This window comes from Cotesia glomerata, unplaced genomic scaffold (assembly GCF_020080835.1).
Source record: "Cotesia glomerata isolate CgM1 unplaced genomic scaffold, MPM_Cglom_v2.3 scaffold_17, whole genome shotgun sequence".
In the NCBI taxonomy this organism is placed as follows: Eukaryota; Metazoa; Arthropoda; class Insecta; order Hymenoptera; family Braconidae; genus Cotesia; species Cotesia glomerata.
The window spans coordinates 94,728-166,816 of record NW_025402108.1 but is presented as its reverse complement, the minus strand read 5'-3'; the positions used below and the strand labels follow the sequence as shown (position 1 = coordinate 166,816).

Genomic DNA, 72,089 nt, shown 5'->3' with positions numbered 1-72,089 from the left:
AAAATTTTCAAAAATCGGGAAGTTTATGGATTCACCCCGTTTTTCGAAAATCGAGTTTTCAACGGATGTTGACGTTTTGAGGTCCTAGGAAGCCTCTCCGAATGTTTCCGCGGTGATGTCCGTATGTTGTATGTATGTATGTATGTATGTATGTGTGTGTGTGTGTGTGTGTGTGTGTGTGTGTGTGTGTGTGTGTGTGTGTGTGTGTGTGTGTGTGTGTGTGTGTGTGGCCGTATGTAAACCTCTCATAACTTTTGAACGGCTCGACCGATTTCATCGCGGTTGGTGCTATTCGAAAGGGTTTGAGCAAACTTAGATTTTGAATACAATTTGGACCGATTCGAACCGGTAGATTTTGAGAAATTTCACAAAAACTACAAAAAAAAATTAGGAAAACGGTTGACCCTAAAGGCCATCCCTGCAACTTCCCGCTACCTCCATACCTAAGTGCTCAACAATTAACTTATTTTTTAAGCTCTTTGAGCTCAAAAATATTTGTGTAATTTTGAGCTCTCCGAGCTCAAATAAATCGCTGTTCTGTGCTTTTGAGCTCTTCGAGCTCAAAAGGCTAATGGCAGTTTTATAGAACACTATTTTTTGAATTTTCAAACCGCAATAACTTTTGAATAAATTAACCGATTTTCCGCGGTTTACGGCATTCAACGTTTTTTTACTTCTTTGGAAAAATTTTAAGCGTAAACTGGTCAGACTAAAAATTTTATAGAAATTCTGAAAAAAACATTTTTTTCAATTCTTTTCGACAACGATATCTCACGAACAAATTAACCGATTTTGACCGGGCTGGTGGCAATCGACGTGGTTTTTTGAAGTTAAGAGCACACACACACACACACACACACACACACACACACACACACACACACACGCGGTGACATCTCCACGGAAATAGTCAGGAAAGCTTCCTAGGACCTCAAAACGTCGAGATCTGATGAAAACTCGATTTTCGAAAAACGGGGTGAAAACAATAACTTCCCGATTTTTGAAAATTTTCAATTATCTTAGCGGGAAGTTAAAAATTTTTTGAAATGTGGTTTTTTTGGAATTACTTTTAAATGGCTTTACTGATCAATTCCAAAAACTAATCAGCTCTTAACATAAAAAAACCACGTCGATTGTTACTAGCCCGGTCAAAATCGGTTGATTCGTTCATGAGTTATCGTTGTCGAAAAAAAACCGAAAAAAATATTTTTTAGGAATTACATCGAATTTCCTACTTCGATCGATTAAAACTTAAAGATTCTTTATGAAACCTAAAAAACTGCGTCGAATGCTGCCAACCGCGTGAAAATCAGTTCATTCATTCAAAAGTTATTGCGGTTTGCAAATTCAAAAAATTGTGTTTTATTAAGGGGTTAGGGGTAGTCAGAGGCACGAAAAAATGAGAATTTTCAGTATTTTTTTTTGCTATTAAATCATGTTATTTTACAAAAGTAGTAATATGGCATTATTATACAATGTTTTGACTTGAAGTCACAAAAATTTCAAAAAAAAAAAATTTAATTTCCAAAGTTATAGCTGTCTGTGTTGACCCAGTTCCAAAAAAAGGTCCTTGCGGTGATAATCATAAGTCCTTGGAGATTCATCTAAAATCAATCGGATGAAAAAAATTAGTTTTATAAATAGATAATCCTGGGCCTGATCGAAGGATTTTTTTTTTTCAAAAATTAACAAAATGGCGGCCTCAGGAAATTTTTGGGAAAAAATCAACAGTTAACTGGTCTTAAAAAATCGAAATTTTTGAAAAAAAAAAAAATCCTTCGATCAGGCCCGAGTTTATTATGTATTCTAAAAGCTGTATAAATTTTATTAAAATCTACTGAGCGGTTTTCGAGTTACAGTTGTCACCAGTTCAAAAAACATAGTTTTGAGAAAAACGCGTTTAAAATTTCACACTAGATTCACGTACAGAAATACGAATTATTAAATTACTTACATCGAGTCATCTATTCCTGGGCCATATAATAGTTCTTCAGCCATTGGGGAAGTTTCCAAAACATCAATTTGCTGTTGCCTACGAAGCATTCTGCCTTCCCGAGTGTTGTTGTTGGCGCGCTGATCTGCCACTTTCACACGTGCAGCATCCAATTTTTCAGCATACCGATGGGAATTAGACCCACAATTAAGTCCTAGGGTATCCATAATCATTAATAATGAATTTGTACCTTCATTAAATATACAAGTAGCTATGTATGCAGCAATTTGTATGATAGTAAAACTAGTATTCACGGTTTTTGGGCATATTTTTCACACTAGTTGGTTGAAGCTCTCATTATTATTCTGATTGAATCCACCTACACATCTTGAAAGTAAATTATCATTACTGATATCGTCGTAAATCGGTTTAATAGCTTTTAAAACATCAGGAGGTAAGGGAGAATAATCTTGAGTATAAGTATCAAGCTCTCCACTTGCTTCAGCGCGCTGGTAAGAGCACCAAGAATCTTGGCCTTTGGGACACATATCATGATTCGGATTTTCATCAGTCGAACCGTAGTGGTAACAAGTTGCCATAATAGCAGATTTCATATCTTCAATAGAATCGCAATGACGACGTATTGATAAACCATAGTACACAGTTAATTTGTCTATTACTTTTCCTGTAAGCCTACCTCTACCACCAAGACCTTTTTGTTTAGTTTTCAGAGTACGCAGTCGAGTCCCCATCCACTTCTGAACATGGCCTATACATTCCTTTTTATTTATGGTTGTATTTTTGTAAGGACCTGCTTTTATAATTCCAGAAATGGATGACAATAGAACCCTAAAAGGGGGTTTCTTGAAGCTGCCGCTAGCTATCTGCTCCCGAGCGCTTTGAAGTACCCGAGCTCTCTTTGTTATTTGTCGAATAACTCAAAAACTAATTATCAGTTCGACTTGAAATTTTCAGAGAATATTTTTAAGATATTACACATAACGAAAATGCAAAAAAAAAAATAATTGATTTTTTGAAAATTCTGACTACCCCTAACCCCTTAAACTGCTATTAGAGTTTTGAGCTCAGAGAGCTCAAAATGACACAAAAATCATATTTTTGAGCGCTTAAATATGAAATTAGCGGGAAGTTGCAGGGATGGCCTTTAGGGTCAACTGTTTTTCTAATTTTTTTGAATTATTTTAGCTAAAATTGGATTTTTTTGCCTATACTTGGCCGATGTTCGGCCAACGCTTAGTCGCCTATATCGGCTTGGTGTTACCATCCGATGCTCGCCCAGTCTTGGCTCAACGTTATTTCACGATACTCGGCCGATGCTTGAAGATAGGTTGCCAGTCTTGGCCCAGTATCGGGCCGATCTTCATTTCTTGTATGGGGAAGCAAGCTTGAAATTCTGCAACGGGAAAAAGATATGATGTCTAAATATAGTATTCACAAGATTGAGCTTTGTTAGATCTCTAGTTTTTACCATGCTATATAATTTTTTTAATATATTTGAAATCATCTTTATATTGTTTAAGCAGCAAACGATTAGCTGCAATTACAGTCATTAGTGGCTGCGATAGTTAAAAAAAAATTTCTATTAATATTTGATAAAATAATAAATTCGAATAATAGTTCCTAATAGGTGATATGAAAGATGCATCCAGAATAATAATTTTTTTGTTAGTTTTCGTCTTTATTCATATTAATCTCATAAAATGGTTGAATTATATATCATATATCCAAAATAATCTAATTTCAAGTTATGAATTATCGATAGTATTTTAAATGCGTTTGTATGTATAAGTTTCATTATGTAATAACTCAAAATTCAAATAAATATACTCTGACTTTCAATCAATATTGTGATTGCTTTAGATGAAATAATGATTATTCTTGGCCAAAATTGTTATAATTACGATTAAGATTTTTGTTCCAGTAAAATAAAACTAAAAATTATCTTTTTTGATTACATGACATTCGTTTATATATGTTATGAGTGATCATATAATTAAGTAATGAAGAGAAGAAGAAAATACTATTTAAATGAGTCACTAAATAACTACTCAATATGACGATCGACCTACTGCAACGCAACAACTTACTAATATGAATAAACTTTCTATAAGGTGGACTCAGCGACATAAAATCAACATCTTATTTTCTCTTCTATAAAGAATAAATACATGTAAATGTATAATGTATAATGAAATTTTATCGGTCCAGTTGCGTACTCTTAGTAAATTTTTCTATTCATCATTTAAAACAAAGTAAAATTTAACAAAAAAAATTAGCCTCACAAGGAAGGATCATTATGTGTCAACATAAATGCACGCGAAATCATGCATACCAGCAAAACGTGCTCATGGCCGTTAAGACATTTGACTATAATATCTTGAAACGTCGACAGAAATATCTAAAGTGTCAACAACCCCGAGGCCTCCTCTTACTCTTCCTCTCTCTTATCATAAGTTATAGCCATTGCATTCATCACTTCAAGCATTATTATCATTAATGCTATTCGCCTTCACCGACGAAAAAGGTCTGGAAAGCCGGTATTTATTCTCCTGTAACTTTCACTTGTGATCCACGGGTAAATAAATTATGTACCTCGCCCAACAAACCAGTAGTATATTCTTGTGAGGACCCTGTAGATGCGCTAAGACATTTGATTCTTTACGTCATCTACAAGACTTATAATATTGTTTTACCGTTTAATGCAATCACAGTTATTTTTATTGTGATAATTATAGAATATAGCAGCCAATCAACAAATATATAGATGAATTTTTATACTTCTACGACATATTTTTGATTGCTTTTTCCAATTGCTTTTTTTTTTATTTTATTTACATACTATAAAAAATACTGATGAATCATTAATAAATCACCAAAATAATAAATTTTTTTATTTTTCATAAACTTGAATAATTTGTATTGTTGACCTTTACATTTCCAAATGTAAAATCTTATTCAAGTTTGAGTCAGAGTGTCCGTTATCCGGAAGGCAATAATTGTTTGATCATCCCATTTCCATTTAAGGAGCACTTATGTCCACGCCTTTATTCCATTCACAAAAAAGTTCTAATGAAAAAATTTTTGTAGTTTGCATGTTGTTATTTACTCAATTACAAAATAAAATAAACAAAGTTAAACGAATTTAAAAAATTTTAAATTCTTATAAGTCAATTCCAACATTTTTATTTCGATATTCACGGTTAAAAAATATGTAAAAATCAATAAATAAATTTAAATCCATGTACGTGTAAATCTAACTGTGTTTAAACTAAAAGGTTAATAAATGCAAAGTAAAAGTTACACGTAAGCATTTTACATAAAAAATTGACATTGAAGTGTTAAATTGTATTTTTATTTTCATAATTTCATCTTTTACTCTTCCTTTCTTTATTTCACTCGAGGTAGACAAGTTATACTCAGCGTATATTACTTTTTCAAGGCTTACCTTGTCGTCTACCACACGAGTAAATAAAGACGCAATCAAACCGAGACTGTAGTTTCAAATGTTTCTTTCTCTTTTGTTATTTCTCTTTCCAACTTATTTAAAATGACTTAAGAAACTGGATCGACACTAAACGAGAAAGTTCTGTTGCGGTTGAAAGCCTTGCTCTAAGCTTCATACAGATATACGATACATTAAGCCTCTTCCGCGGCCTTGATTTTTCACATCAAAAATGAATTGTATCAAATATATCTCACAGTTCTAATAATGGATATAATCATTGTATCATATTATTTGCATACAATAAAGTTATCACACTCTAATGATGTTAATCTTGAAAATTTTCAAATATATTATTAATGTATAATTAAATTATTTATTGAATATCGTAATAAATATTTACAGTACAGAATTAAGAATTCATCAAATATTATTTTCTTTTGTTCTCCTATATATTGAAAATACATTTCTTGTCATGATTTGTTTTTTAAATTCCAGGTTACGATATCAAGCACCAACATGGAAACTTGTTTTTAAAACCGGCCCACGTAGTGAAAACAGAAGTAGAACAATGATCTTTATCATATGATTAGCCTATTGAAAGAATTTAAAGTAAAAGAAGATATAAATTATACATTTTTTGATAGAGAAAAATAATGTGAAGCTTATAAAATTTTCGAAAAATATCTCTCCTGTTCAAGCCGGATATCAAAGTAAAACAGAGGGGGTCTTGTGATACCTTCTTTGACGCTCTCGTCAATATTCTTTTGGTAGGGGAGTGACACGTGACCAATGACATATATAAAGCAAAGAACTGGCAGGGCGCTAACAGAATTATCCATACCATATAGAAGATTTTCTATACCATTTAGTTATATCACTTGGTTCAATTTCTGAACTTTTTCATATATATATATATATATATATATATATATATATATATATAATAATTATATATATATATATAATAACTATTCAGAAAGAAAATTAGTATTAAATTTAAAAATGAAATTCTACTTAATCACGGCGCTTCTTATTATTGGTAGGTAAACAAGAAAATTAAAAGTGTAACGGAAAAAGTGTTATACAGTGCGGATTTTTACTTTTCACTTAAATCTTAACTCGAATACTGTAGAAAAAGTGTTTTTCTCACTTTCGATTGACTTAAGTTTATAAAGATGCATTTGATATTTTATTCTATCGTGCCTAAATTTTGTGCTAATTTAAAAAAAAAATTGTAAAATTATTAAAATTAAGAAGATTGACTCTACTTTCTTCCTGCTATTATAATTTTGGTATAGTTTATTTCTTAAAGTTTTTTTTTTAAATTATGCTTGTCAAACAAAGCGTTCGAAGCAAATAAAGTAAATACTGAAAGTTCAAGTAATATGTGTATACGCATTGGTTTTACTCACAGAGTGAAAGTAATACGAGAAAGTCTGTACATTTTGCTTATATAAGATCATCAATTTAGTAAAAATCTGGTTTGAATATCGGATTATCTGCCATAAAAATAATATTCTAACATTTTGATGTAAGAAAATAAATAGAATGAATATTAACTATTAAATATGTGTTTTATACAGCATCCGAAGCACAAGATACTTTCAAATGTCCTGATGACTTTGGCTTCTATCCTCATCATTTATCATGTGACAAATATTGGAAATGTGATAACAATGTCGCAGAATTAAAAACTTGTGGCAATGGCCTTGCTTTTGACGCTTCAGACGCGAAATTTCTTACAGAAAATTGCGATTATTTACACAACGTCGAATGTGGCGAAAGAACTCAGCTTGAACCACCAATAAGCACACCTCACTGTGCTCGACTTTATGGTATTTTCCCGGACGAAAAAAAATGTGATGTATTCTGGAATTGTTGGAATGGTGAAGCATCTCGATACCAATGCAGTCCTGGACTTGCCTACGATCGTGAAGCTCGTGTTTGCATGTGGGCTGATCAAGTACCTGAATGCCGTAACGATGGTATAAAATTACAAAACACTCAATACAAGATTGATGATTCATATTGTCATTATTATTATTATTTATTAAAGAGAATTTTATTATTTTTAAGCCAATTTTCTCGATTCAATTTGATGATCTAAAAAAATAATAAAATTCTCTTTAATAAGTCAAATCACCGATCTTCGAAATATATTTTAAACATTATTATTATTATTATTATTATTATTATTATTATTATTATTATTATTATTATTATCATTATCATTATTATTTATTAGCGTACTGTTATGAGATGCCAAATTTTATCAACAATTTATATTTTCTATAGCATTAAACAATTTTTGTTAATCATTTTTGTCTCTCTGTAGAAGTAGCTGGCGGTTTTTCATGTCCCGCTGCTGGTGAAGTCGCTGGAGCATCCGGAAGTTTTTCCAGACATGCTCACCCTGAGGACTGCAGAAAATATTATATTTGTTTAGAAGGAATTGCTAGAGAATACGGATGTCCTGTTGGTACTGTTTTCAAAATTGGTGATACAGATGGAAGCGGTAACTGTGAGGATCCCGAAGACGTTCCTGGTTGGTAAGTTGAACTCGCACAGGACTTTTCATATTAATTTTTAAAATTTTAGTACATAACACTATGAACACATTATCGTAAATTTTCCCAAATCAAAAAAATGAACTTAGATGAGCTTAAATCAATTGTTTTAGTATAGTAGTTAAGTTCATTTAAGTAAATTTTTTCAACTCGGGTTAAGTTAATATCTTTAGATTCGAATAATTTATTTATAAGAAAAGTATAATGAGAACAAAATGATTGAAGCAAAAATGAAAGCGTTAAAACTGCTGACTATTTATTTTGTACATAAAAAGAAAAAATTTTTTTCGGAAAAATTACAATTGTCACATCGTAATTCAGGACCAGACTTTCAATAGGTCACTTTGATTATTTTACATTGTAAAATTAACGATGTTGCATCGTAAAAATGCCTTTAAACGAAGTAAATATTATTTTCTTCAGAGTTATTTTTTCTTTGACCGATTGTATATTAATGATTAAAGTTTTTCTTGCCTATGGTCACATTACTACATTACCATCGTAGTACATAGTTTGGGTAGAAAAGAGGGGGAAAAAGTAAGGATCGAGAGTATAAGAATAGACTGAGAAAGATGATGGTGGAAAGGGCTCGGTAGCTTAACTGGTAGAGCTCTTGACATGTTATCAGGGAGATCCAGGTTCGATTCCTGGCTTGGCAACCAGCCCCATTTATTTTTCAAAGTTTGTTTTTACTCTCATTCAAATTTCTTTCACTATCTTTCACATAATTAACATCTTTATAACTCGAACAGATACTACAAGCTTTACTTCCAGCTTTACTAGTATTCAAGTTCGATGGATTTCCATCGAACTTAGGCAAAGACAGGAAACTCTCGACCATGAGGGAAGATGGTATGTCCATCTGTTGGCTTGAATTAGATTCACTAGTCACTTGACCATAGGCAAGAAAAACTTTAATCATTATTATTTTCTTCAATAAATGTAAAATTTATAAAACATTTGACTAACTTTTGACTCTTTTTGGCTTAGTTAGGATCGATTCAAGACAAAAAAAGTCAGAATTAAGTCAACGCTTGGATTTCTTTCATAGTTAGCATTTTTTAAGATAAAAAAAGTCAATATAAAATTAATTATAACATAATTTTGTGAATTATAAGTAAAAGTAAAAAAATTCTAAGCCAAACAAGGAATATTGCATAGAATCATTTCTGATATGACCATGAATGTTAAGTTAAAAAAATAATAAGTAAATAATCAAGTAATCAGCGATTTCTTTACATGGGTATATTAGTGGTCATCTATTTCATCATAGTCAGGTATCATTATTTGAATTATAGTTGTAATTGATCATGTTACATGTTGAGATAAAGAGACGAGACACACGATCTTTAGATAGCTGAATCACTGTAAATCCAAGTGTTTTAAGAGTGACTACAAATGGGCATTTAACATAGGAAATTAAAACACGTGGAAGTGTTTTAAAAGTAACTACAATGCTTCAAGATAGGAACAAAACACTTTATGTGTGTTTTGTTAAAACACTTGGATTTACAGTAAAAGAATCACAAATTATTAGTATAAAATTCCTGGTTTTCATGGGACTCGAAGTTTTGTTTCCAACAAAATTCCGGAAAATTACTAAAATGGTCTATAATATAAATTTTAAAAAATATGGATAGAATTACTATAATCGATAAACAAAATGATTAAGTCTGTATTAAAAAATTATGAACTTAATAAAAAGATACCTAAATATAATAGGTACTACAATATTTATATTTTAGTTCAAATATTTTAATTCATGAAATTACTATTATTTTTGAAAAAATATTAATAAAAAAAAAATTTTTATCAAGTTAAATAAAAACTAAAATATTTAATTGATCATTTTTATACTTGATTATTAATATAAACCATATATTTCATATTAAATGGTAATTCTATCGAATTTGAAAATAACAACGTTTCGTTGGATACTTTGCAACTAGCCTGTATATGAGTTAACTTAATCATTTAAAAAATATATACTTTTAATTCTATACTGTGGCCAACTTCAACATGTAGCTTTTGTGTCACAGTGATGCCCGCGCATCTTAAAATTTCATTCTCATCATTTTTTCATAACGCGTCTAAAGAAGTATAACTTCAAAAAGTCAAGATTAAGTCAATATTAAGACAAAAAAATTGAATAAGAATCAAGATCTCAGATAAAATCGTCGGCAAATAGACAACGTCAAGGGAAAATAAATCAAACCAAGTCAAAATTAAGATTTTTTTTTCGGCCAGGGGGATTAAGATGTTATAATTGTGATTTTTCCTACAATTTTTTTTTCATGTACACGGAAAAAAAATCCTATGAAAAATTACAATAGTAACATCGTAATCCAGGACTAGACTTTCAGTAACTTTATTTTTACGATGCTGCCGTATACAGAATACAATTTGAATTATTGAAAATTACGATGTTATTTAGTAAATTTTTTTTCCGCAAGAGCAAGTGAATAAGGACGCATACTAGGAATATGTTTTAATAAAAGAGAGACAGAGTCCAGTAGTTTGCGACGCCACCACCGAAAGATGACCAACTACTGTATGGAGGGTCTTATTATGTGACTGAACAGATATTAACATATTCCTTCCGATAGTGTAAGGGGATAAACCTTGGACTTGTGGCGGAGAGGACACCGGGTTCGATTCCTCGGTGATACAGAATTATTTTTTCGGTGACCTAAACTTTTTTTTAATTTGAATGATAGAAATTTACGATGTTGCATCGTATAAATTACGATGTTTGAGTTCTGGTCCGGCACTACAATATCCTATACTAAGAATTACGATGTTTTCATTGTAATTTTTCGTACAATTTTCTTTCCGTGTAATCTATGGAATTATAGACAAAATCAAATTTGGTGATGAAACAGAATTAAGCTGAAAATGTTAAAATATTTAATAATTTAGGGCTGTCCAACCGAGCTTCTGTTCATTTTAATAAAAGAAAATATTTTAATGTGTCTGTAACAGGAGAGGGGGGGATGATGAGATTTTGTGAACAGTCTTAACAATTAGATATTTCTTTCGAGTAAATTCCAAATGTTGAACCGATCAATTTCAATATCAGCTTATTTCAATAGCTTCAGAATTATATAATATATTTATAATAGTTACATGCTTAAATAAAAGAGCTCTAAAAATTTCGAAGATCTATTTTCTTTAACTCGGAAGGCTCAAGGGATTACATGGGTTTCCTCCGGGAAAAATGGCCTATTTCCAACAATTTTTTTTTAATATAAAAAATGAAATATTTTATTCGAACTTTTTACTGTCTTAAAGATAGTTGTTTAATAAGAGATTACTGAAATTAAAAAAAAAATTATTAAAAACTCTGCCATTGTGGCGTTATTTCTGGCGAGCCCTCGGAAAAAAGATGCGTCCGCGTTGACAGCAGAACTCCTAGCAGGATCATTTAAAGTGAAAAAAAAATATGTGCTCCAGATAAGACTTCAAACTAGGATGAAGGATAAAAATAATGAAAATTGGATTTTTGGTAGAGGTTTTTACAAAAAAAAATGAAAAATTTGGCTAAAATTTCGCGGCATTTTTTTTTTAAACAGTTGAAATTGAAAAAAAAAATCCCTCCGTCCCAGACCTTGTAAATTATATCTTAAAAATCTGTCTAAAATTTCTTCAAGATCGGTTGAGTAGTTCTCGAGAAATCTTGACAACCGTCTTTGAAAACATAGTTTTGAGAAAAACGCGTTTAAAGTTTTGAGTGACAATACAACAGCGCCTTGAGTGCGCAACTTTTTAAATCTGTATCTCCGAAACTATTATTCGGATCGATTTGAAACTTTAGGACAATATTCTAAAGATATTGTAGAATTTAATAAGACAATAAAAAATCGATTTTTTGAAACCGTGAAACCCATCTAATTCCTTAATGATTTATTAATTAGGACATTTTTGAGTGTTTTACCCTAAAAAATAGTGGATAATTTCAGGGATAGCTAGTAGAGGTAACTACTTTTGAGATTTTTTTTCTTAGTAAACAATGAAATATGTTCACATGAGTCTAATTGTTTAGTAATCACAATTTCATTGCTTAACGAATAATTTAATCATCAATAATTTAACTGAATTAAAATTATTTTTAAATAGTTCAATATCGCTTCATATTAGCAGAAATTTTAACCGGAATTTCCAACCTATTCAAATTTGAAACTTATTAACCTTACTGTATGATGTTTACAATCATAATATAACTATTTTGTGTAAAGTATTTTAAACATTTTTTTTCTCTTGGTGGGATCTACTTGTTTTAGATTTGTTTACATATAAATTAAGTGACCGGAGTTAGCAATCAAAATTCGTTCTTTCAGAAGTTAGCAAAAATCTGACTAGATTTTAACTAAACATTCTTAAGTTTTTTTATTCGAAGGGGGTTATTCAAGCAATGGGAAAAATCAGAGAAAATGATAGAGGGCAAGGGAACGAGAGGGAAAGCGCCCAAAAAGGAACTTTGTACTCGTTTAGGCGTATTTTACTTCAGTACCAATTTGTATATTTTTTCTTTGGTTGTATTTTGCATGCTTTAAGAACAAAATCTCGAGATATATTGTACGATTTCTTAAAAATAAAAACTTATTGAATTCAACACTTAATTCTTTTGTAAAAATGAAATGTATAAATTTTCATGAAAAATTATTTTACAAATCTTCGATATGATGTTTAAAACTACAAAAAATACCATTCACAATTGTATTTATTTAAAAACGAAGGAAATATACTTTTCTTAGCTTTGCGTTTGCAATATTTTATAAAATAAAAGTTTATTAATTTATAGAATAAACATTTTCAGATGCTCTCTATTGTGGACCTCAAAATTACTTTGAAAAATAACAATATCTAAATTTTTTATCGAGTATAGATTAAAGTTTTTATACAATTAAATATTTGTAATTTATTGATTAATCGCTGAAACCTTAATACTCAAATGTAAAGAATTTCGAAGTCTACAATTTGTTTTTTCTAATCCAGAACTTAAATACATGAAAGATACAACAAGCTTAAGAAGTTTACATAGAATACATTTAAAAATCGAATTATTATTAATTAATCTATATAAATAAAAATCAGTTGCTGAATTTATAACGCATCATGATGCATCACTTAGAAACGGCTTAACCAATTTAGTGAATATCTTATCCATTGTGTTCGTAATTATCAGGACAAAATTTGTATGGAAAAAAATTAGAAAAACGGTGTACCCTAAAAGCCATCCCTGCAACTTCCCGCTAATTCCATATCTAAGCACTTAAAATTGCACCTATGACGTTTTTGAGCACACACACACACACACACTCACACACACACACACGCGCGCGCGCACACATATACGGACGTACCGACGGAATAGTTAGGGAAGCTTCCTAGGATCTGAAAGCGTCGATATCTGATGAAAACTCGATCCGAACAAAAACAGTTTCACTGTAAAAAAATTGCGCCAAGTCCACGTTCATAAGACTATTAAGAAAAAAAATTTTTTGCTCAACGGGCAGAAAGCGTCAACTTTCGGCCCTCTGCGCTAAACGAAAGTGCCGCTTTCTGCCTTCGTTGAGCAAAAAAATAGTATACACTCCACGGGAAGTAAATAAGAAAGCCTCAGATCACATGTTTGTCAACCTCGGCTTCACCTCGGCCGACAATTACATGTGATCTGAGACATTTCTTACTTTACTTCCCTAGGTGTATAATATACTATTTTTTTTTTCATACAAAAAGATATAAAATAAAAAAATTAAAAAATCCAAGTAACCGATATAATATATAATTTTCGGAAATTAAAAAACATTTTGTTGTAAATTTAAAAATTAAAGAAATAATTTTGGAACGTATTTAGTGTGCGTGGTTGCAAAATATTTTACTTTTTATGAAATTCATAAAATCTATCTACGAGGACTTAAAAAAATTTGACATAAACAATGACGCAATTTTTTACAGTCAAACTGTTTTTGTTCGGATTTTAGTATTTTCTGTAATTATAATAAAAGTTGGTAATTGGTACCAACTTAAATCTCGCCTTGACTGCATTTTTCATAGCAAACTATCCCCTTGAAGCTACAGTTTATGTAGAAATAATCCCAGCGCACCCTGGTGGGTATAGATGGAAGCTGTGAAATATCTTTTTTTAACTGTAGTTTCCCATCTATAGAAGGATAACCATGCATTCTCGAATTATTTAGTCTGTGGCATGTCACTTTCTCTATAAGAAAAAAGTCAGGATCTAAAAATCTGGGTCGCTATAGTTTGTGCTAGTGAATTTAATTAATTTTAAATAGAATTCATTATTTTCAATGACCATCATTAATTAATATTGATAATGTAACATATAACATATTATTATAGAGTATTATTGAAGAAAAAAATTAGGAAAACGGTTGACCCTAAAGGCCATCCCTGCAACTTCCCGCTACCTCCATACCTAAGTGCTCAACAATTCACTTATTTTTTAAGCTCTTCGAGCTCAAAAATATAATTTTTTTGTATTTTTGAGCTCTCCGAGCTCAAATAAATCGCCTTTCTGTGCTTTTGAGCTCTTCGAGCTCAAAAGACTAATGGCAGTTTTATAGAACACTATTTTTTGAATTTTCAAATCACAATAACTTATGAATGATTTAACCGATTTTCTCGCGATTGACGGCATTCAACGCAGTTTTTTGAGTTCTTTGAAAAATCTTTAAGTGTAATTTGGTCAGACTAAAAATTTCATAGAAATTCTGAAAAAAACATTTTTTCAAATTTTTTTCGACAACGATATCTCACGAACAAATCAACTGATTTTGACCGGGCTGGTGGCAATCGACGTGGTTTTTTGAGATTAAGAGCTGATTAGTTTTTGGAATCTATCAGTTAAGCCGTTTAAAAGATATTAAAAAAAACGAATTTTTGAAAATTTTATTTTTGAGATTTCTCAAAATTGATCGACTCAAATTCTGTAAATTAGTATCAGGATTCTAGGGGCAAAGGAACTCTTCAGAACGCCGCTTATTTCGATCGAATCGGATGATCCGTTCAAAAGTTATGAGAGATTTATATACATACATACACACACACACACACACACACACACACACACACACACACACACACACACACACACACACACACACACACACACATACACACACACACACTCATACAGACACGATGACATCATCGCGAAAATAGTCCGGAAAGCTTCCTAGGACCTCAAAACGTCGAGATCTGATGAAAACTAGATTTTCGAAAAACGGGGTGAAAACAATAACTTCCCGATTTTTGAAAATTTTCAATTTTCTTATCGGGAAGTTAAAAGAGGTCTGTAGAATTAATACAATTTAACAACCTGAAAATATCGTTCTGCTTACGGTAAACACACTCGGTAGTCTGGCGCTCCATTTACAACGGATTCGAACTGAACTTGGCGCCAGATTCTACCGAATTTGTGGATTTTCAAAAAACGGGGAAAAACAATAACTTCCCGATTTTCGATATATTCGTATGAAAACTTCGGTATATTGGATATTTTGGTATATTGGTATGAAAATTTCAATAGTAAAAATCTAAAAAATAGTTGATTCTGCTGAACATCACTGGAGCATCTTGCTATATTCGATCTCAAAACGTTCAAAAAATTTTTCATAGTAAAACTTTGAACTCTTTAAGCTCAAAATTATAAGTTGTATAATAAAACATCAATTCAGTAGATCAGTACAGTAGCTTTTCTAAAAAAAATCTGGAAAATGGTTGACCCTAAAGGCCATCCCTGCAACTTCCCGCTAATTCCATAAATAAGCTCTCAAAATTGCACTTATGACGTTTTTAAGCTCTTCGAGCTCAAATTCTGATAGAAGTTTAATAAAACAGTATTCTTTTAATTTTAGAACTGCAATAATTTCTAAATGAATGAATCGATTTTCACGCGGTTGGCAGTATTCCACGTAGTTTTTTAGAATCTATGATATACTTTTGGACACAAACTGATCGAACTGAAAATCTTAAAAAAATTTGAAAAATTCACTTTTTCCGAATTTTTTCGACAACGATAACTCACGAACCAATCAACCGATTTCGACGTTCTTGGTAACGATCGACGTGATTTTTTGGGCTCTAACAATTATTTTATTTCGTCAAAAACGATCTAAAAAGAAATGTCAAAGTTATGTGAAAAAAAACACTTCTTTCGAAATTTTTCGTTTTCGATAACTCTCGAACGAATCAACTGATTTTGACGGGACTGGTGGCAATCGACATGGTTTTCTAAACTTAAGAGCTGACTATTTTTTGGAATTGATCGGTAAAGCCATTTAGAAGTTATTCCAAAAAAACAATTTTTTGAAAATTTTATTTTTGAGATTTCTCAAAATCTAGCGAACCGAATCGATTCAAATTTTCACAAAATTTAATGGCAATGATGTTCTTTAGATCACACACAGCCGCACGGACACAATCGCGGGATTAGTCAGGGAAGCTCCCTTTAACCTTAAAACATCGAAATCTGATGAAAACTCAATTTTCGCAAAACGGGGTAAAACCAATTTCTTTTCGATTTTTGAAAATTTTCAATTTTTTTAGCAGGAAGTTAAAAAACAGCAGTTATTTGGATGGAAGGTATTCTTAAAAATTTATTTTTGCGATTTCTCAACATCTATCAGCCATCAATTCAAGTTTTTAGGAAATATAAGTTTGGTATGACCCGTTGGAAAGCCGGAAACTGTTTCGATTGGTCAAGCAGTTAAAATTTTCTGAGAGCTTCAAATACATCCATACAAGAACTCACACAACCATGCGCGTGGGTGCGCGCGAAAATATGATAATCACTTTTTTAAATCTCAAAACGTGGAAATCTGATGAAAACGTAATTTTTAAAAATTAGATTGGAAACAGTGAATATTCTACTTTTGAAACTGGTCGATTTTCTTAGCGGAAAGTGAGTGAGTGATACACTTAATTGAGTTTTAAAAATCAAATAGATTCTTAATGTTGGAAAGATAAAAATGGACCAAAAATAATTTAAAAGAATTAACTATGCTACGTAATATTATTCGAAATTTCACAATAAAATTTTGGATCTGTGGCTTATATTTACTCCATAATGTAGAAATATAATATGATTCATTATTAACTGATTGAATTGAATACCAATGTCATTAATAAATCTATTACTTTATCCTAAAATCAAATATTTATCCTAAGTACATTAAGTTCTCCAAAATCTTACTGACGTAAATTTACGCTCAGTGATGTGGGCGAGTTAAGTAGTGGCTAGTAATGAATGTTATTGTTATGTTTTATTTTAGCTTGATAACAATCATTTATGGTTTGAATTTCGATTTACAGTGAAGATTATTACGGTGATTTGGACTTGAAAAGCATCAGGAAAAGTGAACTTCTAGCTGGAATTTCAGGCAACGGGCAATCAAATGCACCTAAATCACAAGGAAAGCCTAGACCAACTCCTTCAAGACCTCAACCTATTCAAGAATGATTTCATTAATGATATTTACATTTTATATTACATTTCTACTGTTTTTAAACATCCTCAATACCTTTGAGATGATCAAGAGTTTATCGTGATGTTGGTTGGAGTGCCAAAGCTATGACAAAATTACTGAAAAAAAAAAAAAAAATTATCCAATAAGAGAAACAACTCTTGACATCTCGATTATTTAATTATAAGAAAGTTGCCTCATGATTCATACTTCTTCATAATGTTTTCGTTTATTTTCAAATAAAAATAAGAAAAACAAAGTTTTTTTCTAATCAATTCTAGAATTAATAGGACCGGCTAGTTTAACTGTTTAAAAACTATTAGTGTAAAATAAACTAACTTAAATTACAAAATTATTTTGATTTCCCAGGATAGGCTGATAAAGAACTAAAAACACCAATTAAGGAATATTGTCATTTAATAAAACAATTATCACAGTACAGAGTTCGAACACGTGATTTCCTGAACTTATTTGAACATTTGAATATTTTAGATCACATTGACTATTTGATTGTATTTTATTTAATTATTTAATAGCATCATTAGTATAAACTGTTAATTATTTGAGCGTAGACAATATTACTGAAATGTAGTTATTTTAAACAATTGCGTTACAATAAAATTGACATGAACACGACAATTGGTTGAGCGCGAGATGAACATGACGAATGCGTTTTTGAGACTAACTATTTTCCAAGTGAAAATATAAAATATAATTTTGAATTAATATAAGCCGCCTTGAAATGTCGGTTTTTGGTGACTCATCACCTAAGCCGAGTCCAAGTTTATTTTGAAATAATTAGAAATAGTTAAATGATTATAAGTAATAGTTAATGATTAATTAAGAATTACTCTATTATTATTAGCTGAATGCGATTGATAAATAATAATAAACACAGTGAGTTTAATTGAAAGATAAAGATAAGCTTGATCATTATAGAATGTAAAATTGAACACAGAATAATAATAATAATACTGAATGCATGAATGTGTTGAATGTATGTGATTACAAATGTATTTGTATATATATATATATGTCGGAGAAATACTGGTTTGGGCATTATTGGAGTCCTTTGGATCATTTTCAGCCATCTTTATTTATTTCACAATAATCAAATATAACAAAGACTTTGATTTGGAATATAACGTACACTAACTCGTACAAATAATAAATTTAATTACAAATATTCTACTACGATTGATATAACAGTTAAAGACGTTGGGGAAATAAGACCGAGAACGAATCCGGGGTCAGCAGGATGTATGCGATCTTTACTTGATCAATGCTCAACGAGAACTACTGTTCCAAGTACCCTAAGTACTTATTCACTCAAAAATATTTCGACAGCCCTCATTGTCTGTCGATATTTCTAACTATATACTTTTTACTTCTATCCTGTGACCTCGGCTACGTTTGGTGACCATTGTCACTCCGGACTCAAGCCCATCGCCATAACCATAAAAATTATAATCGGCTTAAGTTATAAATAATTATTAAATATTCTATGCTTTACAATTTTGCTTGAAACTAACAGACAAACTAAAATATTGGGAATTTCCCTATCTCTAGGAAAACCCAGCTCGATATTATCTCCGACACGGCCAACCTGACGATCACACGTCCTCGGGTGCATCTGTAAACATGTCATTACAAGCCGTGTCATTTCATTTTTTTTTTTTTTTTCATTAACATTTCTTTATTCAGAGGTTCATTCGAGCTACGAAAACTCTCGATTATCAAATCTAACAAACTTAGTTTCTTAAGGATGCCTTTTCAAAATTTCTACGATTTGTCTATCCCAGCGATCATGCAGGCTATATTCATCACCACCCCAGGTATAGACCCTTAGCACACAATGGTCTGCAACTGTATATCGCATACAGCAAAACTGTGTACTACCATAGTTACTCAACTATGTACACCAGTCTTCAAAACCTTTCCTACATTGTCAACCAATGACACATGTAGTACAACTTATAATTTTCTCCTCAGGCCCCCGCTACTTCACCAACTGCCCATCGCGCCCTGACAATCTTGGCAACCAAGATTGATTCAAATCACTCTGGATTCGCAGTTACGACTACAGCTTGGCGCAAGTAGTTTGACCCCCAGAAGCAAAATTTTTCTCATCGCCACCACATCATCTACTGCCCATCACACTCTGGCCAAACCACCATTGATTTGCCATTATGACCTACAGCCTGATGCACGTGGTGCGACTTTAAACAACTACCATTAGTGCTCAGTCTTCCCCCCCGGTGGTTTCTGACTCTGTCTCAGAGTCATTCTGAGAAACTTCCTGTTCATCACCTTCATGATCATCTGGTATATCCAACTCAATAGGAATATGACTTTCCGGCATTTTCCTCAAATTCTCGTGACTATATTTATAAGTCCTATTATTGTCTAATGACTTCAAAGTATACCGATCACCATCGAGAATTTCCGCCACTACAAATGGACCTCTAAACTTAGGATCAAGCTTCGTTTGATTTCTTTCTTCGTTCTTAATTAACACAAAATCTCCTACTTTAAATGGTTCAATTCTAGCTTTATTTTTATCAAATCTATACTTATCGTATTTAGCATTTATTTCTATATTCTCAATAGCTTTTTGCCTTACGTCAGAGATATCTATTTCTTTATCTACCTGGCCAACTACCATTCCAAAAGGTCTGGCTACTTTACCAATTAACAATTCTAAGGGACTCGCATTAGTGACTCGATTGGTAGTGCAATTCATTGCCAGTTGAATTTCATTGACAACTGCCTGCCACGAGTTTCCATTCGTTTCGGCTGCAGTAAACATACTTTTAAGAGTACCCATTACTCTTTCTACCTGACCATTCGCTCGACTAGAACCCGTAGCAATTAAATGTAATTTTGAATTTTGAGATGCACAATACGCCTGAAATTCTTTGCTTGTAAAACATCTGCCTTGATCTGCTATTATGCGAGTCGGAGGACCAAAGAGGGATATAGCATATTTCAAGGCTTTGATGCTATTAACAGTATCTATTTTACGAGTATGGTACAACAAAACGAACTTAGTAAATGCGTCTACTAGAACAATAACATACTCTTTAGAATTGTTTTTCCCACTCAGCTTACCCGTAATGTCCATGTGTACTGTATGCCAAGGAATACTAGTTTTAGGGATAGGATGAAGCTCTGCTTGTACTTTACCCGAACTGGACTTGGAAACCTTACAGGTATAACAATTATCAACAAATTTACGGACATATTTCGCCATTCCTTCAAACCAATAATAATCACAAACTTTATCAAGTGTTTTGTCTGAACCCAAGTGCATAATGGATTCATGCACGTGGTTTATCACCGACCACCGAAAAGCACGAGGGATAATAGGTAAACAAAGTGTTTTACCTCGCCGTTGAATTTTGCGATGGAGTAATCCAGACTGTAATTCATAAGTCTTAGCTACATCGGGTGGCAACTCATCGTTTTCTAATTCTTTCACTATCATACTAATTTCAGAATCGCGACGTTGTTCAACTAAAAGCCAATTATCTGAAATTTCTGCCAGGTTAATATGTTTTTCTACAATTTTGTTTCGATTCGTACCTGGCTGTTTTATGATAGGATTTCGAGAGAAGAAGTCAGCGTGAGCCATACGCTTGCCTTCTCTGTAAACAATATCAAAATTAAAAGTCTGTAAGAAAGCCCACCATCGATGAACCCTTGGTGTTAGATCGGCTTTCTTCCGGGCAGCTTTTAACGAATTACAATCCGTTACAACTACAAACGATCGTGCATGTAAATAATGACGGAAGTATTTAACGGCATTAAATACAGCTAACGTTTCCAGTTCATACGAATGATACTTCGATTCAGCTGAGCTAGTCGCTTGACTATAGTACTCTACAACTCGATTAGAACCATCTAACTTTTGCATTAATATGGCGCCATAGCCTTCGGAACTAGCGTCCGTATGCAGTTCAATAGGAAGATTTGGGTTAAAGATCATTAGCACCGGCTCGTTAGTTAATGCTGCGATTACTTTTCGACGAACGTTTTCATGGACTTCTGTCCATTCAATATCTCTTTTGGTACCTGAGGTTAGTCGATATAAGGGTCTCATTACCTGCGAGAACTTGGGAATAAATTTACGAAAGTAAGAAGAGAGACCGATGAATTGTCTCAACTGAGTCACTGTTTGGGGTGCAGGTAGCATGGTCAATGCTTCTATTTTACGGGAGTTGGGTCGAACCTCTCCAGCGGAAATCTCATATCCTAAGTATTGCACTGAAGTTCTGAGGAACAAACACTTAGAAAAATTGAATGAGAATCCGGCTTTGATAAGAATTTTAATAACTTTTCGGAGTCTTTCTAACGCTTCCTCGATTGTTGAGGCAATAACCATGATATCGTCTAGATACACGATAACCCATTGATAAGCGAGATCTCCAAGAGCTTTCATAACAGCTCGTTGAAAAACGGATGGTGCATTTTTCAGACCAAATGGCATGGTCAGATATTCGAACTGGCCATCAGGCGTGACAAACGCCGTTTTCTCAATGGACTCTGGATGGACAGGGATTTGGTGAAACCCGCTGGCCATGTCTAAGCACGTGAAATATTTTGCGTTAGAAAGTCGGGCTATCTGATCAGCAATAAGAGGTAGTGGAAATTTATCGTCAATAGTATTATCATTTAATGAGCGATAATCAACACATAGACGGTCTGAACCATCTTTCTTTTTAACCAACAATATAGGGCTGGCAAAAGGTGAACAGCTGGGACGTATAACATTTGCATTTAATAGTTCACCTATTCTTTCTCTTACTACCTGCCTTTCCTCAGCACTAAGACGATACGGTCGCCTTTGTACAGTTACATTAGGGTCAACTAAACGTATTTTAAGTTCCCCAGTATTAACCCGAGTATTTGGAAAACTTTGAATAAAAGAGTCGGTATGTTCCTTTAAAATTGAAATAAGTTTTTCTCTACTATCTTCATTTACATCCGTATCTACATTATTAAAATCAATCTTTCTATCGGACTCGACTTTATCGCATACATTAATCTTTTTACTTTCAAATAGACTAAAACTATCTGCTGAGATATTTATATCAAATCCTTGACCAAGAATTTCACGACCAATCATAATGTCACATTTCAAATAATCATCAGGGATGACATGCAATAAAATCTCTAACGTATGGCCATTAATTACAATTTCAGACAAAATTTGTACAGTACTATTTACACCGACATTTCCAATGCCCTTTAAAATTATTAAATTATTTTTACGTTTACCCGCAAATTTAGCGGCAAAACTTTCTTTAATTAACGAGCATTCAGCTCCCGAATCAAACCAAAATGAAAACGACTCACCACGATGTATTAAGGAACCTGACGGAGCTGCCACTGTGCAGAAATCGATTCGCCGCTCTCTGAAGTCCTTGCTTCCATGATTCTTCGAAGTGCTGCTGGCCGTAGATTGACATTTGGAAGCGATATGTCCAATTTCCCCACACTTGTAGCAGGTAACAGGCTTGTTGTGCGTTGGAACATGTTTAACAGCTACCTGATTGTTTGGTGATGACTCTGGTTTCCTCTGATTTTCCGTCGAGGGACAATTTGTACTCTTGTGCCCCATTTTCCCACATGAATGACACTTAATAGGCGCGGCTGACTTAAATTTCTTGAAATCAGACGGCGGTCGCTCATCTTGGGACGACGCAGGTCTCTTGCGCGTGTAAGAAAAAGCTTTTAACTCTTTCTGCAGTTGAACACGGGACTTGACGTCTGTGGTGAACGCCAAACGTTGAAGACGACTATCAAACTGAGCCGTGTGCGCAAGAACAACTGATACTGCGATTTCTTCCGCAGTTAAATTTTTCCACTTTGACGTGAGTGACGCCAGGAGACGACTCGAGTAAGATGCTAAGCACTCACCGTCTTTTGGATGACTATTTTGCAGATTGATTAGAGTTGCTGCTGATGTTTCCACTCCGGCAAACCTTGCAATGAAAAGATCTTTGAAATCAGTCCAGGTTATCCCAGGGTAACACACTTGAGACAACCAAGTAGACGCAGATCCTTGAAGAGCTTCACTTAGTGCAATAACTAACGAACTACCTTCCAGAGGACGTTCCACTAAACACATATCCACTGTCGCGCACCAAGCACACGAATCCGTGTTTGAATTTTCTGGGTTAAATTTCGGTAGTGAAATACTACGACTCGGTGACACTGGTTTTGCCATAGCCTTTATTAGCTCCACAAGACTTTTGTTTTGCATTTCCAAAAGCAGTTTAAATTGCTCAGAGGAAGATGTAGCAGATGATCCTGATCCCACTTCTGATGTCGGAGAAATACTGGTTTGGGCATTATTGGAGTCCTTTGGATCATTTTCAGCCATCTTTATTTATTTCACAATAATCAAATATAACAAAGACTTTGATTTGGAATATAACGTACACTAACTCGTACAAATAATAAATTTAATTACAAATATTTTACTACGATTGATATAACAGTTAAAGACGTTGGGGAAATAAGACCGAGAACGAATCCGGGGTCAGCAGGATGTATGCGATCTTTACTTGATCAATGCTCAACGAGAACTACTGTTCCAAGTACCCTAAGTACTTATTCACTCAAAAATATTTCGACAGCCCTCATTGTCTGTCGATATTTCTAACTATATACTTTTTACTTCTATCCTGTGACCTCGGCTACGTTTGGTGACCATTGTCACTCCGGACTCAAGCCCATCGCCATAACCATAAAAATTATAATCGGCTTAAGTTATAAATAATTATTAAATATTCTATGCTTTACAATTTTGCTTGAAACTAACAGACAAACTAAAATATTGGGAATTTCCCTATCTCTAGGAAAACCCAGCTCGATATTATCTCCGACATATATATATATATATATATATATATATATATATTCAGCGGGCTTGGTGAAGCTAAGCCCCGCCAACAAGAAGATAGGTTATAACATGTGCTGATTGCACAGATTAAATATAATAATTAAAGTTAATTATGTAATTATTACAGTGAATGACAAATGAGATCCTGGATGAATGGTGATGAGCTGTTGGAATTTTATTTGCTCGATAGACTTTTATTTTAGCACTTAACTACGCTATGATACCGTACTTGCTGGGATCACGTGGAATAGAATGCAACAGTCAAAACATGGCTTTGACAGCGTTGAATGCCGTAGCCGGCAGGGGCGCCTCGGAGGCTGCCTCCCCTGGTAGTTAAATAATTGCTGGAGTTATCGATCACGAGCTGTTGTCTACTCGAGAGGACTTTGACTGGAACTTTTGCTTAACTCTGAAATGAGCTCTTACGTAAATAGAATTAGTTGGCGGCCTTGATAAAGGCCTTTGTTTGATATCGACTTTGAGAAGAGCTGATATCTGTCGAGATGACAGTAATAGCCAAAAGGTGGCTAGGCGGTGACTCAAGGTCACTCGCTCTCAAAAGAGAGCTGGTTGTTTAGCTCTAAAGAGAGCTTTTTGTTTCAAGACAAGCTTTGCGCGCTTGATGTTTAACGTAAGCCTTGCGTGCTTACAGCTGGTGTTTGACAAAGCCCTTGATGAGATGTGACGGTTGAGATGGTCCGTAATATGTCGAATGGTCGTTGGGAATAGACAAGCCTTGCGCGCTTGCTATCTCGGGCCTCACTGTAGTTGCAAGCCTTGCGCGCTTGCTGTAGACTTTGACGTAGTTGAGTAAGCCCTTGAATCCGACTCGGGCCGATGAGATGGTCCGTACTGAGTAAGGATACTCATTCGTCGGGAATAAACAAAGAAAAAAGTATTGGTTTTCTAGTCAATCCAATACTTTTCAATATTTTTTCCTTTGTCTTAATACTTCTTTTTATTCAAGGTAGGTATTATTGTTTGTTGATAAAAATGTAGTGTCTAAATTTTGTATTTAAAAAGCTATTTAAGTTATTATTTTTGATATTTGATTATTAAAAATCATTTGTTTTTGGATTTAGTGAAATAAATAAAATATTAGTTAATTTACTGACGACTAAATTCACAACGTTAGTACAAAATTTGTATTCCACTGCGTCTAACCTAACTTTACTGTCGAAATGCAATCAAAGTTAAACGATAAATAAATTAATAAATAATCACATCGATTTTTAAGTTAAAATTTAATTGAAATTCCATTTTTTACAGAAAATGCCACCAAGAAAAAAAATTAACAAAAAATTAATAAAAAAATTAGGAAAACGGTTGACCCTAAAGGCCATCCCTGCAACTTCCCGCTGATTCCGTTAATACATGGCCGTTTTTTTTTGAGCTCTTTGAGCTCAAAAATACAATCTCGGTGTTGTTTTGAGCTCCCCGAGCTCAAAACGATACCTTTTCTATGCTTTTGAGCTCTTGAGCTCAAAAGTCTGATCGAAGTTTCATAGAACACTATTTTTTGAATTTTTAAACCGCAATAACTTTTGAATGAATGAACCCATTTTTACGAAGTTGGCGGCATTCTACGCAGTTTTTTAAGCCTCATCAAGAATTTTTGAGTTTTAATTGGTCGAACTATAAATTTCGGAGTAACTCCGAAAAAACACTTTTTTCGGTTTTTTTTCGTTCACGATATCTCTCGAACGAATCAACCAATTTTGACCGGATTGGCGGCGATCGGCGTGGTTTTTCGAGGTTAAGAGCTGATTAGTTTTTGGAATCGATCGGTAGAGCTGTTTAAAAGTTATCCCAAAAAAACGACTTCTAAAAAAATTTTTTTTCCTATTTTTTTTTGAGATTTTTACAAATTTCTCAAAATTTATCGGTCCGAATCGGTTTAAATTGACAGGAAATCTAAGTTTGGCGAAGCCCTTTCGAATGGCACCAACCGCGATAAAATCGGTTTAACCGTTCAAAAGTTATAAGAGGTTTACATACACACACTGACACACACACACACACACACACACTCGGGGCAGAAGAGATACTGCTACCGGGCGCGTTTCCCCGAGCGGATGGGAGAACGCTCGCTGTCCTTGGATGACACTTAATCTCTTAGTTGATGAGGTACAGCGGGTAGGAGCCAAGCAAAATAACCAAACAAAATAAGCTCCCGTGGACAAAACTCCCTTTAATGGGTTGGTCACACTAACTGACCTAGCAAGACGATTGGTTCCTGCTGTAACTCACTGGGAGTGTCCGGAACCTGTATCGTAGTTTCCGACGATGCAGGCCACGGCTGATGTGAGCTTGCTCTGCCGAGGTGAAAGTTGCAGCAGTGGATCAGGAGCCAGCCACTTCGGGCCTTGATCAGGAAGTACGCAGTGAGTGTTAGAGATCGGAATCTTCACCGCCCGAGCGAGTCTAGTCCGTCCGTGTATTCCGGGACTGGCTAAGTGTCGGCTAGGCCTCAGGGAACTGGGGTAGGAGTACTATCTCCGAGGGTACACCCGTTCCTAGTTATGACAACCCGCTCCGCTCCGTACGATGCGCTGGTAAATCACAAAAGAATGAGTAATTTAATGGAAACTAACATTAGTGAAAACGGGCCGCATGCCCAACAAGCAGCGATTGAAGCAAGCGCTGAAATGAAGAGAACGCAAGCGCTGGAACGCCTGGAAGAGTTGACAAATGAGTTAAATAATCTCGTCCAGTCAAAAGTCAATATCCACAAGGAGATCAAGACCAAGGCGACTAGTGTAACTAACGCCCTTCGAAGGTACAAAAAACTGGATGAAGAATGGCGATTAGCATCGTGTCGCAGTCCTCGTGCTACACTGGGGCAAACCAAACAAGTTGTTGTTGTAACTGACGAGACAATGGATACCGGAGCCGAAGGTGACGGTGAGTCGGTCATTGAAGACGAACGAGAAACTGCAACGAAGACTGGAAAGAGGAAAGATCGGACCTCTCCAGACCCATCGTGCAGCCAAGCCACCAAGAGGAAGGACCTGAGAAAAAGCCCTCCGCAAAGAGCAATAATGCAAAGTGACGAACGGACAAAAGCGTCTGCTTGGCAGAAAGTCCAGTCCAAGAGAGAGCAACGAAGGCAAAGGTCAGAGCAGCTCCCAAATCAACTGCCCAAGGAGCCCCATCCTGAACCTAAACGGAAGAAACCGCGCAAGTGGTTCAGGCCAGACGCACTGATCATCCGCCCAGTTGAGCCGGCGAAGTACGCTGAGATTTTGCGTAAAATAAAGAAGGATGTCCCTGAAGAGCAGGTCCGTACTACGGTGGATAAGATCCACAAAACTAGGGCCGGAAACATGCTGATTACGCTCTCTAGGAAGAGCTCCGATAAAGGCCAAGCCCTACAGAAAACCATCGAGGGCATCCTACAAGAAGAGGCCAAAGTGATCTGCAAAGGTCCACAGGAAGACGTCGAAATCCGGGACCTTGATGATACTACAACCAGGGAGGACATTCAAGCCGCCTTGCATATGGCAACCGGAGAATCTTGCGAGGTATCGCTAGAGGCAATTAAGATCCGTAAGGCCTACAGAGGTACTCAGACTGCCGTAGTGACTCTACCAGCAGCTGCAGCGCGGAAGATATTGGAAGGAAGCGGTAAAATCCGGATCGGCTGGGTCAACTGCCGAATTAGAGCCACGAGAAGACCAACCCAATGTTTCAAGTGCTGGCACTTCGGGCATCATGGATCTCAGTGCAAAAGTAGCGTAGACCGATCCAAGCTTTGCATCAGGTGCGGACAAGAAGGGCACAAAATCGCGGACTGTAAAACCCCAGCCAAATGTGCACTATGCACTGAAAATCCAAGTGCAAAGGACTCCGCCCACTGTGCCGGCAATCACAAATGCCCGGTATTCCAAGAGGCGCTTCAGAGGATGACAAACCAAAGAACATGAAGATACTACAGCTCAACCTCAACCATTGTGAGGCTGCGCAAGACCTGCTCATGCAGACTGTGCGCGATCATGAGCTAGACTTAGTACTAATAGCAGAGCCATACAGGCACCTGAGTACCCAACCATGGGAAACCGACTGCACCACAAAAGCTGTCATATGGTCCTGCGGCAAGCTCCCCTTCCAGAGTATCGTTAACAATGGCAGCGCCGGCTTTGTAGCAGCATCGGTAGATGGCATCCGTTTTACAGCTGCTACGCACCACCTAGCCTCACTATTGTTGAATTCATGGATTTTCTGGATCGACTGACGGAGGACGCGAAGCAGTACTACCCAGTGGCAATAGCTGGGGACTTCAACGCCTGGGCAGTGGATTGGGGCAGCAAACACACCAACGCTCGGGGTAAAGAACTACTAGAAGCTTTTTCTACGTTAGACGTAGTGTTGTTGAACAGTGGCGATGCGCCGACGTACACTAAAGGCGACGCAAGTTCTATTGTGGATCTTACTTTTGTCAGCAGCAGCCTCATCAGAGGAAACTACGACTGGAAAGTGATGGAGACCTACACGGCCAGCGATCACAACGCGATTCTCTGGGAAGTATCAAAGGACCCGAATCCTAGAAGACCGGCTAAGAAACTTGACATCGTTGGGTGGAAGCTGAAATCCTTTGACCCAAGTGCACTAGCAGCTGCCCTAAATAGTGAACCGCTTACTACTGGATCTGCAGAAGAAATGACCAAGGAGTTGATAAAGAGAGTGTCCCAGGCTTGCGACACCTGCATGCCCCGTAAACGGGGCATGAACCAAAGACCTTCAGTGCACTGGTGGAACGACCACATCAGCTTCCTACGGAAAGAGTGTTTCAAGAAAAGAAGAATATCTCAGCGTGGTTATCGGCGGCATGACTCAGCGGAACTAGTCGCAGAATACAAGAAAGCTCGTCGAGACTTAAACAAAGCCATCAAGGATAGCAAGAAGAACTGCTGGAAAGAGCTAATCAACGAGGTGGACAAAGACTTGTGGGGCAGACCTTACAAGGTAGTCATGGCAAACTTGAAATACCAGCCAATGCCGTCTCCTACGTGTCCTCAACTCCTACAGAAGATCGAGACTGCACTGTTTCCACGACAGCGCGTTTTCAACTACCTGTTGACACAAGACGAACTGAATGATATCCCACCTGTGACGAAAGAAGAACTGATGGAAGCTTGTAACCGCGTCGGGAATAATAAAGCGCCGGGATTGGACGGAATCCCTAATATTGCCTTGAAAACATCTATTAAAAGCAGCGCCAGAGTTATTCCTCGATGTCTACAACATCTGGTTGAAGGAAGGGATTTTTCCTCGGAAGTGGAAACAACAACGGCTGGTACTACTTCCTAAAGGAAAAAAGCCACCGGAAGAACCGTCATCTTATCGTCCACTCTGCATGTTGGATACAGCCGGTAAGATACTCGAACGTATAATCCACCAAAGGATAGAAGCAGTTGTCGATCCACTATTAGCAGACAATCAGTACGGATTTCGAAAAGGACGATCAACCCTGGACGCAATCAACCTGGTTGTCGGTATAGCCAAAGACGCAATCGCCGGTACCAGATGGAAGGGTGGAACGAAGAAATATTGTCTGGTGGCAACCCTAGACATCAAAAATGCCTTCAACTCCGCCAACTGGGATCGCATCATGCAAGCTCTTCAAGAGATGAACGTACCAGGATATCTACGAAGGATAGTCGCTAGCTACTTCACGAATAGAGTCCTTAGATATGACACGAAGAATGGTCCAAAGGAGTATGATGTTACTGGAGGCGTCCCGCAGGGTTCTGTTCTCGGTCCACTTCTCTGGAATATCATGTACAACGGATTGCTGAGACTGAAACTACCAAGAAATGTCAAACTGGTAGCGTACGCGGACGACGTAGCCGTAGTAATCGTCGCCAAGCATATTGATGAGATAAATCATATGTTCACGATCACCTTTGAGCGAATTAACCAGTGGATGGACACAGTAAACCTACAACTGGCTAAACAGAAGACCGAGGCTGTACTTATCACTAGCAGAAAAGTGGTGGAAACGATCAATTTAAACGTCGGAGACCAAGAAATCACATCCCAACCATTCATTCGATATCTGGGAGTGATGCTCGATTCCCGACTTAACTTCAAACAACAAGTTGAACACGTGACCGCCAAAGCATCAGCAGTAGTGGCTAACCTAGTACGATTGATGCCCAACATCGGTGGCCCGAAGCAGACAAGGAGGTTATTGCTATCATCAGTAGTTACATCGGTCCTCACGTATGGTATATCCATTTGGTCCGACGTACTTGAGACCCAAGAATCATGGAGGAAAGCATGTCCGGTTTACCGACTGAGCGCGCTAAGAGTAGCCAGCGCCTTCCGAACAATATCAGAGGAAGCAGTGTGCGTCATTTCTGGAACTCTGCCGCTTAGAGTCTTAGCTAAAGAAAGACGGGCCCTTTACCATCGAAAGAGGTCAACTACACTGAGCGCTGAAGAACTAAGAACAGAAGAACGGCAGCACAGCATCTCGCGATGGCAACTTGATGTGGACGCCGCAGCAAAAGGAAGATGGACACACCGCCTCATACCAAAGATCGACGTTTGGCTGAGCCGAAACCATGGTGAAGTCAACTATTACCTAACGCAGATGTTGTCAGGACATGGGTGCTTTCGAGAGTATCTGCACCGCTTTAAGCACGACGATTCTCCGGAGTGCCCGTCTTGTCCAGGGGTTATTGAGGACGCAAGGCACGTTTTCTTTGTGTGTCCACGTTTCGATCCTCAGCGTGAGGAGTTAGAGAGGATCCTGAACTCGAGAATCCAACCAGAGACAATAGTAGATGCAATGTTGTCGAATCAAACTGCTTGGAACGCTACAAGCACTTTTGCCACAGAAGTGCTTACAGAGCTGCGTTCCATTGAAAGAAAAAGAGCAAATGACAGAAACTAGAAGGAAGGAAAAATAACACCTTAGCCACCAGAAGGAATAGCGGTAGCTGGATCCTCCCCTCACGAAGTAATGCCTGACGGCGGTTTCCATGAGGGATTAGAGGAAAGAAGAAAAGGGGTTTAGGGTTTAGTGGGTAGGGGCGTTAGGGTCGAGTTTTAGTATGACACTGCGTCGAGTCGCCACATATCCAGGCCAAACAACTATGCCTGGAATCCGTAAGAAGGATTCCCCTAAGATAAAAAACACACACACACACACACACACACACACACACACACACACACACACACACACACACACACACACACACACACCCGTCGGAATAGCTTTCGTGGTAAAAAACGAAAACTCCCCTTTCGGCAGGAAGGGTTGGTCACACCATCTGACCTAGGGTCACGTACGCAAGCAGATACGGTGACGCTGCTCGAAAGAGATGTGCGAAATGATCCTTATAGCGCGGTGTACGTGGTAACTCCCGGCATATACGTGCCGCACCCACGGGAGCAAGAGGAAGCCGATGAAGGAAGCAGGTGCAGGGTCGAAGCGGTTGAGATTTCCCGCTTCAATGACCGAAAGCTCTTATAGCAATGGAGGTAGCTGTAAGAGTGATCACCCCTCCACTTCCGGAGGCATCGCGTTCGGAGACGACCTTTTGCTTTGGAGTATTACTCAAAATCATGGAAGAAACGAAAAAACAAGAAAAGGACAGGAGTATTAGTGGGCCTCACGCCCAAGAAGCAGCGATTACAGCAAGCGCTGAGATGAAGCGGACGCAAGCGCTGGAACGCCTCGAAAAGCTGACCAGCGAACTGCATGAGTTTGTCCAATCAAAGGTCAATATCCATAAAGAGGTAAAGGCCAAGGCAACCGGGGTAGTTAACGCCCTTCGAAGGTTTAAAAAACTGGACGAAGAATGGCAGTCACCTCGACGACTCACTCCTCGTCTTACGCCGGAAAAATGCAGTCAACTTACTGTGGAGATCGAAGAATTAACGGATACCGGAGGCGATGATGACGGTCAATCTGATGCTAAAGACGAAGGTCATACTTCCAACAAGTCTAACAAGAGGAAGGACCGAAACTCCCCAGATGGAATAGATGGGCGATTGACGAAGAGAAAGGACTTGAAACCAAGTCCTCCGAAAAACGTGATGAAGCAGAACGCCGAAAAAAAAGACGCGACTGATTGGAAAGATGTCCACACAAGGAAAGAGAAATGGAGGCTAGCCAAAGAACAGCTCCCAAAAGAGCCTTCAAAGATGCCCAGGCCGGAGCCTAAGCGCAAAAAACCGCTCAAATTGATCAGACCCGACGCACTGATCATCTGCCCGGCCGAAAAAGCAAAGTACGCCGAGATTCTGCGTCGCATAAAGAAGGACGTTCCTGATGAGCAGGTTCGCACAACGGTGGACAAGATCAACAAGACCAGAAGCGGGGACTTGCTGATTACGATTTCGCGAAAGAGCGTGGACAAAGGCCAAGGCCTGCAACAGACCATCGCAAACATTCTTAAGGAGGAGGCCAAAGTGATCTGCAAAGGGCCACAAGAAGACATCGAGATCCGAGACCTAGATGACACCACAACAAAGGAGGATATTCAGGCTGCCCTGCATACGGTAACCAAGGAGCTCTGCGAAATACCACCAGAGACAATCAAGATCCGCAAAGCCTACAGAGGTACCCAAACCGCTGTCGTGACACTACCGGCTGCAGCAGCTCAGAAGATATTAGAAGGAAGCGGTAAAATCCGAATTGGCTGGGTCAACTGCCGAATTAGAGCCACGAGGAAACCTACCCAATGTTACAAATGCTGGCATTTCGGGCACCACGGATCCCAGTGCAGAAGCAAGACAGATCGATCCAAGCTATGCATCAGATGCGGCCAAGAAGGACACAAAATTGCGGACTGTAAAAACCCAGCGAAGTGTGTATTATACGCGGAAAATAAGAGCGCAAAGAACGCTGCCCATCACGCCGGCACATACAGGGGCCCGATATACAAAGAGACACTCCAGAGAATGACAAGCAAGCAAACATGAGGATATTACAGCTTAACCTCAATCACTGTGAGGCCACGCATGACCTGCTCGTGCAGACCGTGCGTGAATTAGAGCTTGATTTAGTAATAATAGCAGAGCCATACAGACATCTGAATAATCAACCTTGGGAAACTGACAGCACCACCAAGGCTGTCATCTGGTCCTGTGGCAAACTTCCCTTCCAGAGCATAGTGAGCAATGATAGCATCGGCTTTGTAGCAGCGTCTATTAATGACATCCGTTTTTATAGTTGCTATGCATGACCTAGCCTTTCCATTGCCGACTTTACTGACTTCCTGGATCGACTGACCGAAGACGCAAAGCAATACTACCTAGTAGCTATAGCAGGGGACTTCAATTCCTGGGCGGTAGACTGGGGCAGCAAGCAGACTAATGTGCGAGGCAAGGCACTACGTGAAGCAATGGCCTCACTGGACGTGGTCCTTCTCAACATCGGTGAGACACCAACATATACCACGGGAGAGGCTAGTTCGATAATAGACCTCACATTCGTCAGCAGCAGCTTATTGAAAAGAAACTATTCTTGGGAAGTCTTAAACACCTACACCGCCAGCGACCACAGTGCAATACTTTGGGAAATATCGGCTGGCCGGAACCCTCAAAGAGCAACTAGACAAACTAATGCAGCTGGGTGGAAAGTGAAAGACTTTGACTCGGAAGCTTTGGTAGTAGCCTTAGACAGTGACTCGACCATCATCTCAGGAAATGCTGTAGAGAAGACGAAGGACTTAATGAGAATTGCCCAGGCGTGCGACACCTGCATGCCCCGTAAGCGTGGCATCAATAAAAGACTATCAGTGCACTGGTGGAATGATCAGATTAACGCCCTTCGCACAGCTTGTCACAAAAAGAGAAGATTATCACAGCGTGGCCACTGACGACCTAACTCTGCGGAGCTGGTCGCAGAATACAAAAAGGCCCGTCGAGAACTGAACAAGGCCATCAGAGATAGCAAAAGACGCTGTTGGAAGGAACTCGTCGATGAGGTAGAAAAGGACCCATGGGGCAGACCGTATAGGGTGGTCATGACCCACCTGAAGCGCCAGCCAATGCCATCACCTACGTGTCCACAGCTCCTGGAAAGAATAGTTTCTACGCTGTTTCCTCGACAAAGTAAGTTCAGCTATTCTTCATTGCCAGTAAATCGAGAAGACATTCCACTTGTCACAGAAGAGGAACTGATGGAGGCGTGTAACCGAGTAGGGAATAATAAGGCGCCGGGATTGGATGGAATCCCGAATATTGCATTAAAAACAGCTATTAAAGCAGCGCCAAATCTATTCTTAGATACCTACGATTCGTGCCTCAAAGAAGGGATTTTTCCTAGAAGATGGAAACAGCAAAGACTTGTACTTTTCCCTAAAGGGAAGAAGCCACCGGACGAGCCATCATCCTACCGACCACTCTGCATGCTGGATACAGCGGGTAAGATATTAGAGCGTATAATGCACCAACGAATAGAAGCAGCCGTCGATCCACTCCTAGCAGAAGGCCAGTATGGTTTCGAGAAAGGACTATTAACGCTGGATGCGAGGGCTCGGTTTTGGGTCCTTAGCCACCAGAAGGAATAGCAGTAGCTAGATCCTCCCCTCACGAAGTAATGCCTTACAGCAGTTTCCATGAGGGATTAGAGGAAAGAAGAAAAAAGGGTTTAGGGTTTAGTGGGTAGGGGCGTTAGCGTCGAGTTTTAGTATGACGCTGCGTCGAGTCGCCACATATCCAGGCCGAACAGTTATGCCTGGAATCCGTAAAAGGGATTCCCCCCCCTAAGTTAAAAAAAAAAAAAAACATACATACATACATACATACATACACACAAACACGCACACACATACACACACACACACACACACACACACACACACTTGGGGCAGAGGAGAAACTGCTACCAGGCGCGTCTCCCCGTAGCGGATGGGAGAACGCTCGCTGTACCTGGTACAGAGGGTAGGAGCCAAATAAAATACGTTCCCGTGGACAAAACTCCCCTTTAATGAGTTGGTCACACTAACTGACCTAACAAGACGATCGTTCCCTGCTGTGACCCACTGAGAGTGACCGGAACCTCGTGTCGTAGTTTCCGACGATGCAGGCCACGGCTGATGTGAGCTTGCTCTGCCGAGGTGTAAGTTGCAGCAGTGGATCAGGAGCCAGCCACTTCGGGCCTTGATCAGGAAGTACGCAGTGAGTGTTAGAGATCGGAATCTTCACCGCTCCGAGCGAGTCTAGTCCGTCCGTGTATTCCGGGACTGGCTAAGTGTCGGCTAGGCCTCAGGGAACTGGGGTAGGAGTACTATCTCCGAGGGTACACCCGTTCCTAGTTATGACAACCCGCTCCACTCCGTACGATGCGCTGGTGAATTTAAAAGTATGAGTAAAATTCAGGAAAACAACAATAGTGAAACGGGCCTCATGCCCAACAAGCAGCAATTGAAGCAAGCGCTGAAATGAAGCGGTCGCAAGCGTCGGAACGCCTTGAAAAGCTGACCAGTGAGCTAAATGACCTCGTCCAACCTAAGGTCAATATCCACAAGGAGATTAAGACCAAGACGACCAGAGATGCCCTCCAGATGCCCTCCAGAGATTCAAGAAACTTGATAAAGAATGGCGTTTAACAGTACGACGCACTTCTCGCACTACACTGGAGAGAAGCATTCAAGCAACTGTCGTGAATGAAGAAGCAATGGACACTGGAGCCGAAGGTGACGGTGAATCAGTCGCGGAAGACAGAAGCAGAACTAGCAGCAAGTCAACTAAGAGAAAAGATCGATCTTCTCCCGACCCAACGATCAGCCAAGTTGTGAAGAAAAAGGACCTGAAACCAAGCCCTCCGAATAACACGGCAGTGCAGAACGCCGGAAAAAAAGAGGTGACTGAATGGCAGAAGGTCCAATCCAAGAAGGAGAAGAAGGAGCAAGCGAGAGAGCGGTAACCAAAACAACCGGTGAACAAATTGTAACAGGGTAAATTACCCTTAATCGATAAGTCGCCAGAGATCGATAACTTTTCGACTAGAATTTGAGCGCATCGATCTTCGGGCCTAGAGAGAGAGCAGGAGGGGGTATTTTTGGGGTCGTTATATAGACGAGCCATGCGTGGTGTCCGGAGAAGTAGTGAAGTGCTGAAACCAGTGACATCGCCAACCAAAGCAGCTAGGAAGGAAGCCAAATTCCAGAGTAGAGTTTTCTTCAGTATTAAGATTATTAAGGTATTGGAATTTTGTCCTTTTGTTGAGCCTTGGGGTTTATACCCGGCTCACTGGTCGATCTACTTCTTAATTTTGATTTAATAAGTGGTAATTCAATTTGTTAATAATAATTAATTATTTTAATCAATTTAATTTGTCAGCTTGTGAACAATTCCTCCTGGGGATTTTACACCCGAGGAATGTTCTAGACCTCCTGGGTTTAGGTCGTGAGTATCTAAATTGTTAATTCAGCTGGTTAATAATTACTAACATCCTAGATGGGCTACATTAAAATTCAGTTTTATTATTTAATTAATTTCTGAACATCGAGAAATAGTTCAATCAGCAACTCACGACTTGGTCAAAAGTTGGTACCCGAGGTCGAGCTTAGTACGCTGTAACGAACAACGGAGTCCATTTTGAGCGCGCAAATTCCTTGAGAATTTTGTGACGCAGTAAATTTACAATATTAACAACTGGACTATTATTATAAATTATAACAATTGAATTATCATTTATTAATATTATTTGTTACAAAAAAGTATTATTTATTTAATATAAAGTATTGAGAATTGGCTACTGAACTTCGATGCAATTGAGATCGAATTAACCGTGGATAATTTTTCGTGAATTTATTTTATATTGAGACAAATTGTTTTATTAATCTATATATATATAAGAGATTTCCACCTATAAAGTCACTCATCACGATATCTCTGGAACCATTAGAGCTAAAGACTTGAAATTTGGTAGGAATATTCTTTTCACCGAGTAGAGGTCAGCTAAGAACGGATTTTACGAAATTCCACCCCCAAGAGGGGTTGCGGGGGTGTTAATTGAAAAAAATTCACATTTGAAAAATACAGCTCTTATAGGTATTAAACTTAGTCAGGATATTCTTTTTGGCATGTTTGAATTTACTAAGAACTAATTTTATGATATTCCACCCCCAGAAGGGAATGCGGGGGCGTTGAAAATTAAAAAAAAATTTTTATCTTCCAATCTATAGCTTTTAGAACTCTGAAACTTGACCAAAAAATTTTTTTTAGCATCTTTGAGTTTACTAACAACTAATTTTATGATATTTCACCCCTAGAGGGAGTGCGGGGGCGTTAAAAATTAAAAAAATTGTTTTTTCCAATCTATAGCTTTTGAAACTCTGGAACTTGGCCAGAATATTTCTTTTGGCATGTTTGAATTTACTAAGAACTAATTTTATGATATTAAACCCTAAGGGGGTTGTGCGGGGGCGTTAAAAATATTAAAAATTTGTATCTTCCAATCTATTGCTTTAAGAACTTTAAAACTTGGCCAAAATATTTTTTTTGGCATGTTTGAGTTTATCAAGAATTAATTTTATGATATTCAACTCCAAGAGGGTTGTGCGAGGGCGTTAAAAATTAAAAAAAAAATGTGTATTCCAATCTATAGCTTTTAGAACTCTGAAACTAGGCTGGAATAGAGTTCGGGAATAATGCCCTTAGAAAAAATGCATGGTGTAAAATAAAAATAAAAAAAAAGTCAAAATATTTAATTAATAGCTGCAATAGATCAAAACTTGAAACGATTTTTTATTTCGTCCTGTTAAACAACCAAGAATAAATACTTATAAATTTATACGTTAGTGTTTTTTTTAATAAAAGGTAAATTTTAATTTTGACTTTAAAATAATATGACTAATTAATTTTTTACAATATTTTTATTATTCCATTCGGCTTTTAACTGTTGCTGCTTGACCATTCTTTGCACCTTTTCATTACTCAGCTTCTCCATTATCTTCATAAATTCCCAAAAAAACGTAAAGGCGTCATACAAGGCTCGATGGAAAGATTTCTGTCATAAAATAAAAAAAAAAAGATTAAGTTATTAAACTGAATTATAAATAATACTGTAAATAATAATGTAAAAAATACATGTAAATAATATTGTAAATAATTACATTTCGTGCTTCATCATAAGCTGCGCCAATTGATTCGCTACGAGATTCTTTGAATGACATAGCTTCATGAGTCCGCCCATCTCTCAAGAAAATCTTTACAACGGTTGTACAACCAACAATGTATGTTCCATTGACTTCTTCAACGTAGTCTGTGATAAAACAAAAAATTATTTAATATAATTTTCAATTATTGATTTTTAAAGCAATTTCTTTTTAATTTAACTAAGAACTTTTTCTTATTCAAATTTTTTAATTAAAAATTATCTGAGAAGTGTATACATTTTAATTTTGACTTACCAATTATCTGCTTCTTGAGTTCGTGCGACCAATTATCATTCGTAAAAGCCATGTCTCCATGTATAATTAATGTTTCTAAATTTAAATTATCAAGATTCATTATTTTTTTAATTTTTATCGTTGTGTAATGATTTATAGATTAAATATTTATTTTTATTGATTTTGTTGATTTAATATTTATTTTTGATATATAATTATGTTTTTTATTTATATTTCTATTTTATTTATTTATTTTTGAAATAGCCTTGAAGTTATCTCCAAAACAAATGAATTATTTAACTTCATTAATATTTTTTTAATGTGTCAAAGTTTTAAAGAGAAAACAGATAGCTGTCAAACGAATTATTTTCTAAAAGTGATTTAATTGATAGTTAAAGTGAAATTAATTAATATTATCATGTGAAATGATCATTTACTAAAATTGATTAAAATTGTTCAGTGAAATTATCATCACGAATAATTTAGTGACTTTAATCAACATCTGGACTATCGATACATCATGTGAAATGATCATCGAATGATAAGTTTTTCATTAATTAATATTTTCTTGAATATTTAAATATTTTCATTGCTGCTTGGGATTTTCCAGAAATTAATTTATTATCATAAATAAAAAAAAAAAAAATTTATTAGTTGATATAGCGTTCATCCAATTTTTATTTGAATATAATAATTAGATAATACTAAACTCATTGATCAAAGGTCATTTCTTGAAAGGTTTTTAATATTTAGTAAGTTATTATTTGATTTGATTAATATTATTTTATTTATGATGATATTTTAATTTGAATGAATTATTCTGTTATAATCATTTAAAATTTTCCAGTTGCATGAATTTTCTTTCGGTATTTAATCGATTATTAATTCATTGATTGATATTATTTTGTTTATTATAATACTTTATTTTGAATTAATTATTCTGTTATCATTCAATTCTTACTAATTGTATTACATTATTTACTTTTCACAATCTCTTCATCATATTTAATAGGTTATTATTGATTGATTGATATTATTTGGATAATGATCATAATTTAGTTTAAATTAATTATTCTATTAATATTTTATACTTACCGGTTACATATCATAATTTACTTTTCACAATTTCTTTTACCCATACAAATTTTTACTGCACACTAATGGAATCGAGCATTTCTTTCGAAATTATTGAAATTCCCGGCGACGGCGCGTGTCTTTTTTCTTCATTATCGTTTTATTGTATAACACAGTGTCCTTTAGTGATCAAATAAGAAGTGAAATTGTGCTTTACGTGTTTAAAAACTGGCAGAGATTCCAATGCTTTACCAATCAGTTAAATGGAGAACCTTATAGTAATAAACATTCGTACTTTGATGACATGTCGAGGCCCAACACGTATGGAACTCTTTGTGAAATCAAAGCGGCGGCAGAATTATTTACATATGAGTTTCAAGTGTACCAACATGGTCATCTAATAGTTGCGTTTGGAGAAGCAACAAATGGAATTAAAAGATTAAGGTTTACTGGGAATTTTAATAAAGGTCACTTTGACGTTTTACTTCCATTGACTGAACCCATCAATAACGGTGTTTCTCAATCGGAAAGTATTGATAACGTTCAAGCATCTTTCACTCAACCATCACTTTCATCAAGGAGAGGACAAAAACGGCGAAAAAGATTTTCAGGTACAATTAGGTCTAAACAACTTAGAAAAGCTGCTTCAAAATATGCGGTAAATCATAAAGAAGTTCAGAGAAAGGCTGTTAAAAAATACAAAAAAAATCATCCTGAGATCCAAAAAAAAGCAGTTCAAACGTATGTTAATAATCATCCTGAAGTTATTAATAAAGCTCAAAAAGATTATCAGACTAGAAATCCGCATGTTAATAAAGCAGCTACAGCTAAATACCATGAAAAAACAACAAGGACTAAATTATTGCCCTGGACTTCTAAGTGTTTATCTGGTTTTAAATACAATTGTCAAATTGATTATTCCAATGACAAAATTGTCAATCTTGGTCCCCGTTCTCCTTGCCAATGGTGTAATGCTTTGAAATGGAAAGATGAGACTCAAGGAATGTGCTGCAGTAGTGGTAAAGTTCAACTTTCTAAGCTTGGCCTCCATCCTGAACCTTTACACAGCTTATTGACTCATCAGGATCCATTGTCAGAACATTTTCTAAAAAATACCCGTAAGTATAATGGATGTTTCCAAATGACATCTTTTGGAGCCAAAGAGGTAAGAGAAGGAAATTTTATGCCAACTTTCAAAGTTCAAGGGCAGGTTTATCACAGAATAGGCAGCTTGATGTCTGAACCTAACCAAAAGCCTTCTTTTCTTCAAATATACTTTGTTGGTGATGAATGTCATGAAAGAGACATCCGTTGTGGAATTTATCCTGGCGTTTATCCGGAATTAGTTCATCAATTGCAGAAGTTGTTATATCAGCATAACAAATATCTTAAGGATTTTAAGGCTGCAATAGATTCAATTCCTAAAGATCAAAAAGACTTCAAAGTAATAATTAATGCTGACAGAAAACCGGCTGGAGAACATAAGGGCCGTTTTAATGCTCCTCAGGCAAAAGAAGTTGCAGTTCTCATTGTCGGACAGGATTTCGAAAAAAGAGACATTGTTCTTCACAGTAGAGACAATAAGTTGATGCGAATTAGTGAAACACACCGCTCATATGATGCTTTACAATATCCTTTGATGTTCTGTTATGGAGAAGATGGCTATCACATCAATATATCTAAGCGTGACGAGACGACTAAACTGCCTCTCGATAAGACAGTATCTGCTTCAGAATTTTACAGCTTTAGGATTATGGAGCGTGAGAATGAAGTGTGCTATTTATTGCGATTCCGCAATCTTTTAAATCAATTTTTAGTTGACATGTACGCAAAAATTGAGACTGAAAGACTTAACTATATTCGTAACAACCAAAAAAAACTGAGAAGTGAGGAATACGTTCACTTGAAAGATGCTTTGTCAAAAAATGATGAACAATTATCAACAATGGGAAAAATGGTTGTGTTGCCTTCTTCTTTTACTGGAGGACCCCGTTACATGCATGAGCGAACTCAAGATGCAATGACCTATGTACGTCATTATGGACGGCCAGATTTATTTATAACATTCACCTGCAATCCTAAGTGGCCGGAAATAACGCAGCTTTTGAGTGAAGGTCAACAGTCTTATGATAGACATGACATCGTAGCGAGGGTTTTCAATGTGAAAGTGAAACATATGATAAAACTTCTTACAGTAGGTCGTATCTTTGGTGACACTAGGTGTCACATGTACACCATAGAATGGCAAAAACGTGGACTCCCTCATGTTCATATTCTATTATGGTTAGAAGAGAAAATGAGACCAGAGTCTATTGACCAAATTATCTGCGCTGAGTTACCTGATCCAGACATAAATCCAGATCTTTATCAAATTATCAAGACAACCATGGTTCACGGTCCATGTGGATCTTTCAACTTAAAATCACCCTGTATGGTTGATGGTAAGTGCACAAAAGGCGACCCAAAGGAATTTTTAAAAGAAACTCAAACAGGAGATGACGGATATCCCAAGTATCGTAGACGATCACCAGCAGACGGAGGAAAAACTTTCAAACTTAACGGAGTTGAAATCGACAACCGATGGATAGTGCCGTACAATCCCGTTCTATCCCATACCTTCGGGACTCATGTTAATGTTGAGAGTTGTAACTCCGTAAAAGCCATAAAATACATCTGTAATTATTTAAATAAAGGATCTGACCAAGCATCGTTTACCGTTCAGGATTTTGATGAGGTGACGAAGTACCAGGCGGGACGTTACATCAGTAGCTCTGAAGCAGTCTGGCGAATATTTCGTTTTCCTATTCATGACAGGTTTCCTTCGGTGATGCATCTTGCTGTACATCTTGAAAATGGTCAAAGAATTTATTTTACTGAGCAAGATGTGATTGACAAAGTAATTAATCCAAAAAAAACAACACTAATGGCTTTTTTTGAGCTTTGCCAAGTTGATGACTTTGCAAAAACTCTTTTGTATGTTGAAGTTCCAGCTTATTACGTATGGAAAAATAACCGCTTTGATAGAAGAAAAAAGATAAGGTTGTTTCAGGTTATTTAGGAGTCAAGAGAGATCAAGTTTTAGGTAGAGTTTATACCGTGCATCCCGGAAATACTGAATGTTATCACCTGCGTCTTCTCCTACATGAGATTCGAGGTCCTACATCATTTTCTGCTTTGAAAACTGTTGATGGAGTGATTCATCCAACATTTCAAGCAGCATGTAGAGCACTTGGTCTTCTAGAAGATGACGCTAATTGGTATCGCACTCTGGATGAAGCTTGCATCTCTGATTCGCCCTACAAGATCCGTGAGCTGTTTGCCATTATGTTAGTTTTTTGTCATGTTGACGACCCATCGAAATTATGGGAGAAATATCGAGATTATTTTTCAGAAGATATTATTAGAGAGGTAGAACGAGACGGTGGAAATGTTGAGCTGTTACTTGACGTTATTTACAACAAATGTCTCATACTACTTGAAGATATTGTTATATCAATGTCTGGAAAAACACTTCTTCAGTTCGGCCTCCACTCTCCAACCCGAGATGAAAGGTTTATTGTCACTAATCGTCAATATTTGCGTGAATTGGCTTACGACACCGTCTATTTAACTAAAGTTGTAGCTGAAAATGTTCCTAAATTAAATCTAGAACAGAGAAAAGTTTACAATGAAATTTTAAATTCGATTATATCTGATTCTGGGCAGTTGTATTTTCTTGATGCTCCAGGTGGTACTGGAAAAACGTTTTTAATCAATTTACTGCTTGCGAAAATCAGGAGTGAAAAAAACATCGCTATAGCCGTTGCTTCTTCAGGAATTGCTGCGACTTTGATAGACGGAGGTAAAACAGCTCACTCTGCCTTTAAATTACCTCTCAATTTAGGTTATTCTGAGTCTCCACTTTGTAACATCTCTAAACAGAGTGATATGGCTCATGTGCTGCGAGAAACAAAAATTATTATCTGGGACGAATGCACTATGGCTCACAAAAATGGTATTGAAGCTCTAAACAGATTGCTCAAAGATATTAGAGGTTGCGACCGAATTATGGGAGGAGTAATTGTTCTCTTGGCCGGTGATTTTAGACAAACTTTGCCTGTTGTGCCACGAGGAACACGTGCAGATGAAGTTAAAGCCTGTATTAAGTCATCAATTTTATGGCCTTCGGTCAAAGTTTTATCTTTGACTATCAATATGCGTGTTCATCTTCAGCCAAATTCGAAAGCAGAAGAGTTTTCAAAAATACTGATTGATATAGGTGATGGCCAAATTCCGGAAGAAGACGGAAGAATAAACGTGTCCTATATTAATTGTGAAACTGTCCCAGATTTAATCACCTTGACTGACAAAATATACCCGAATATTGACAAAGCTGGCGATAATTGTAGTTCATGGTTAAAGGAGAGAGCCATCCTCACACCAACCAATGAACAAGTCAATTGTATTAACAACTTTTTGCTGGAGAAACTGCCAACTGAGCAAGTAAGATATGAATCGGTGGACAAAGTACTGGAGGATGAAGAAGCTGTCCACTATCCTGTTGAATTCTTACACACACTCAATCCACCAGGGATACCACCTCATGTTCTTCAACTCAAGATTGGCACTCCAATAATGTTGCTCCGCAATTTAAATCCGCCAAAATTATGTAATGGTACCAGGCTTCAAGTCAAGGTCTTACACAAAAATGTCATTGAAGCCATGATTTTCACCGGAAAATATGAAGGAGAAACTGTATTCATTCCAAGGATCCCTCTGATTCCATCAGATTACCACTTCGAATTTAAACGTCTGCAATTTCCTGTCAAAGTTTGTTATGCCATGACGATTAACAAGGCACAAGGGCAGAGTTTAAAGATGACTGGTATTGATTTAAGAAATGACTGTTTCTCTCATGGCCAACTATACGTGGCATGCTCAAGAGTAAGTTCACCTGACAGCTTGGTCATTCTTCAACCAATAGGAAAAACGAAGAATGTTGTATATAAAGAAGTTTTAAGTATTTAATTTTCTATTTTTGACTATATTAATAATTTCTTTAAATTAGATCGATAGAATCAGAAAATAAACAGTAATCCAATCAATAAATATTAAAATTTAAAAAAATTTTTGGATCTACCGCTAGAATGGTTTTTAATTCAATTATTTTAAATATTTTATCTATATAATAATTTCTTTTTACTGTTACAAAAGAAATGTTTATCAAGCTTTCAATTTTGTTTAGTGTTAATTGATTAGATACATTTATAGATTGAAAACGAATAGATATAATAAATAATATATTTTAATAGTTTTCAGGTTTATTGTAAAGCTAAAACTATGAACAATGTGTTTTTTGGATTTTAATTTACGTTTCTAATATACAAAATTAGTGATCAAAAAAATTTTAAAACTATGAAAATAATAACAGTATAAAAATAAGAACAATGATAAAATAGAAAATGATAGCAATATGGTAAAAAGTTCATAGTTTTAAATTTATAACCATTGTTCTTTTAGAATTAGTTAATAAAAAAGATATAAGTTAAATTACTGTCTTTTTATTTAGCACGACAGAGTATTGATGCTTAGGTTTAAGTTGTTTATATCCAATCTATATTTATATAGATTTGATATGTGTAACAAATTCTAAACTTGATGGCATTGACACTCACGTCGATCCATGGTGTAGGCCTACTGGGAATCCCGCCATGTAAAATAATGGGAAAGCATCGTACGACACAGTACCTCCATGGTGATGTGGAAAGCTGTGTTATTTATTATTTTAACTCATATAAATCGATAAGACCCTAAGTAGTTAAGGGTGTCTTAATTTCGTAAAATCCGTTCATGATAAATAATTAGGCAGCTAGATAACATAATTTAATATTTCTTTCACTTGGCATGTATTTTATGCCACGCGAAGCGGGCGGGTAACGGCTAGTTATTTATAAATCGAAAAATTCCACGTGGTCATTTATATATTGAACTATGGAAGACTAAAATTATTATTGGAGGTATTTATAAAAACTATTTATCAGTGTGGATTACGTCCGAGTAAAAATTTAGTTAATTTTATAAAGAATGTTCTTCGAAAGAATTTAAGTTAATGCGCAGAGTTAAGCTCGTGTTAAATTTGGAATAAAAGAAGCGTCGGTTTTAAGCCGAAAATTTTAAGAAGTAAATTTATTAATCGTGAGGATAATTCATGAGTTTTATTGTAAGCTAATGACTGAATAATTTTAGTAAGAATTGAACGTTGACTTTTTTGGAGTAATTTTGTAATCCGGAAATAAAAGTAAAGTAGAGTCAGTTGTGTGTGTGAGCGGGATATGTGTGTGGAGACGCGTGGGTAATGTGTGTGTGAGATAGTACCGCTCAAGAGGCACGTTGAGCACGCTTGAGTCCATCTGACTCCGGGGCGGGAAATCCTAGAAGCCGTTGTATAGACGCCAAGTGGGGTACAACGGTAGTAAGTTAGAAGCCGTGGTATAGACGCCAAGTGGGGTACCACGGTAGTAAGATAGAAACTGCGGTATAGACGCTCAATAAGAGGGTACCGTCAGGATTAAGAATTTTGATAGAAGCCGTTGTATAGACGCCAAGTGGGGTACAGCGGCAGTAAGTTAGAAACTGCGGTATAGACGCTCCATAAGAGGGTACCGTCAGGATTAAGAATTTTGATAGAGCGTGCGGGTCCAGTGGACAGCGCGACTTAGTTAGAAACTGCAGTATAGACGCTCCATATGAGGGTACTGTAAGATTAAGAATTTTTGTTAGTTTTAAGAAGTCCTGGTCAGCCGTTAGTTAGGCTGTAGTCTTAAGTTGTTAATTGTAAGTGCAAGTGCACAGTTGTTAATTTTGTTGTTAAATAAATACCGGTCATTTTTGTTAAATAAAAATTTATTTCTTTCAGATCACCTTCCTCCACTCTCTCTCCCTGTAGATTATACGCTCAGCTCTGGTTTCCGGTTCCAGGAACCGAGATACAAAATCCTGGTGGCGCCCTTGTTAATCTTAGAGTCATTTGTTAATATATTGTTGTTAGTTAAATTTAATCAGGGGCTAAAAGTGCGGGAAGTAAAACACCCGTTACACTGGCGCCCAACGTGGGGCGCCAATTGTAATTAAAAAAAAAAAAAAAACACCCGCTACAAAATCTCGGCCGGAGCCTAAGCGGAAAAAACCGCGAAAATTCACCAAACCAGATGCCTTAATTATTCGACCCGTTGAGAAGGCAAAATATGCCGAGATACTGCGTCGGATTAAAAAAGATGTCCCACCAGATCAGACCCGTGACGTCGTTGACAAGGTTCAAAAGACGAATGATGGGAATATGCTCATTACGCTTTCCAGAAAAACCGCAGACAAAGGACAAGCTTTGCTGAAGACCATCAAGAGCATCCTTAAAGAAGAAGCGCAAGTCATCTGTAAAGGCCCAGAGGAACAGCTTGAAATCCGGGACATTGACGACGAAACAACTAAAGACGATGTCCGGAAGGCCTTACAAGAGGCAGCTGGAAATGACTACGAAATACCTGAAGATGTCATTAAAATTCGTCCAGCCTACAGAGGTACTCAAACTGCTTCGGTACGATTGCCAGCAGTAATAGTGCAGAAGATACTCGGAAAGACAGGCAAAATAAGGATTGGGTGGGTAAATTGCCGTGTCAGAGCAGTTAAGACACCACTACGATGCGTGTAACGTGGCTGGTCTCGACTGTTCGTAGAGTGAAATAAATTTTGTATTCGAAAATAAATTATCTAAATTTATATTTAATAATTAACTACGAACTGGGCCGAAAAGACACGCTCGTTACACCCGGAGTGTAACCAACTCGAAGCCGTAGCTTATAAGAGTCGATGCTGCTCCAGATGCCTGTAGCTTTAGATTTTACGGTGGATCAAGCCGATAGCTTTCAAAGCTACAAATAGCTAAATTGATTTAATTCGCGTAAAGAATATGGTCCAGGGCAAATCGTGGGTGGCGATACTCGTTGAAAAGTGGGTTCAGCTCCGATACAAAACCAACCTCTACCGCGTACTGCTCCGCTGATCGCTTAGTTGGGAAAATAGAGCTAAATGGTCGTCAAATACAAATATTAAAAAATACAGCTCAAAGTAAGTTCAATACCGCGTCCAATTCTTACCAATATACCACCTGACTTACAACAGGTACTACTACCACTTCGGTGTGCTTTAACGTTGTCCAGCGGTGGTAGATTCCTCGTGGCTGCAGCTGGGCCGGTTACTGATTCAGGAACAGACGATTGAATCGAGATGACCGACAAACCAGGATCTTCCTCGAACAATGAAACGACGCTTTCCTCAACAAAATGGCTGACTACTCGAGACCTCTTGAGTGCACGACATGCCAAGCAAATTTATCTTGTATATGCGTCGTATTATTTAATTAATGTACGACATACTCCTTGTTAACTAATAATCAGAGTCGTATTGTACAAATATAGTTTAAAATGCCGTTATTATTTAATAGACGGTGTAAATTAATAAAATACCGAACATCACGTTGTAACACGGTGAAATAATTACTTATATTTTAATAAATATATCAATTACAGAAGTATACATTATGGGGGTTGAACAAAGACTGCCTGCACGCGGCTTCCGCGTACATTAATTAACATTGAGTAGTGGGGATACGCTCTAGCGCCACTCTCAACGATTTTCGTACTATTAACAGTTATCATCTAATTTATAATCTGACTTACATGTTATCAGCAAACGTTTGGTATCAGGTGGTAAATTGGCGTTTACCCAGTGTGAGCCAACTGGCCACGTTGCAGTCCCCTCGGCTTGAGGTGGCTGCACCTTTAGTTGTGGCTAGCTCAATATCCATTTAGAGCAACGGATCAATGCACCTGAAACAAATTTTTGAGCTGCTATCTATAATCCTAAACGGAATTAATTTTTGCTGTTCATTTACCAATCTTTAATTTTATTTGACAACTGTCAATTACAAATTTGGTTATACCTTTTTATAACATTGAATGAATAATAATAAGTTGAAATATCAATTATGAAACATGTATTACCTTATTCTAGAAACAAAAAATATTTTTTATAGCATCTTGGTTCTATTTAATAATTAAATAATAAGTTTACTTATATGATAATTATCATTTTAAATAACGATGTTGTTTCCAACGTTAGCCTAATTTTAAATAGAGCTTTGGTTCATGGAGGTCACTTCCTCTTGATACATGTAATGCGAAATATAATAACAAGAGTTACAATATTTTTTAACTTTAAACACTCGTAACATGAAAAATATAAAAGAACATAATTTGGATAAGTGAACGTACATAAATTATTCGAGTACAAATATAATAAATATCATGAACTTTAAATGAATCTGATAATAAAACTTCTTAACTTCTAGTAAAAAAAATATCAAAACAGGACTAAATATACTACTGCGTTTTACTTAAGGAACGCGATTTTTGTAATAACTAATCACTCTAAATGAATATTAATAATAAGACTTGTTAATTACTCGTAGATCGCTTCCTTTAAGTTAACTATCACGCTCGATGTCTGGGTTCTACATTTAAGGAAGATATTGGGTGCTTCCCAGGTTGCTCTTGGCCTTGCCTACACGCGTCAAGCAGCGTCCACATCTTGAATCATACATTGGATGTGGGGTCTTGCAAGCGAAGCAGTGGTTCCACATCCATTCAACTGTCTTGCGGTCTCGGAAAGTGCACTTGATCTATTGAGTGTCGGTTTAGCTGACCTGTTGGGTGCGGATACCCTTTCTGGCTCGGAAATCTCTAAATTTAAGATAGTTTCAAGATCGTCGATGACTGCCACGTCAGTTCGTGCCTGCGAAATGACAGTGACCGGCTCTTCCGAGGTGGTGTCACTACATTCTAGCTCAGATAGTTCGTCCTGTCGCTTGGCATTTTCAATTTTTAGTTTTTCATCGTGATCCACGTATTGCCAGTGGATATAGCTTGGTCTTAGCTCGCTCTTGATTCGCCGCATAGGTGAGGCCGATGCTTTCGGATCAGTAACTCCTGTTGACTCGTTGTTGTCCATCTTCACTGTGTCAATTATTGCTTTATTAATTCTATTCAATCTACGAGGAATTTTTAAAGTAAAAATATGAAAATTTCCCATGCTTTCACCACTCTCATTCACCAACTCAACCATTGAAGCAGAAATATAAGATTTTATAAAGAAAGGCCCTCTCATATAAGGTAATAGTTTAGAAGAGATACCATCAATAGCTCTGCTTAGTTTTCTATTTCTAATATAAACTTCTGTGCCTAACGGGAGGTCAACGGGTGGTTTCGGTGGATCTAATGCTCGTCTACGCTCTTGGATTTATTCATACATTTTTCTACGTAATGTCTCATTTCATCAATATACTTCAGCATATCCTCCCTAGATTTAGAATCATCAACAGCTTTTACATCAAGTTTGTCTCTATATTGGTCTAGATAAATCGGGTCCCTACCAAAATTAAGATAAGCGGGACTAACGTTTAAAGAACTATGAATCGATGTATTATACGCGTACTTTAATTCAAAAAGATATTGATCCCAAATATTTTGTTTTTTAACTAAATAAGATCTAATCATAATTTTAAGATTTCTGTTTACTCTTTCTACTGGGTTAGACTGAGGGTGGTATGTTGGAGTTAATTCATGATTGATCTTTCGATCGTTACAGAACTCGTCAACAAGTTTTTTGCAAAATTCCGTCCCGTTATCTGATATAATGACTCGAGCGGTTCCCCAAGTGGCGAATACCCTGCGTAAAAAATCAACAACTCCCTTCCCAGTCAGTGTAGTGACTGCCTCGGCTTCGAGGTACCTAGTATAAACATCATAAGCGACTAAAATGTGAGTTTTGCCTCTTACTGAACGAGGCATAGGTCCTATAGCGTCAATGGAGATACATTCCCAAGGTTCTGTGATCGGTCGTCTACCTGGTTTAGGAGTTGGGGGAATTGTATCGGGTTTTTGGAATAGACATGTTTGGCATTGTTAAACGTACTGTCGAACGTCTTTATACATGTTTGGCCAATAAAATAATGACGCGACTCGATCGTATGTTTTTTGGATACCCGGGTGTCCAGCCAACAGGTGATCATGATTATCCTTTAGAATTTTATCTGTTTCGTCATCGGGAATTACGCGTTTCCAAACCTCCGATTGTTCGACTGGGTAGGTTTGTTTGTCTCGATCGCGGTAATAATTGTAACGGAGTGATCGTTACTCGGTAAATTCCCCTATTTCGGTACCCAGTTATTTATTGACTGCTCACAGTGCGCTGTGATCTAAAGCTCGTTTAGAGCTAGTAAGAAAGGCCCCAAAGTGGAGAAGCCGGCGTAGTGGTAGTGGGGAGAGCAGAGGGAGCAATAAGTGTAGAACTAAATTTGGTAAGAATCATTGTGACTGAGTAGCTCGAATGGATGAGACGCAAATTTTTCCAAAACATCCAGCTAAGGTAATTATTTTTATTCTGCTTGTCCAACGTGGAACGAAGCGATAATATTTTGTTAATTTAATGCTTGCTAGGCCTAATGCCAGTTTGGTTACCCGAAGACCAGGAGTTGCAGCTCACCGTTGGAGTGCAGATTAAAATTATAAGAACTCCAGGTACAAATAACGAGTCTTAATTATTCCTCGGGGCAGAGGCATCAGCCAGGCAACACGTCGGCTGAAGGTCACCGCCATTTCGTGCTCAGTCACAATCATTAGCTTTATTTAGTATCAGATTTAATATTAATACTAGAGAAAATTATAAAACAATTAATTAATAATATCAGGACATGTTTCGGGTTATTGATTAATTTGTTTAGGGAAAATAATTCGTCTCGGTCATTACTAAGTTTACACGTAGGCCTGTCAGGGTTAATAATACTAGGCATTTAGTTCGGGTTATTAATTCCAGATTTTACGCCATGTGTAAAATTTATTAATTGAGAATCTTTGGACTATAGTTTGGTTTAAGCCAATAGGAATAGAATTGGGTAAACCGCTAAATTAAAACTATTGAAGAGAACAATTTATTCCGATCTAAAATTATTTTTAGTAAATTATTTTTCACGTTGTTTAATATCGGTCATAATGGAAATTAAAACTAGAGTCAGCAATTGTCATTAGAATCAATAGAACTGTCAAGTTATAAAAGAAAATAAAAATTGTAAAAATTCGTCAGAAAAAAAAAATTACACTAAAAACTTGCGACAGAGACGCAAGACTGAGCGAGAGCGTCAGCCATCTTGTCTCGCGCGAGATCGCTGAGTAGAGGACACTCAAGTTCGAAACAAAAGTCTTAGTTCGTTTAAAATAAAATAAACTCAAGTAAAATAAGTTTCAATAGACACAAAATAAAGTATAATAGGATAATCTTTTGTCATAATTTCACATTTACAATGAGGATAAAACCTATTAAAATTCACTGCCGATAACTGGATTTAATAAATGATACTGGATTAAATAAAATGTTTTGGATTAAATAAAAATAACTTAGGAAAGATTTAGGTTTGCTCAATTATCGGATTTATTTAATTTTACTAAAATAAAGATTAAAATTTATTTAATAATTCTCGGACATAACAATTAGGATTAATTCAAGATACGAAGACCTCTTGTTTTAAATATTTGTTGTCGTAATATTAAGAACACGGCAGTAAATTAATATTTAGAAGAAATGATAATTAGTAAATAAGAAATTGTTAGTTAGGAAACAATGTTGGAAATTGTGTATTAGTCGGAAATAATTTGTGTAACATTGTTATTGGAATCTAGTGTGGTTGTGTGTGAGTAAAGAGACTATCTCGGTTTCATGGTATTCTCCTCTGACTTCGGGGTAGTTCTCTTAGAGTAGCGTGAAGTTTGGGGGACAGCGTGCACTGTGTGGACAACGTGTGTAGTCCACACGTCCGGGTCCAGCTCAGTGGCGTGAGAGTCCGTGAGACCGCGTGAACTAAGTTAGAGTAGCGTTAGAGGTCCAGGGGACGACGCGAAGTAGATAGAGTAACGTGAGAGTTCAGTAGGCATCGGGTACTACAGCCACGTGAGGGTCTAGTTGGACAGCGCGAAATATACCGAATGAGAGTGAGTGTGAGTGTGGATTCTTATCTATGAAATTTTATATAATGTTATTTTGGCCATTATTTCAATTGTAAAAGGGATTAGATAAATAAATAATTTTGTTAAACGAATTTCTGTGTTTAATTCTTAGTTCTTTCAGCAATCTCTCACGACCCTGACCTAATACTCCATGTTCTGGTCCAGTTTCTGAATACTGAGTCCAAAAATCCAGTGGCGCCCTTAAGAGTAAAAGGGGCGACCAAGGGAAACATAACATTCCGTTTTATAATAAAGTTCGTTATCAACTATTTTCCAAAATGGAAAACGCTCTGGAAATTTATTTACTTCATTCTTCTTTCGGTCATACCAGTTGGTAGATTTGACTCGGAAATTCGTGATCATTTCTTCTTCTGTTGACAAGTCGTCAACTTCAAGATGTTCGTAAGCTCGTGATAACGCGTCTGGTGCTTTATTTTCTGTGCCCCTCCTGTGTACGATAGTCACTGGTAGTCCAGACAACTCTGCAGCCCACCTGGTTAGTCGACTTCGTGGATCTTTGATATTTTTTAACCAGATCAAGCTCGTATGGTCCGTGATTACTGTGAAAGGGTATCCTTCCAAATAACCGCGTAATTTTTACACTGACCATAATACGGCCAAGCATTCTTTTTCAGTCGTAGTGTAATTTCGTTCATGTTTATTTAAAGGACGACTGATAGCGGTTATCATGTATTCTTGATTATCTCCTTGTTGAGTGAGGATACCAGCGATGCCGGTGTCAGACGCGTCGGTATACAATATGAATGGTAATTCATAATCAGGTGTGGCTAAAGTTGGTGCCTTCAGAATAGCCTGTTTTAACTCTTGAAATGATGTCTCTTCGGCTTCTTCCCATTTCCAAGGATTTTTCTCGCTGGTGAGCTTATTCAATGGACCTTGAGCCCGAGCAACTCCTACGAGGTGCCGATGGTATCAGTTTATTAGCCCTAAAAATCGTCTGACTTGTTTACGCGTCGTTGGCCTGGGGTATTCAATAATAGTTTTAATTTTCTTCGGATCTGGCGATATGCCTTCATAAGTAATGATAAATCCTAAAAATTTTACTGTCTCCTTAAAAAATTCACTCTTCTCGCGATTAATTAATATTCCGGCTTCGCGTAATACTTTGAATACGACTTCTAACATAGTGAAGTGTTGTTCAAAAGTAGTCGTAGCAATTACCCAATCAACCATATAAGCCTGGATAAAAGATTCCCACCATAAAGGTAACTCTCGTGCGCGAAGTTCCTGCCTAATTTTTGCTTTTAATTTATCTGTTAGCCTGATAAAGGTAATAGGGGCCGTTTTCAGTCCAAAGGGCATGTATTTAAATTGCATTAATCCGCGACCTGGTACCGCGAATGCCGTAAATGGCTTACTTCTTTCGTTTAATTTTATTTGGTAATATGCATTACGCCAGTCAAGTTTGCTAATAAATTTGGCACGATGGATAGCGTCTAGTAGTGTATCCATTCGATTGGGTGAGTGAGCAACGTCTTTGGTAATTGAATTTAGACCGCGATAATCCACACACATTCTTGGTTCTCCATTTTTACGTGTTACAATTACTGGCTGGCTACAATACTCGCTAGTACTTTCTTCAATGATACCTTGCTCTAATAATTTGTCTACTATATCATGGAGTATTTGTATCATTTTAGGGGACCTTCTATATTGTTTAGTAACTATCGGTTTGTCGCTAGTTAATTCTATGTCGTGTTCAATCAAGTCTGTGACTCCTAGTTTCACGGAATTCATTTGTTCAAATTGATGACTTAAAAACTTTTCTAGTACGTCGCTCTCGTTATTAGTCAGTCTTAACAGTCTACAAACGCGCTCTTCGTCCTTCACAACATCGATGTCATGAAGTACTTTCGATTCTCGAAATGTCCATTTATTATCAATTAAATCTAATTTAAAACCTCGCCTGGACATCATGTTAAGTCCCAATATCATGTCATCTGGCATCTCTGGAAAAACAGTAAACCATTCTTTCCAAAGGATGTCATCGATGTTTATTAGTAAACATACCCGAAAGTCTTCATTAACTATTGAGTTGTCAGCTAAGATATATTTAACTCCTGTAATGTTTCTCTTGATTTTAAACGCGTTTTCTTTAACCTTCTCGTATAATTGATTTGATATAAAATTTTTACTCGCGCCTGTATCAAAAACAGCCTCAATAGGGATTTTCCCAACTTTTAAACTACATCGAAGAGACTGATTAAATCCCTTGGCTTGAGTTACGCGATAAGGTATTGCCATTTTACCGTCACTTAAGGTCGTTTCGTCTGTAAAATAGTCGTCTTCGCAATCTGAAACTAATATTTTATTATTTTGGTGGGTTACTAACTGAGCTTCGGGCCTATTATTGCTATGATTGGGGGGTTTTGGAGGAATTCGATTTTTCGGGCTCAACTTTTTGGACTGTTCGGCGTTAGTTGAGCCCTTTACGCGTTTTTTGAATCGCAGGGACAAGTCGCGTTAGATAGGCCAAGTGTTCTGCACCTAGTGCACATTTCTTGTCTTTCGTTGGTGCAGTATCTTGTGTAATGGTCGCCTGCCATTCCACAGTTAAAACACACGTAATCAGCTGGACCTCGATTTAGTGAGCTCTCTCGGCTGGCCAACGGACTTCTATTGAGGTCTGAGTATTTTACATCTGCAGCATAGCTTACGTGTCTCCCACTGTTTTTATTTTGTCGGTACTCAGATCCTTGGTTTCGTGTAAAATTTCCTCTCCGCTGTGGATAATTGTTTTTTACGTAGTTAATGGATGAGTCAATTTTGGTACCGTCGAGAATTTCTTCATCATCTAATTGAATTATCTCAGGTGATTGTATGACGCGAACCTGGGCAGATGACTGAGAATGTGATTTTTTCTTCACGAAGAGTTTCTCATTTTCGTCATAGGCCTTCTTTAAATACTGTAAGTTGGTTGTGGCCATATTAACTGCTAAACGGAAACCGATATACTCCGTGAACTTGGTTGACGACGCTCTCAGCTCGACTTGGAGTTGTTTGTACTAAAGGACCCAGATTATTATTTGTTAATTATTATTTTTAATATTATTAACCCCTAGTTTAATATTTAATATGATTTAAATATTCAGTGTACTATGGATTTTTAATATTAATTTAATTCAATTTGCCTTAGTATATCAAATAAAATTTGAGATTTAATTTTTATATAAAAAAAAACTGACTCGCGTTAATAATAAGACTTATCCTTTTTTAACAAACTCGAATTAATTTTAAATTAGTGAGAATAATTTTAATATTTAATTTAATATGAATTTTCAATGTAAATTTAATTTATATGCGTTAGTATATCAAATGAAGTTCAGATTTAATTTTTATCGAAAAATTGAACCGTGTCAATAAAACGTTCCTTTAGTAAACTTGAATCAATTTTGAATAAATTAATGAGAATTATTTTAATGGTAATCCAAAAGCGGAGAGTACTCGTCAAATCCACTCAATTAATTTAATATTATGTTGGCTGAGCCTAGGGGTACCTTTTTTCTATTTAATATGAACAGCTGACCTCTTTGTGGTCCTTAGTATAAATTAATTTTTGGTCTGTAAACGCGTGAATTTTTCTCAATTTAATTTTGTATTTGAATTATTATAAATTTTGATTAATTTTACTAAGCGGTCTATTGATGGTTTTCTCTTTTACAGAAATAGAGCAATGAGAAATAGTTGGAGACACAGATTCCCAGACAGTAATAGTAATTTCAGATAATTTTTTTCCAAAATAATTGTATAGTACCGAAAGATATAACCAAAGTTAGCTTCTTACTTGAATAGCTCAAGCAGTTGCTTATTAATTAATTAAGTGGTACTTACAGATAATTCCAGTTTTTAAATAAATAATATTATAATTTGTTTTTTTATGGTACTGCGCAATTTTAATAATATAAAACCTTGGTCTGAGAATTGGTGATTCCCAATATTTCCTTAGTAATTCCTGCTTCAAACTTAGTACTTTATCCTCTCCTTTGTTGTTACCCACTCGTTCAACTCACTCGTTCCTATTTTTACACAAATAATTAGTAAAATATAACACAACAAAATATCAACTGTAACATAAAAACAATACTTACAATACGCTATACAAAATATTTTTTTATTTGTTTTTATTTATAAAAATAATAATAATTCTATTGGTAGACTCTTCAATTTTAAATTATCAAATGGCTCAGCCTAAGTTAAATTGGTTAACGCGTACTAGCGTTCTTTGTTAATTTTTTACAGGAGACTACAGTCCCGGTTAAATTAAATGACGCGCAATAGCATCCTTTGTTGATAATCTTTAATTACAATGCCGAATTTTCGGCTTAACCGCAGAAATTTTCCTTGTTTATAATTTTCAATTGACTGTATCACACTTTTATTTATTGATTACTTTTTATTAAAATTATTTAACGCTAATCAAGCAATTATATCTCGCAACGATTAAATTTTATTAGCTGAGACTTCGTCCGCTCAAATATTTGATTGTAAATGAACAGCAAATTCTACACTGGTCTTTGTGTTTGAGTGACGTAAGTGGTGAACAAACGACCAAACGGAAAACAGTATGGCGGCTCGGCAGTTGCTAGGCGACGGGCTGCATGGGCCAGTGGTGGCGCGGAAACTCTCGGTCACAGCGTCGCTGCTTCGCGCAGCTCTACGGAACTCGAAGGTGAAGGGAAAGAAGAGAGCGGTGCGGTAGTGACGCGCCACCAGCTTGTATACAAACCAAAAACATACAGCGTTCAAATTTTAATTCTCGTGCTTTGTGTATTTAAATTTTTAAGTAATAAATTTTTATTTTTAAATAGAAATTTCTCTTGATGTAAATGATTTTTATAATGCAAATGTGTCTGAAAGACAAATTTATATTATTAACTCGATGAAATAAATGAGAATGATAAAAATTTTTCCAGAATTTTTTTTTTCTTTTTTTTTTTTTTTTTTGAAATTTTTAATGAAATTTTTATTTTTTAAAGAATTTAATTTCGCCCGGCCCCACGTTGGGCGCCATTGAAACGTGGCTGGTCTCGACTGTTCGTAGAGTGAAATAAATTTTGTATTCGAAAATAAATTATCTAAATTTATATTTAATAATTAACTACGAACTGGGCCGAAAAGACACGCTCGTTACACCCGGAGTGTAACCAACTCGAAGCCGTAGCTTATAAGAGTCGATGCTGCTCCAGATGCCTGTAGCTTTAGATTTTACGGTGGACCAAGCCGATAGCTTTCAAAGCTACAAATAGCTAAATTGATTTAATTCGCGTAAAGAATATGGTCCAGGGCAAATCGTGGGTGGCGATACTCGTTGAAAAGTGGGTTCAGCTCCGACACAAAACCAACCTCTACCGCGTACTGCTTCGCTGATCGCTTACTTGGGAAAATAGAGCTAAATGGTCGTCAAATACAAATATTGAAAAATACAGCTCAAAGTAAGTTCAATACCGCGTCCAATTCTAACCAATATACCACCTGACTTACAACAGGTACTACTACTACTTCAGTGTGCTTTAACGTTGTCCAGCGGTGGTAGATTCCTCGTGGCTGCAGCTGGGCCGGTTACTGATTCAGGAACAGACGATTGAATCGAGGTAACCGACAAACCAGGATCTTCCTTGAACAATGAAACGACGCTTTCCTCAAGAAAATGGCTGACTACTCGAGACCTCTTGAGTACACGACATGCCAAGCAAATTTATCTTGTATATGCGTCGTATTATTTGATTGATGTACGACATACTCCTTGTTAACTAATAATCAGAGTCGTATCGTACAAATATAGTTTAAAATGCCGTTATTATTTAATAGACGGTGTAAATTAATAAAATACCGAACATCACGTTGTAACACGGTGAAATAATTACTTATATTTTAATAAATATATCAATTATAGAAGTATACATTAGGGGGGTTGAACAAAGACTACCTGCACGCGGCTTCCGCGTACATTAATTAACATTGAGTAGTGGCGATACGCTCTAGCGCCACTCTCAACGATTTTCGTACTATTAACAATTATCATCTAATTTCTAATCTGACTTACATGTTATCAGCAAACGTTTAGTATCAGGTGGTAAATTGGCGTTTACCCAGTGTGAGCCAACTGGCCACGTTGCATGCTATAAGTGCTGGCACTATGGGCACACTACTGCCCAATGGAAAAGCGAAGTCGACCGATCTAGGCTTTGCATCAAATGTGGGCAAACAGGTCATCAAGCTGCTCAATGCCCAAATAAAATGAAATGTGCATTATGTGCGGAAAAACCTGGCTCTCAGGACATTGCTCACCGGTCTGGTTCTGGCCGATGCCCAGTCTTCCAAGAAGCACTCCAGAAGCTGACAAATAAACGAACATGAGAATACTGCAGCTTAACATCAATCACTGCGAAGCTGCGCATGACCTGCTTATGCAGACAGTACGGGAATTAAAGCTCGACGTTGTGCTTTTATCGGAGCCATATAAACATTTAGCTGGACAACCTTGGGAGACGGATATCACCACGAAAGCTGTGATCTGGGCTTGTGGTAAGCTCCCTTTCCAGAGTATAGCTACCAATGGCAGCGCTGGCTTTGTAGCAGCATCAGTAGATGGCATCCGTTTTTACAGCTGCTACGCACCACCTAGCCTCTCAATTGCTGAGTTTACTGACTTCTTGGATCGACTGACCGAGGACGCGAAGCAACATCATCCAGTGGCGATAGTCGGGGACTTTAACGCCTGGGCAGTGGATTGGGGCAGTAAGCAGACTAATGTACGAAGAAGAGAGCTGCTAGAAGCTCTTTCTACACTAGATGTAGTCTTGCTCAACATTGGTGACACGCCGACCTACACCAAAGGTGACGCAAGCTCGATTGTAGACGTCACTTTTGTCAGTACCAGCCTTGCTAAAGGTAACACTAACTGGAAGGTACTGGACATCTACACTGCCAGTGACCATCATGCGATACTCTGGGAAACGTCAAACGACCAGAACCTCAGGGGGCCTATCAAGCACTTTAACACCGTCGGTTGGAAGGTGAAATCTCTTGACCCAGAAGTGCTAACAGCCCTCGATATTGATCCGATAGAGACTGGATGTGCAGAAGAACATACTAAGGCCCTGATGATGCGAGTAACACAAGCTTGTGACGCCAGTATGCCTCGCAAACGTGTTATGAATTCAAGACCTGCGGTACACTGGTGGAATGATCATATCAGCAACCTCCGTAAAGAGTGTCATCGAAAGAGAAGAATATCTCAGCGTGGCTATCAACGACCTAACTCTGCAGTGGTGATCGCAGAGTACAAAAAAGCTCGTCGTGAACTTAATAAGGTCATAAAAGAGAGCAAAGGAAGATGCTGGGAAGAGCTCATATACGAGGTCGACAAAGACGTGTGGGGTCGGCCGTATAAGGTGGTCATGAAACACCTGAAGAAGCAACAAATGCCGTCACCTACGTGTCCCCAACTCCTTCAGAAAATCGTCACTGCGCTATTTCCACAGCAACACAGTCTCAATTATCAGTCAACGCAAGATGAACTAGACGACATTCCACCTGTCACTGAAGAAGAATTGTTGGAGGCCTGTAATCGGGTAGGAAATAATAAAGCGCCGGGATTGGACGGAATCCCTAATATAGCCTTGAAAACCATCATAAAGGCAGCACCAATATTATTTCTAGACGCTTACAACGCATGCCTCAAGGAGGGGACTTTTTCTCGTAAGTGGAAACTGCAACGGTTATTACTTTTACCTAAAGGAAAGAAACCGCCAGAAGAACCGTCATCTTACCGACCACTCTGCATGCTAGATACGGCGGGTAAGATATTTGAGCGTATCATCCATCAGCGAATAGATGCAGTAGTCGACCCACTCTTGACAGACAACCAGTATGGATTCCGGAAAGGACGATCAACCCTGGACGCGATCAACCTGGTTGTTAATACGGCCAAAGAGGCAATCGCAGGAACTAGATGGAAGGGTGGAACGAAGAAGTACTGCCTGGTGGCTGCCTTGGACATCAAAAATGCTTTCAATTCCGCTAATTGGGACTACATCATGCAAGCTCTCGACAAGAAGAACGTGCCAACATATCTTCGCAGACTAGTGATTAGCTATTTTACAGATAGAGTGCTGAAATACGATACAAAGAATGGTCCGAAAGAGTATGATATAACCGGTGGTGTGCCACAGGGCTCTGTTCTTGGTCCACTTCTGTGGAATATCATGTATGACGGGCTCCTGAGACTGAAACTTCCAAGATATGTCAAACTGGTAGCGTATGCGGATGATGTTGCTGCAGTGATCGTCGCCAAACACCTCGACGAGATTCAACATCTGTTTGACATCACTTTTGAGAAGATCAACCAGTGGATGGATACAGTGAACCTACAACTGGCCAAGCAGAAGACCGAAGCAGTGCTTATTACAAAGCAGAGCAGGAGGCTACTATTGTCATCAGTAGTCACATCGGTGCTCACCTACGGAATATCCATTTGGGCTGACGCACTAAAGGTGCAAGATTCATGGAGAAAAGCTGGACCAATATATCGTATGAGCGATCTACGAGTTGCAAGCGCCTTTCGAACAATATCAGAGGAAGCAGTGTGTGTCATTTCCGGAACTTTGCCGCTCAGAATCCTAGCTGAGGAAAGACGGAACCTTTACCAACGAAAGAGGACAATCACACAAAGTGCCGAGGAACTCAGAGCTGAAGAACGGCAGAACAGCATCGCACGATGGCAATCGCAGTGGGACGCCGCGACAACAGGGAGATGGACACACCGTCTCATACCGAAGATCGACGTTTGGCTAAACCGAAGTCATGGCGAGGTCAATTACTATCTGACGCAGTTGTTGTCAGGACATGGATGTTTTCGGACGTATCTTCACCGCTTCAAGCATGATGATTCACCGGAGTACCCGTCCTGCCCAGGAATCAATGAAGACGTGGAGCACGTTTTCTTTGAGTGCCCACGATTTTACCCACAGCGAGATGAGCTGGAGATGATCCTAAAGAAGAAAATCCAACCAGAGACAATAGTAGAAGCAATGTTGTCATCAAGAGCCTCCTGGAACGCCATCAGCACATTTGCAACAGAAGTCCTTATAGACTTGCGTTCCATCGAAAGAAGAAGAGCAAATGACAACAACTAGAAGAAAGGTAAAATAACACCTTAGCTACCAGAAGAAAGAGCAGTAGCTAGATCCTCCCCTCACGAAGTAATGCCTATCGGCGGTTTCCATGAGGGATTCGGGGAAAGAGGAAAAGGGGTTTAGGGTTTAGTGGGTAGAGGCGCTAGCGTCGAGTTTTAGTATGACATTGCGTCGAGTCACCACATATCCAGGCCAAACAACTATGCCTAGAATCCGTAAAAAGGATTCCCCCCCCCCTTAAAACGAAAAAAAAAAAAAAAACACACACACACACACACACACACACATACAGACACCATCGCAGGAATAGTCAGGGAAGCTTCCTAGGACCTGAAAACATCGAGATCTGATGAAAACTCGATTTTCGAAAAACGGGGTAAAAACAATAACCTCCCGATTTTTGAAAATTTTAAATTTTCTTAGAGAGAAGTTAAAAATAATTTAAGGGAGCTAAGGCTTCAGGGTCTAAAATTTTGGTAAATAAATAAAAAAATAAATATCAGACTTTTGAGCTCGAAGATCTCAAAAGCACAGAAAAGCTGTCTCTTTAAGTTCAGAGAGCTCAAAATAACACAAATTGTATTTTTGAGCTCGGAGAGCTCAAAAACATCATTAGTGCAATTTTAAGCACCTTGGTATGCAATTAGCGGAAAGTTGCACGGATGGCCTTCAGGGTCTACCGTTTTTCTAACTTTTTTTTTTTTTAAGGAGGTGTACAAATTTATTTGTACAATTTTTTTGTTGAATATTCCATGAAAACTCATAAATTTTATATTAACATTATTATATCGGGACTTAGATTGACTTGGGTGTAAAATTTACATAAAAAATAAAACAATCTATTTAATTTAATTTTTCCTGTATGACGTTTAGAAAACCTAACGATTAAAAATCAAATTTCTAAAAGTTGATTAACTCATTAGGAAATTTGAAATCAATTAATACCTATGTTGCCGAATAGATTTTTTAATTGTTAACTAACAATTTTTTTAAACAAATGGAAAAATTAAAAAAAAAATTAGGAAAACGGTTGACCCTAAAGGCCATCTCTGCAACTTCCCGCTAATTTCGTTAATGCCTGAGTGCCTAAAATTCCACCTATATACAAAGTTTTTGAGCTCTTCATGAAAAAAATCAAATTTCTGAAAGTTGATTAACTCATTTGGAAATTTGGAATCAATTTATACCTATATTGCCGGATCGATTTTTTAATTGTTAACTAACTATTTTTTCAAACAAATAGAAATATTAAAAAAAGTAAGTTCACACGATAGGATATCTTTACGATTCATGAAATTTCAAATCGATTGATACCTATATTGTGGAATCGATTTCTTAATTGTTAACTAACTATTTTTTTAAACAAATAGAGAAATTATTTCAAAAAAAAGTTTGTCCACACCATAGGATATCTTTACGATTCATGAAATTTTTAAACGTTTGATACCTACATTGTGGAAACGAATTCTTAATCATAAACTAACTATTTTTTTAAACAAATAGTAAAATTAAAAAAAAAAATTTTTCCACATGACTGGATATCTTTACGATTCATGAAATTCTGAATTGTTTGATACCTACACTGTGAAAACAACATTTTAATTGTTAACTAACTATTTTTTTAAACAAATAGAAAAATTAAAAAAAAACGTTCTCCACACGATAGGATATCTCTACGATTTATGAAATTGTGAATCGTTTGATATCTACATTGTGAAAACAAATTTTTAATTATTAATTAAAAATTTTTTTTAACAATTAGATAAATTAAATGAAAAAAAGTTATCTACACGATAGGATATATTTACGATTCATCAAATTTGGAATCGATTGATACCTATTTTGTGGAATCGATTTTATAATTGTTAACTAACAGTTTTTTAAACAAATAGAAAAATTTTTTTTTAAAAAAGTTCATTTACACGATAGGGTATCTTTACGATTCATAAAATTCTGAATCGTTTGATGCATACATTGTCGAATTGATTTTTTAAAAGTTTAATTTATTTATTTATAAAAAAAAAATTAGTTAACATTTTAAAAATCGATCTTTTGTCGATAGGTTTTATGGACGATTCATGAAATTTGAAATCGATTGATACCTATATTATGAGATCGATTTTTTTAAAGTTAATTAAGACTTAAGACTAGAAAAAAACAAAAAGTTACAAAATAGAAATAACTCCGAGTTTCTAAGCGGCCGCTTACTATTGTTATTATTTGCCTCAAATTATTATTATTTCCCCCATTTTTATCCGACAACGGTTTGAGGGGAATGGCGCACGTACACTGTCTCGGATCGGGGATCGGACATCGAGTCCCCGTAGAGCTCATATTTTTTTAAACTTGTTAACTAAATTTTCGCACTAAAAAAATTTTTTTTCAAAATTTTTTTTTTCATATCGATTCTCTGTTGCGGGGAAAATTTTGATATGAAAAAAAAAACAATTTTTTTCTAATTCTAACTATTTTTTAATGCAGAAATTCAAAAAACTAAAAATTATTCAAATAAATTCAAAAAAATTTTTTTGAGCTTAGCTGATTTTTTTGCTTATAGAAGACAAAAAAGCTATAATATAAAAAAAAAATAAATCGATTGATTTTTCGCGGAGTTACAGCTATTTGTTTATAAGCGTTGGAGCGGAACCGCGTTTTTTTTTGTTATTAAAAAATTAATATTTCGTAAACTATTGGTCGTAGAGATATCAAGTTTGGCTCATTTTGTTTGTAATTTAATTCTCTAAATTTCATTCACTGCATGTCTCGACTACTTTTGCGTAGTTTCTGAGATATTTTAATTTATATAAAAAATAAAACAATCTATTTAATTCAATTTTTCCCTCTACGACGGTTATGCATCGGGCATGCGCCGAACAATTACGAGCATATTGCTTACAGCTGTCATAAAGTTACTAAATGCAAAATGTAAACATGAAATTTATTTTTTAAGCTACATCCATCTGTGTCGGGATAATAATTGTAAGTTATTTTTTATATATTTTTAATTTTTGTAGAATTCGAGCTACGTTGGTCTTTTTATTATCAATCGCTTCATTATTTTTTAATAATATCATAAAAATAAATACGGTGTTCACAGTTCAAGGTCACCACAACTGCTTATCGTTGATTTAAATAATTCTGTCAATGTTATATATTTTTTTTTATTTCAAAATATAAAGCAATTTTTTTAATTATTTTTAGCATTAATTTTTTTTATATTCAATAATTATTTATATTTTTTATTTAATTTAGAAAATTTTCACGTGCTAGGGACTTTTTTAGTACCCGGACTGGCTACCAGGCAGCGCCATTTTACTTTTAAAAAAAGTGGGGGGTACCCTCCTAAAATGGCCTTAACAAATTCATTTGTTACAATAACATATCTTAGGTTATCTTAACAAAATTTTTTTCTGCGCGCAGCCGTTATTTCACGCTATGGACAGAATAAATTATTCTCGTTAGTCATCGACGTACATCGCAGATATAATAAATCTCCAACATACAAATCCTGATCTGTATAAACATCTAAAAGCTGGTCATTTTACGGTTAAAAAATCCAATACTCCGTTTACTTCAATTGCTGTTGATCAAGGGTTAGAGTGTTCGATTAATCGTTCCGGAAAAGATTCTGTTGGTATAATTGGTTCAACAGCTAAAAAAGATTATGTTACGACATGGAATTTAGTTTATCATGAGGAGCTTGACATAAAAAATCTTTTTCGTCAACTTACATTAGTCGATGAAGACAATTATGAACTTTACCATCACGAGTTTTCTTCTGCATACACAAAAACATCGGAGTTGTTAGTGTCCAACATAGTAGAATATATTGAGAAGTATACAAACCCATTTTTGATCCAAGAAGATAATAGTTTACAGAACATAATTACTCAAGAAAAATGTTCTGAAATTGTTAGTCATGGTTTATTAAAAATTTGGGACGTAGGTTGTAATTTTTTTAAAAACTTTTACACGCAACGGATTCTCCTTCAAAAAAAAGATCTATCGGAAACTATAAAAAAAAATAAAACTAAAAACTATGGATTTTAGAGAAAATCAACCAAAAAAACATTTAAAGCCGAAACTAGATGATTTAAAAGAAGCTCAAAAACTATATAATCTCGCAGTGGAACGTCAATATCCTCGGGAATCATTATTTTCTTACCAGCTATCCGTAAATAATATGTTATTTAATAATGAAGGCTTCACCGAGAAATAAATTTTTAACAGTCAATTTACTCAAAAAACGACATTTATGGGGCTGTTACTCGTAGTTTATGGGGTGAATCGATCGATTATGAGCCTAAATATCTTCTGGAGGGTGTAATCTATGATTCCTATAAGTTATTTTTTCTTAATCTCTCGTGGACACTAAGAAATGAATTTTCAAAGCTCAAATTTCGCTGAAATTAGCTAATAATAAACACTTGTGGAGCTGTTTCTCCGTGTCTATAGGGTTGATCGATCGATTATGGGTCTGAAAATCTTCTCTAGTGTGTATTCTATAATTTTCATGAGTGTTCTTCCTTAATCTCCCGTGGACACCAAGAAATAAATTTTTAACAGTCAATTTTTTGTCAATTCACTTAAAAAACGACTTTTATGGGGCTGTTACTCGTAGTCTATGGGGTGAATCAATCGATTATGGGCCTGAATATCTTCTGGAGGGTGTAATCTATGATTCCTATGAGTTTTTTTCTCTTAATCCTTCGTGGACACTGAGAAATGAATTTTTAAAGCTCAAATTTCGCTGAAATTAGCTAAAAATAGCCACTTGTGGGGCTGTTCATCCGTGTCCATGGGGTAGATCAATCGATTATGGGTCTGAAAATCTTCTGTAGGGTGTACTCTATAATTTTCATGAGTGTGTTTCCTTAATCTTCCGTGGACACCGAGAAATAAATTTTTAACAGTCAATTTTTTGTCAATTTACTTAAAAAACGACGTTTATGGGGATATTACTCGGTGTCCATGGGGTTGATGGATCGATTATGGGCCTGAAAATTTTTTGGAGGGTGTACTCTACTATTCCTATGAGTTTTTTTCTCTTAATATCCCGTGAACACCCATGAATGAATTTTTAAATCTCAAATTTCGCTAAAATTAGCTAAAAATAGCCACTTATGGGGCTGTTTCTCTGTGTCTATGACGTGGATCGATTCATAATGGGTCTAGATATCTTCTGTAGAATCTCCTTTATGACTCTTATAAGTTTCTTTTTTTAATCTCTAGTCTACACTGAGCTTCTAATTTTTTTCCGTCTTTGTTTTTTTTTTGTACTCGTCGTTCGCTGATTGAGTCCACGGGATGCGTGCGCGTGACAGAGAGGTCCGACCGCTATTCATCGTTTTTTGCGATATCTCCGAAAATATTCACTTTATCAAAAAATTGATAGAAACTTTTTTTCCTGGTTTTTTAATTTTAAACATTTTCTTTCAAATAAAATTTCCCGTCAAATTGGCCGTTCCTGAGTTATACCGGTTTAAACAATTAAATTGTTAATAACAATTGTTTGCACCACTTTCCATAAAATTAAATACGATATTCGTAATCCTCGACCCAAAATACATAAGAATTCGTTGAAATTTTCCAGGGACATAAAATGTACACGGGCTTCCCTCTTTAGCTGATGGACTAGCTCCTGTGTAGTGGGATAGTCAGTATATCTATATCTATATCTTGCTCCAGGTCCGAGCGTTCTACGTGAGCAGTATGGTGCAACTTTGGCGGCCCCCACCACCCAGTGGTGGTAGCTCGCGGCGCACGGTGGGGACGGTTCGCGACGCCCTGGTGGGGACAAGCGGTTGTACATTTGATTGCATATACATATATATACATATATACATATATATATATATACGTATATACATATATACGTATATATCTATATACATATATATATATATATATATATATATAACAGTGTTACAGAGACCTGTAAACACGTACCATTTCATATATAGTTTACGTGAATTAAAATCTTACTTACCTTTTACTGTTTTATTAATAATTTCTAATTTTACAATTAGAAATTTCTAATATTAATTTCTAATTTAATATATATATAATTGCGGAAATGCCCCCGTGTTTTATCAGGCAGATAAAAAAGAATCCATGCTTATTATGCTTTGAGATCTATTCATAGCTCTTTAAATACTTATTATTATGACCAGCTATCTATAAGATAATAATAATCTGACTTACAGCTCTCAGGTTTATAAAAGATTTAATTACCTACAGGTATACAATGACAGTTTGTGAAATAAAATGTTGCATATATCTACCAATGCTGCTTTGTATAGTTGTTGTGGTGTTTAACAGAAGTTTTACTTAAAAAAAAAAAAAAAAAAAAAAAAAAATAATAATAAACTTATGTTAAATTCATGTTATCTTAAATTTAAGAATAATACAAATTAAGGAGGGTTCGAATAATTAATATACGTGTTAAAATATTGTCCTTTTTAAGTTTATTGTTACAGTTATAAAGCAAGTATAATATTTAAGTACATGTTTGAATATTATTTATAATGTTACATTTTACATAAGGTATTCTATATTTTTTCTGTTTTACATTCATAAACGTATTGTAGTATTCTTCGACGATCTTGTCGTTTCTGTCATGTCTGTCGTCAAAGATAGATAAAAATTTATCAAGTGAAGGATAAGTAGACATACAATGCAAAAACATGACACAGTATTGGCCACACACTTGCGAATCTTCTTGCTGCAGTTGTTTACTGTTGTATCTGAACCATCTACAATTATTTTTGAGGCTTTTAAGGTGTTGAGGAACATACGGAGGCAATCCATAGCTGTCGAAGTACCAACCTCTTCCATTTCTATCGACGTACATGGCAACCCAGTGCTGTCCTGGTTTTTTGCAGCCATCGGTATTCACAACAAAAGCCGCCGGTTTATCCCAAATTTTCGGAATTCTGTCCGCTGGATATACACCGATCGTGTGGTATGGTATATACTGAATAGCTTTCAATATCTGGACCGTGTTCATTACACGCCTGACAACTCCAAGGACAAGAAAGCGCAGACGTTGTATTTATATTTGTTTTTTTATTTAACCACTGTTTTAGCAAATCTGCACAAGATAATGCGCATTGATTATACGCTAAACTTTTATTTCTTCTAGCTTCTAATACGCTGTGTAAGGCACAAGTCAAACGCGCCTGATGTAACGTCGCTACTGATGGATGGTCTTGCAATTCCTCGATATTTATCATAGGTTTACAAAGTAGCGCTTCTAAGTACGTTTTTTGCGCTTTACCGTATGTGTAAATTTTCATAGCAGTCTGACAAAAAAGTCGTAACTGTGTATGCACGTACTTTGTCAACGAATTCACCATCATACCACTCACGACCGTGTTTTCGGGTTAATGCGTTATTATCAAGCTTTCTTTCTTCTGACAGATGATTAAACGAAAATTCGGGAGCCAAGACCCAGTGAGCTGTATTACCGTTAATGAGACACGTCACACCTATCTCACGATCGTTATTAATGAAACCTTGAATGTATATAACTACAGACGACATAACGATCTTTACATGACAACTTCCTATCACTTACTGAAATTATTTGCAGGTATTAGGTGTTTACCCTGCAAAATCTACAGTTACTTGTCTAGAAGCGTCTATTTCCAAAACACTCTCATACTCTGCATATATTATACAGTTTGTGGTTGTTGTTAAAGCTTTGTCGAATCTAACTTCTATACGCACCATCCCATGCTTGATCAAATTCCAATGTGTATTACTATTAGCTGATAAATCGGGCGTTAAATCAAAAACGTATAAGCAATACCCGTTAGGGTACTCAAACCTGTCTATTGTGTTTCCTTCGTTCAAAAAATGGATACCTGTACCCGAAAACAGTGTGTGGTAAGCGTCTACGTAATTCATACGTGCCCCATAATCGGGTTGAAGAGGTTTTGACGGTATTTGCCGACCGTCAACGTATAATGATAAGTAGTTAATTCCAAAATTTCGAAAATTAAACGGGTTCATCGTAGCGTCGCCATTGAAAGCTTTATTATCAACAAAACCTATGATTAAACGTCTCGGTATTTGACCATGAATTATGTTGTCCATAGTTTCACCATGTACACCAGCAGGCATTGAAATAGCTTTAACCTCAACACGTGTCAGAGGGTATTTAGCTGTTGTCTTACCTAGCATACGAGCGTGTGATAAAAGCGTCCCTGGTGAAATTTTTGCACGTCTTACTAACAGATTAGCGTCGACAATGTTAAAAACGCACCCCTTGGTGGAAGCGTCCATTAAACAAAACGCGTCGCGAGAACATGTTAAACGCAAACGCATTTCAACACTGTTTATAAGAAATCTTTCTTGATTAAAAACATCGCAATGTAGATGTCCGATAAAATCCGCAGTTTTATCGCATGTCAATAACTCACGGCGTTTTTTCAATCCTACATTTTCATCGTCTAAACTGTCCATTTTTCCAGGCGTATCACACCACCATCCTACTGTTGTTAAATGTGATGTTTTAGCATCAACACCGTAATTTAATAAAGTTTCAATGTATGAACGATAAGCGTATAAATTATTAGGTGTTGAAACAGGTTTTTGATTAAATAATACATCAACCTGGCTGAACATTGAATGCATAAAGTTGTTAACAGGCGCTACTTTAGGAACCGCAGCCGCTGCAGTAACTGACTGTTTCCGAATAATACGTACACTTAGTTTCAACATCGTATGTGCTAGGTTGATGCATTCATCACCCTGCCCTTGAACAACAAACTCTATGGGTGAATTATCAGCCAACGACGAAATTAGTTTATAATAAATCCATTGACCACTCTCAATTGTTGTCTAGTTCGCGGTAGGGAAAATAATTCTAATTCCGTTTTAGCGCACTCGCACGAGTGTACATGTAAGAACGACATTTTAAAAACCTTATGAAAAAATGTCCGCAACTGTACGCTGTTTATTGTTCTTTTTTTTAATATTTTTCTTTTTATTAATTCTACGTTTAGTTTTATTTTTTTTCACTTTAGATCTAGCCTTAGGTTTTACAACACGTCTTTTTTTGACAGAAATTTTTTTTGAGCGTGCCAACGTACGGCTCATACCGTCTGCAGAATCTAACTGACCGGATATATAACCAGAACCACTCATAAGACTATCAATTTTTTGCTGGGCTTTCCGTTTTAAATTTTTACCTGATTCACGCACGCGCATTTTAAAAGCATCCTCAGCAGGTATCTTATGATCCAATACGTTTGTAGCTATATTCACACCAGACCTTGAAGCTTCTTTTCCTACAGCTTTAAGACCCGTCTTTAAGAAAGGTAATACTCTTCTAAATAATCCTCCTAAGAAACTACCTATACCGTGACCTTTTTGATTCGGCAACCCAACATAAACATGGCTGATGCCGGAATAATTACGAGAACCGTCGCCATATTGTTGTATTTCATAGACAGCCATTATGTTTATTTTAAAAACACCTTTTAAAATGTAGCGTCACCGTCAACGTCCCGTAATCGAATGGTATAGGTTTGCCATACTCATCTCTTATATCGATTTCGATAGTGGTCATACTTTTACGTAACAGAGGTATGTATTGTCCTGGTGAAAAACTTTTAATTTTGGTTGCACCGTAATTATACTGGTCGTGATCAAGCGGGACCACTCGTAGTAAAGGTGTCTGGACATCGCCTGTTATATACCCCTCGCATATATCTGTATAGATAAATATTTTCCCAGGTATAGCTTGTGATAAAGAAGCTGGTTTAAAACCCCAACAATTATACGGTTCAGATGATATAACTTTTGATAATATATTTTCTTCAAAACCTAATATACTCCAGAGTCTTTCACTTAACACCAGCGTATGTCTTGCATTTTCATAACTGCATACAGTATAAATTTTTATAAAACCTCCAACATTATAAGTAAAACTTAAATGATCCGAAATTGGTTTAAGTTTGTTGAGAGCATCCACTAGATTTCCTAGACTTTGATATTGACCATGAGGTATATTGTCAGTAAAAGAAAAAGTGTCGAT

The 72,089-nt window shown here is 36.5% G+C and overlaps 4 protein-coding genes across 4 annotated transcripts; 2 read left to right on the top strand and 2 right to left on the bottom strand.

Annotated features, from left to right (window-relative positions):
- Window positions 1-6,227: 6,227 nt before the first annotated feature.
- On the top strand, window positions 6,228-17,713 carry LOC123273944 (protein obstructor-E-like). The gene is made up of 5 exons (XM_044741432.1): window positions 6,228-6,309; window positions 6,351-6,438; window positions 6,983-7,384; window positions 7,735-7,948; window positions 17,303-17,713. The coding sequence occupies exons 2-5, from the start codon at window positions 6,402-6,404 to the stop codon at window positions 17,448-17,450; spliced, it is 801 nt and encodes a 266-aa protein (XP_044597367.1). The 5' UTR covers window positions 6,228-6,309; window positions 6,351-6,401; the 3' UTR covers window positions 17,451-17,713.
- Window positions 17,714-38,158: 20,445 nt separating this feature from the next.
- Window positions 38,159-39,952, bottom strand: LOC123273947 (DNA repair and recombination protein RAD52-like). Its single transcript, XM_044741435.1, has 4 exons — window positions 39,820-39,952; window positions 38,746-38,820; window positions 38,449-38,597; window positions 38,159-38,342 (listed from the first exon to the last, which is right to left on the bottom strand). The coding sequence occupies exons 2-4, from the start codon at window positions 38,795-38,797 to the stop codon at window positions 38,190-38,192; spliced, it is 354 nt and encodes a 117-aa protein (XP_044597370.1). The 5' UTR covers window positions 38,798-38,820; window positions 39,820-39,952; the 3' UTR covers window positions 38,159-38,189.
- A 150-nt stretch (window positions 39,953-40,102) lies between these two features.
- LOC123273934 lies at window positions 40,103-48,051 on the top strand. Its single transcript, XM_044741419.1, has 3 exons — window positions 40,103-42,694; window positions 42,823-44,721; window positions 47,893-48,051. Exons 1-3 carry the CDS (start codon window positions 40,103-40,105, stop codon window positions 48,049-48,051), a joined length of 4,650 nt encoding a protein of 1,549 aa, XP_044597354.1.
- A 21,598-nt stretch (window positions 48,052-69,649) lies between these two features.
- Window positions 69,650-71,509, bottom strand: LOC123273933 (uncharacterized protein F54H12.2-like). The gene is made up of 2 exons (XM_044741418.1): window positions 71,152-71,509; window positions 69,650-70,821 (listed from the first exon to the last, which is right to left on the bottom strand). Exons 1-2 carry the CDS (start codon window positions 71,507-71,509, stop codon window positions 69,650-69,652), a joined length of 1,530 nt encoding a protein of 509 aa, XP_044597353.1.
- Window positions 71,510-72,089: the final 580 nt, after the last annotated feature.

Bases quoted from the DNA above. Each gene is read 5' to 3' on its own strand.
- LOC123273944 (XM_044741432.1), top strand. From the start codon at position 6,402: ATGAAATTCTACTTAATCACGGCGCTTCTTATTATTG. The intron at 6,439-6,982 runs GTAGGTAAACAA...TGTTTTATACAG, and splicing joins CACGGCGCTTCTTATTATTG to CATCCGAAGCACAAGATACT. The intron at 7,385-7,734 runs GTATAAAATTAC...GTCTCTCTGTAG, and splicing joins ACCTGAATGCCGTAACGATG to AAGTAGCTGGCGGTTTTTCA.
- LOC123273947 (XM_044741435.1), bottom strand. From the start codon at position 38,797: ATGGCTTTTACGAATGATAATTGGTCGCACGAACTCAAGAAGCAGATA. The intron at 38,598-38,745 runs GTAAGTCAAAAT...GTTTTATCACAG, and splicing joins ACTCAAGAAGCAGATAATTG to ACTACGTTGAAGAAGTCAAT. The intron at 38,343-38,448 runs GTAATTATTTAC...ATTTTATGACAG, and splicing joins CTTATGATGAAGCACGAAAT to AAATCTTTCCATCGAGCCTT.
- LOC123273934 (XM_044741419.1), top strand. From the start codon at position 40,103: ATGTCGAGGCCCAACACGTATGGAACTCTTTGTGAAATCAAAGCGGCG. The intron at 42,695-42,822 runs GTAATTAATCCA...CCGCTTTGATAG, and splicing joins AGCAAGATGTGATTGACAAA to AAGAAAAAAGATAAGGTTGT. The intron at 44,722-47,892 runs GTAAGTTCACCT...TAAAAAATACAG, and splicing joins TATACGTGGCATGCTCAAGA to CTCAAAGTAAGTTCAATACC.
- LOC123273933 (XM_044741418.1), bottom strand. From the start codon at position 71,509: ATGGCTGTCTATGAAATACAACAATATGGCGACGGTTCTCGTAATTAT. The intron at 70,822-71,151 runs GTATGAGCCGTA...ATTCACCCATAG, and splicing joins TCAGTTAGATTCTGCAGACG to AGTTTGTTGTTCAAGGGCAG.